The sequence below is a fragment of the Mytilus trossulus genome, unplaced genomic scaffold, assembly GCF_036588685.1.
Source record: "Mytilus trossulus isolate FHL-02 unplaced genomic scaffold, PNRI_Mtr1.1.1.hap1 h1tg000398l__unscaffolded, whole genome shotgun sequence".
NCBI lineage: Eukaryota > Metazoa > Mollusca > Bivalvia > Mytilida > Mytilidae > Mytilus > Mytilus trossulus.
The window spans coordinates 1,103,355-1,175,443 of NW_026963347.1; the positions used below are offsets into that span (position 1 = coordinate 1,103,355).

General features: G+C 32.1%; 3 protein-coding genes across 3 annotated transcripts in view; 1 reads left to right on the top strand and 2 right to left on the bottom strand.

The window, feature by feature from the left end:
• The first annotated feature begins 32,152 nt into the window (after positions 1–32,152).
• LOC134702109 (uncharacterized) lies at positions 32,153–38,171 on the top strand. Its single transcript, XM_063563206.1, has 4 exons — positions 32,153–32,310; positions 33,625–33,759; positions 37,264–37,501; positions 37,995–38,171. The coding sequence occupies exons 2-4, from the start codon at positions 33,670–33,672 to the stop codon at positions 38,036–38,038; spliced, it is 372 nt and encodes a 123-aa protein (XP_063419276.1). The 5' UTR covers positions 32,153–32,310; positions 33,625–33,669; the 3' UTR covers positions 38,039–38,171.
• A 2,128-nt stretch (positions 38,172–40,299) lies between these two features.
• Positions 40,300–47,776, bottom strand: LOC134702136 (metalloproteinase inhibitor 2-like). Its single transcript, XM_063563228.1, has 5 exons — positions 47,644–47,776; positions 45,013–45,122; positions 43,482–43,584; positions 41,687–41,826; positions 40,300–40,437 (listed from the first exon to the last, which is right to left on the bottom strand). The coding sequence occupies exons 1-5, from the start codon at positions 47,759–47,761 to the stop codon at positions 40,300–40,302; spliced, it is 609 nt and encodes a 202-aa protein (XP_063419298.1). The 5' UTR covers positions 47,762–47,776.
• Positions 47,777–66,319: 18,543 nt separating this feature from the next.
• LOC134702117 (metalloproteinase inhibitor 3-like) overlaps positions 66,320–72,089 on the bottom strand; it is a 9,048-nt gene continuing 3,278 nt past the window's right edge. Inside the window, exons 2-5 of the mRNA XM_063563212.1 lie at positions 71,841–71,950; positions 69,533–69,635; positions 67,330–67,478; positions 66,320–66,517 (exon numbers count right to left, since the gene is read on the bottom strand). Coding sequence (XP_063419282.1) covers positions 66,383–66,517; positions 67,330–67,478; positions 69,533–69,635; positions 71,841–71,950 — 497 coding nt within the window. The 3' untranslated portion in view covers positions 66,320–66,382. The remainder of the gene's footprint in view (positions 66,518–67,329; positions 67,479–69,532; positions 69,636–71,840; positions 71,951–72,089) is intronic.

Below are 72,089 nucleotides of genomic sequence, written 5' to 3' on the forward strand. Positions count from 1 at the left end.
CTATTCTTACTGACTCCACGTCTGTTAGAGAATTGGAGAATTATTTAAAAGAAGTATGTATTGGTATGCTTAAACTGCAATCACATTTTTATTTTTCTAGATAACAATGTATTATTTTAGTGTGTTTAATATCTGTCTTGACTATTTCCAGACACATTTTCAATATATTATCAATATGAGCAAATATGTAAATTGACTGAACTGTTGGTTCATCACAAAAAACAATGTATAACCAAATATTAGCTATGCTTGTGTTGTTTTAAAATATAATAAAAGTAGACATAATGTTCCCTGGATGGAAGGATGTCTACAAAAGTCAGATAGACCTTGACTAAAATTCACTAGTCTGATTGTAATTTATTTTATTTGCAACAATCCTCTACGTGCAATGCTCCATAAATATCAATGTGCAATCAATAAATAGTTATGATTAAATTTTATGCAAGATATCAAATCTGTATTTTAGTAGAAAGAATGCAACTTACAGATCCCAAATCATGCATGTTGTTCTAGTTCCTATGTTTCCTGTATGAAACACGTCAACATTAATCAAATAGACTTGGGCAAAATCCTCATTCTATTTTAGTTCTATTGTGATCCATTGAGCATGTTTTATTTTCAATAAATATGGTTTATGTTCCCTGAATGGAAGGTTAACCAAATAAACATCATCAGTTGTGGGCAAAATCCCTATTCTGATTGTGATGTATTTATCAACTGTTAAAACAGTATCACTGTTGGTCTACGCTCCCTGTATGGAACGTTATCCAAATAAAACAATCAGAAATGGGCAGATTCCCTTTTTTGATTGAAATTTATTGAACCAGAGGTTCTAGTCACAATAGTGGTATACGCTCCCATACGGACGTTATCCACATTAAAATAATCAGATCTGGTTAAAATACCTATTCTGATTTAATAGTGATGTGTTTACAGTCTCGTGCACAGACTGCACATTGTAAACAATCGACTGAACCAACTGAGGTTCTAGTGACAATAGTGGTATACGATCCCATACGGACGTTTTCCACATTAAAATAATCAGAACTGGTCAAAATACCTATTCTGATTTTAATATAGTGATGTGTTTACACAGTCTCGTGTACAGACTGCAAATTGTAAACAATCGACTTTATCCAAACTTTCCACTCGACCCGTTTCGTAGCATTGCTCAAATGCAGTGAAAAATCCGGCCAGCGTGAAAAAAATAAATAAATAAATAAACATCCGTTTTTATATATATCTTTTTTAAAAACGTAGCACTCACGTAACATGTCCGATTTTGACAGCTAAATTCTGCCTTTCCTCGGACCCGATTTAATGTTTGAAAATGGCGGCTAAACAAAGGTCATTTTCTAGGTCGTCGTATTTCGTGACTCGTAAGCTGTAAAATTGACGAAAACGTACATATCAGAAACTTGACAGAATCGCTGTATTCTGGTTCACATTAAATTAATCGTATACCGATATTCCGAAAACATATAATGTCTTTTATAAAACATAAGGATTTTCAACAGTAAACTGTTAAAAATCCTTGTCGACGAGAAACATGCGTTCTCTTGAACGCAAAAATTAAAACTAAAGCTAGTGTATGTTACACAGGTGAACTATGACGTAGGTGAGTACATTTCATGGATGTAATTTTTAATCACCTAGTTAATTGCGATGAGAACATGTTGTGAAAGCAAACATATTCTATATAATATAAATGTAATTTCATGGTAAGTATATTTAACCAAATTCATATAAAAATACATATTGAGGCTATAAGAAATAAAAAAATGTGTCTTTTTTATCATTTCTATACTCATGTGACATGATGCAACAAATCTGAGCACAAAAAGGCTCTTGCAATTTACTTTTCTTGCAGACAGTATGGTCTGATACACAATTTTTTGCCCTTTTAGTGAAAAACTTGATTGCAATTTTAGTCTCAACAGGCTTATATTTAAACCACTTGCTATCCTACAGAAGAAAAGAAAGATATTATGTGAAATGGAGCAGGTACAATAGACATTGTAAAGTGCTTTTGATACAAATTTAGTGAGGTCTTTATGGTGAACTTCAAATGGTATGTACCAAGAACCCTACTTTTGACTTCATCCAAACAGAGCGTTAGACAAGGGTCATTTATACAACACATTTTGCACATATTGTCTTAGATAATCTTCTTTTCTGTAGATTCTCAGTTCATAAACAAGTAAAAAAACTAGATAAAGGCATAGAAACACAAGTATTGACACATGAAAACCTGTCAGATAGAAGGTCAAGATGCCATGTATGCATCAATATTGAAAAAGCCTTAAAATGCCTATTTTGACCATAAAATGCCAAAATTGATAATTTTTGCAGAAATTCTATAAAATAAAAGTTTAAATCCTCTAGTTTCATGTCATTCGACAAATTGACACCACCAAATCATTTAGGGAAGTTGCCAAAGTACAGATTCTATATTTACAGACTTCACCTCTTAGGTCCGATAGCACAATTAATTCGTAGTGCATTTCCTTTAGAACATAAATGAAAATTAAAAAAATCCCACCTGCGCTTTCTCAATGAAATTTTTACAGTGTGTTAAACTACTTTTGGGACAAATTATATCAAAATTATAGAAAACGTCATCGTCTCTAACTCAAAATATGGACAATTTTGTGTTTAGGGTGTCTTGAAATCTTTTGACAGCTTCAGAAGTGCTTATTTTTAACCTTTTTCAGCTGGACCAAATCACTACTTTCCTGTAAAATTCTGGACCCAAATTTTTTTACAGTGTAATTTCACCCCCCCCCCCCCCCCTACTTACAATTTGAGGCATTAAACATGGAGAAATAAATTTGGAAGGGGTATAAAAATTAATGACAAGTAACCCACTGTTAACACTAGGGACTATATTCGTGAACAACGAAAATCAAGGGACGACAATTGTGGTCTCGGACCAGTATTTAAAATCTTCTTTGCAATGACTCATGCTAGATTCACTTTGTTTGTGGACTGTTGCAAGATGTATTGTGTTGTCCTACACACAAGACTCTCAATTGTGGTGCAGTCGTTTCGTCCCTTAACCCGAGATCATTCGCTTACCTATCCTACCATTGTTTGTTTTTAATACGCATGTTCTATTTGTCATCATAAATTAAACAAGCACTAATCTATTGATAACATATAATCTTATTAAAATATGTGAATGGTTTTACTCGACTTTGTGACGAAGCATTGAGTATTGTAATCATCTAAGTCTTTTCTCAAGTCGAATGTCGAAGGTTTTCTATTAGTTTAGGGTTTATCTTATTTCATTTTATAAGATTTATTAACGAAAATGTAAGACTTTTAATATTGTTTTTTGGGACTTTGTTGTTAACACTAAATGTGTAATATTTAAAAGTTCAATGCTTCTTTTTGTAAATTTATTGTGATGGAAAAACATTGACCGAAGTACATTTTGTTCTAAATATGTGCGCACGGTCAACGCCTTTTCAACCCTATGAAATTACAAAAAGAAGCACTCAATACTTATGATTACATATTTAGCTAGGATCATGAAAACCCGTTTTCTCGCAAGCTTTTCTTTAATTTACCTTTGCACTTTATTGAGAGATCTCATGTCATCAGAATGTTACATTTCATCTAATCAAAATAACGTATCACAATTATGAAAGATACATACAATGTAATTATAAACAAAGTAAAATCGTAATAAGAATTTTTTTTCTAAAGGGTTTATGTCTCTAAATTCGTTGGTACCTTATTTTTCAAATATGAAGTCATGGCTGAAAATATTACATAAAAAGCTGAACTATGCTTCAAAAATATATACGATAATGAACAAAGAAAAAAATAGACAAATACATGTTTGCTATAAACATATAAACAACAAACAAAATATACGAAAAACTCACCCTTTACAGGAAAAGATAAATAAACAATAGCAATGTCTGAATTGTTTTGGTGCAAGAAAATAACACTTATACTATTAATTGGAGAATGTTACAATGCCAACCAAGATTGTACGACAATATCTGCAGTATCTAGCTGTGAAATGCAGTGTAATACCAATGGACCGTGGTACAGCTGCACAAATAGAGGACTAATAGACGTACCACGCTTTCCAAATTCAACAATACACATGTAAGTAGTTATTTATGTTATCATATATAGAACAATTTTTATTATCATACCTTCTCCGCCAATTTATATATCATGTTATAGTTCATTGTCATCATTTAACTGCATTGTATGTACATGTAATGCACTGTTGAATGTGGCTCGGGTCTCTTCCTTCTTCTTGGATTTTAAAGTAGCAGATAACGTTTAACTAGGTTTTTGATGAAATGTGCAAATTTTGAGAGTAGTATGTAATATATGTAATATACTTTTGATATAAATACAGAAAATTGTGTGTTTTATTATAATTTCGGCAGCAATTTCTCAAAAACGCCTTCCTAGTGTTTAGTAAGATTTTTTTCAACGTAGCATAATAAGGGGAAATAATTCAGATAAAGTAATTCTTATAATAGAAAGTGTTGTGCATTTACCTATAGCTATGTAGCAAGAAAATAAGTTCGGTGCCCCTTTTTTTCTTTTTCTTATCTTAAAGCATGTTATAATAGTTATCTTCTCACATTTTATTTAAAAGTTCTTTTAAGTAATTTTTAAATTTATGTTTATAACACAAAATTCGATTTCCATGCATAATCTATACAAAAATTGACAATTTTCCACAACCTGTAGCGTGAAGTCCAATGACCCATTCTTTTTCATTATCTTTTTGGTATTTAAGTTGTCAGAACTATAGAATGATAATTGCTTGCACGTTATCGGCTTGATATGATTCCCTGTTTGTAAGAGCAACATATCTAGTTTAAGAAAGACTTTAAGTAAATTTCTCAGATTTTAACTGACGTTTATTTTTTGAGATCTGAACGCTCTTTATGAACAAGTTCACTAAGGTGGCTGGGGTGTCTGAATTAGAATTGATAGAATTTGTAAATAAAATGACAAAATGTAGTTTTTATCATGCTTTTTTCCAAGCATACATTTTTGTAAGTCATGTTAGGTCATTGAAATAAGAAGAATGTCAACTGTGAAAGTGAAATCATTTCGGTAACTGATTCAATCCACAAAATCATTGTTACACGAAAACAATAAAATTGTTAACTGATTTTTTACAAATTAATAGCAAGAAATCATACAGATTTATAATAGTCCAATAGCAAGAGGTCTCAATGTATTTATGTTTATGTTTATATCCGGTTATATGACCGTCTGTAGTTTTCGGAGGTTATCTCAGTAGTAATTTATATGGCGTCTAGACTAAAATACACAACGAATTCTGATCAAAGATATAGAATACATGCTTTGTTAACTGTCTATTATAGACTTATTATAGTTTTAAAATACGTTTTAGTATGTATGTTATAAATCAAATATTAGTATTTGATTCAAATCGGTGAACATTAATTTGACATCTAGTGCCCTATTAAAACATAGGTCCAACCTATTCATTGAATAACTATTTTCAGAACCCCTTTGGAGAATACAATAACAATCTATACAATATATACATAATTTTAAAACGTTTGGTATTGATGTGCAATGATTCATACTATATTCTTTTTACTTGTTATTTAATTTGATGTTTATTTGCTAAGTTGTCGTTTAAAATGCTTCCAAAATCGTCACGTAATACAAATGATGTTTGAAATATTCTGGTTCTGTGGTTCTACTATATCACGTTTAATGGTACCAGTTAAATAATAAGGAAGACAAATGTGACTACAAATAACATGGTCAGCAAACTTGTGTACACTAAATACTTTCAATGTACCAATATTCTCAAAATAACAGATTCGAGTAATTAAATAGAACTGCATGAATTTTTTTATTTAGAATTTTGTCCTACAACGCAATAAGAACATTATACAGTGATACTTTTGCGGATTACACAAACGTATTAAGCATGTAAGTAATAGAATATACTATCAACTTAAAAAATAGAGAAAAAAAACATTATGACAAGACAGTACTATGGTATTCATGTACTAAGTGCTGTCACTGCCAATCAGGCAGGCAAGGGGTAATGCAAATTTGTAATTGTGCATGTAAAGGGTAATGTAAAATTTTTGCATTACATGTAATAGTAATTTAATGTATTACTTGAGAAAAAACTGTGTCATTTCATGCATTACATTACATTACATGGCTTTCTTTTTTTCACGTATCTATACTATTAAACGAGAAGACCTCATTTTGGGTGTCGCTTCTCTTCCTTCCACAATAAAGTAATCATCATGTCTCTGTGTCCTATAGGTAACATGCATAGTCGCATTTGTCATCCATTCTTATGATTATTTAGATTGAGTTATTTAAGGAGAAAAACGACAAAATAGGTGTCCGGATATTGTTTCCGTTATCAGACCGACTTTTAGTCATAGATAAGACTTCCGGTTTTAATAAATCAATCGTATGATAGATAACAAAAACGAAAAACAAATAAGCCAATCAGAGCGTTCTCCATATCATGGCTTTTAGAACCTCATTAGAGACAATTATGTTTTCGCGTTTATCCACCTGAAAACTACGATTATACTACTATAATATACAAAGACTCTCTGTATTCTGTCTACTTTTTTTTCTGATATATTTACTATCTAAGGGGTCATATCAGTTGCATATATATTGAAATAAGTACAACATGTGGAAACAAGAATGTGTCCATAGTATGCGGATGCCACATCGGAACTATCATTTACTATGTTTGGCATTAAAATTAGAAAGTTCATATCATAGAGTACATATTGACCAAGTTTTGAGTTGGTTGGACTTCAACTTCATCAAAACCTACCTCGATAAAAACTTTAACCTGAAGCGGGACAGACGGACAGACGAACGAACAGACTAGAAAACATAATTCCCATAAATGGGGCATATAAAATTTATTGTTGAAAATGAAAACTTTAACCTGAAGCCGGACAGAAGGACGGACGAACTATAAACGAACAGACGAACAGACTAGGAAACATAATTCCAATAAATGGGGCATAACAATTTATTGTTGAAAGTGAAACTACTGATTTGTCCAAAATGAAAGTAGGGTAGAGATAAGAGGGAGGAAAGACTTATTTGGGACGTCGGGATCGGATGTTTTTAAGCTAGGGATTGATCTTTATTGGATGAAAGATTTTTTTTAAATTTCGGGATGTCGGGATATGAATTTCGTTAAATTCGCACCTAAGGATTTCATGTTTTTAAGCCCGGAATTTCGGGATCAGGGCCCCTCAGACCACCCCTCAATGAGCCTGAATCATTTATACGAGATTCAAATCCTACCATTGCCATGTTGATATGGCTCTCAAAGGAAAAGCACTGATGGGTTGTCATAGAACGGCACATTTTATTTGAATAATAATGGTCTATAAGCAGTTTCATTTATTTCATGTTTGAAGCGGTGCAAAATTTTAATTTAATTTGACTTTAACCAAAAAATGTATTGTAGCTGAGACTACTATAACACATGTGTTATAGTAGTCTCAGATTGTAGTAAAGGTGAAGAATAATTGTGGTATAAAGACAGAAACACGAAAAATAATTGAGTTTAACAGAAAGGAAACATTTAACAGACTTTGGAACAAGAGGCTCTCAAGAGCCTGAATCGCTCACCTGAATTTTTTTGGTTTAATCTCTCATCAATGATTATTTTTGCTTTTCAATTTATTTAAATGTTCTTTGAATCGTCCTATTTTCTTCAAAAGCAAAAAAAAATCATTTTCTCCTATGTTCTATTTTAGCCATAGGTGCTATGTTTCTTGACATGCAAGGAAATGAAATATAAAATTTATACTAGATACTCTGAAACTCATTTAGCCTAAGTTTGGCTGAAATTGATACAGCAGTTTCAAAAGAGAAGATTTTTTAAAGTAAGTCAACATGATGAACAAATTGTGAAAAAAGTCTTTAAAGGGCAATAACTCCTAGAGAGGTCAATTGACAATTTTGGTCAAATTGACTTATTTGTAGATCTTACTTTGCTGATCATTTTTGCTGTTTACAGTTTATCTTTATCTATAATAATATTCAAGATAATGACCAAAAACTGCAAAATTTCCTTAAAATTACCAATTAAGTGGCAGCAACCCAACAATTGGATGTTTGATTCATCTGAAAATTTCAGGGCTGATAAATATTGACCTAATGAACATTTTAACTCCATGTCAGATTTGCTCTTAATGCTTTCGTTTTTTAGATATAAGCCAAAAACTGCATTTGACCCCTATGTTCTATTTTAAGTAACGGCGGCCATGTTTTTTGACGGATCAAAAATCAAAGCACACACTTTGAGCAGGATAATCTAAGGAACAATCATGCTAAGTTTTAACCAAATCCATTCAGTAGTTTCAGAGGAGAAGATTTTTTAAAGTTAGCAAATATGATGAACAAATTGTGAAAAATTATCATTAAAGGACAATAACCCCTTAAGGGGTCAATTGACAATTTTGGTCATATTAACTTATTTGTAGATCTTACTTTGCTGATCTTTTTTTCTGTTTACAGTTTATCTTTATCTATAATAATATTCAAGATAATGACCAAAAACTGCAAAATTTCCTTAAAATTAACAATTAAGTGGCAGCAACCCAACAATGGTTTTTTGATTCATCTGAAAATTTCAGGGCTGATGGATCTTGACCTAAAAAACATTTTTACCCCATGTCAGATTTGCTCTAAATGCTTTCGTTTTTGAGATATAAGACAAAAACTGCATTTGACCCCTATGTTCTATTTTAAGTAACGGCAGCCATGTATTTTGACGGATCAAAAATCGAAGCGCACATTTTGTGCAGGATATACTAAGGAACAATCATATTAAGTTTCATTCAAATCCATTCAGTAGTTTCAGAGGAGAAGATGTTTGAAAAATTGTTAACGACGACAGACGACGACGGACGCCAAGTGATGAGAAAAGGTCACATGGCCTTTTAGGCCAGGTGAGCTAAAAAGGGAAAGGGCTTTTAATACCTTATATGAATTTCTTCAGTCATAATGTCTTTTACAAAAATTCATCATACAACAGTTTACAAGCTCTGTATGCCCGCGATTTCGCGGGTGTGTTCTAGTTATATATATTTTTCACAGATTGTTGGAGATTCAGTTCAAGCAGAATTAAAGATTTCTGGGTTAATTGTGAACATATCATTTAGATATTACATTTTGTTATCTGTAAAACGTTACTACTAAAGTGTTTTAGTTTTGTTTTAACACCAATGAACATCTTGTCATGATTAATTAAATAACAGAAAATAGGTCATTTTTATAAACACTAATTAGTTTGTTTGACAATCAATCCATTCACCATTCTGACACTTGGTCATAAATTAAGTTCTTTGTTTATAATATAATTAGGAAAGACATTCTCAGTAAAAAAATTAATTTGAAATAATAAAACATTATTTATTATTCTATATAAATGTGATGTTTACATTAGTTAAAAAAAATATTAAACTCAATCTCTGTAATTTCTGATTAGAGAAATTGCAGAGATATATTCCCTTAAACCCGTATGCTGTTTAAAGGAAGTAGTCGTATTGAATAGACTTTTTACTTGTTACTTAAATTTGATAAGTATACAGAGCAGTTATTGCAAATGCTAGAATCTTTTATGCCTCCATGTTGTTTTTTTAAATTTGTGCCTTTTTTACACTTAAAAATAACATTTCCAAATGTAATGTGTATTCAATGCATTACTTTGCAAAAGAAATTGTAATGTAATGCATTATTTTCATAAATGCATGTAATTGTAATTGTAATTTAATGCACACTTTTGTAAGAGTAATTGTAATATGATACATTCCATTGCCATGTAATTCGCCCCAACCCTGCAATCAGGGAACACATTTTCAACAAATCAGTACTCAGAACGTTAGTCCTGATAACAACATGAGCAATCCTTTATAATTTTGTCCGTTAACAATTTTTTTAACTACTGTGGATTCATTATTTTAATGCAATCATTTTGTATCAATGGTTCTGTTTGGATGACAGTTAGCGTAAAATTCTCTATCACCTTGTCTGTAATTAAGGAAGCCGACATTTTGAATTGCTGAATGTATTGACATGTAATTTCTACAATAATAAGCCAAAAAACTCACATGTTGCACCTAAAAATCTTCTTTGTATCACATTTTATTATATTCTGAAGCGGCACCGAAGCCAGAAAACGCCCGGTGTTTATTTTTGACGCCGGAAGCAGACCTATGACGTCACCTAGTGTAGGGACCAAAGAAGACAACATATTTTCGCGGAATTTTTTTCAATAAAGATTTTATACTGAAATAATGATTGAAATTTAATTATGAACTTGTTTTGCATTAAAATAGAGATAACTGTATTGTATTTGAAGCTTTGCGGACTTCCATCGATAGTTTTACTGTCGCAAATACCCATTTACCTGTTAGGTAAACTAAATTTGTGACAGTAAAACTACCGGTGGACGTCCTTAGAGCTTCAAATAAAAGACAGTTATCTCTTAATTACTCGTTGGATACCAATTTTCGTGGATTTCGTTGGTTTAGGTTAAACAGGAAATTACATGTTCAACGACTGACAAATTTACTAAAGGATTGTGTGAAGACTTTATCAAAACCACGAAATTTAATGTTTACGAACATGCAAGTTTTCTTTCATCCACGAAAATTGGTACCAACGAAAATAAATGAATACACAGTATAAGAAACTTAGGTAACGCTGACCAACTACATGTTATATGAGTTGTCTATTGTGTTGATCTTTTGGCAATTAATCTCTTGAATTGTTTAGGTTCTTATACATCCTTGGTTCAAATTGCAGCTATGGGCGTTTCTGAGGAAGTTAAATCTATAAACACGTTGCTGACGCATGCACTGTATAACTAGCTGTTTATTCAACTTTTGGTTTCCTCATTAAAAAGGCCTTACCGTGTCTTTTAGATGAAGATCAGTAAAAACAAACAAAAGAGACATTTCGTTGAGTTTTTATTTAGACGTAATGTTCATCTCATGCATACATACTTTCTAAGCCTCAATAACTTCATATTTAAAATTTATCAATTGCGAATTGTTTTTAGCGACTTAAGAAGCAATTATTTAACTACTCTTCCAGAAGACCTTTTTAGAACCAATATTGATCTGAAGGAAATGCAAGTATCAATTATAAAATATCAGTCATCGCAAAAACGACGGTGATAAGATTTTTAAGTCATATGAAACGATTTCCACGAAATTTAATGTTATAGGAATTATGGAGTCAATGCATGCATACATACTAAAATAAGTCTGGCATCTTTTTGAAATGCATTATACATCTGTGTCATATTTTCGACTATAAATATTTCAACAATGAAAACAAAGACAAAGGGAAACGCACCCCATAAAAACCTGGGGGTGATCTCAGGTGCTCCAGAAGTGTAAGCAGAACCAGTCCACATGTGGGATGTTGCTATAATATTTTGTATGTGTTTTAATTTGTTAATTATAAAAAAGAAGATGTGGTTTGTTTGCCAATGAGACAACTCTTATACTATTTCAAAACATTTTTTTTCTAATTATCTGCGAAACAGGATTTTCTATGAAAAAAAAGTTGACATCCTCTTTTTTATACAAATAGTTAAAAATTCAAGTATATAATTTTTTATTTTTTTTATTTTCAGTTTTATATGACTTTATAAAAAAGTTAACCCCCACAAAAAAAAAGATACGTCCAATTTGGACATTCAAATCACAAACGTTGAGATAAACTAACATAATAAAAGAATTGTAACACCACCAACGTACAAACCAGTTAACAAAATTTTGAAAAAAGAAAATGTATTTTATGAATCATTTAAATCTTATGATGAATTAAGTCTATTTAAACTGGACTGATGAAAATTTATGAAAATAAAGTAGCTCAATGTATTAAAAAATTGAGAAAATTTGCTATAATATTTGACTTTCGACTGTTTTATGCTATTTTCCCTGCATTTTATTACCGCATTCTGTATAAACATTTGATTAAGGATGTATTGACATATCTCGGAGAAGCAGTGTATATGATGTCAGATATAATTCAAATATCCTACAAAGTTGTGAAGCATGACAACCAATTCCATTTTTTTGTTAGATTGACTATTAATTTGCACAAATATTCTCTCGCTTTGGGTTTATAAAAGTGTATACTTTAATTTATCTTTTGATATGTGTATCCATATTTTATAAATGTTTTTTCTGGTATTATTATTATTTATTATTAAGGTTCTTATATAACGTCTTTCGTTGGCAATGGTCTTCTTACTATTTTCAATTGGCTGCGCAACATTGACGTCATAATTCAAATTTAAACTTTGTTTATCGAATAACTTCGGATGTCGAAATGGACAGTTTTGTTGGTTTTCCTCCCTCGGAAAATAAATAAGTCATAAAAGTGAGTTGAGGTTTCTATACGCTTATTTGTTATCGTTCAACTGTTTATTTTCTATTAATTTTTTAGTTCATTAAATCGAAATGGTCGACTTCGAAATATAAAAAAGTTTTAAATATTCCTTTAAAAAGCAAATGGGTTATGCTTATTTTGATATTGGCATTATATTTATCATTTTTTTTTTTATCTCGCTCACACATTAAAATGAGCACATATAAAAAGCATAACAACAAAGAATTGTATTGAGAAAACAATATCTAAATTTTATTACTTTCCCCAAATATTATTAACATTTACATTTCGAAAAGATTCATAGGTTGGAACTCTTTGACGACCTTGCCAATTGATCTGTTCTTCTCTAACGTTAATATACAACATCTGTAAGTATCATATTTCAAAACAATCAAATGAATAGGTGATTATTACACTGAGGCGGAAGATATAAAAGGGACAATCAAAATACACGAGTCGATCAAAATCCGACGACACCATGGCGGAAATAGAAAAATATACTATGAGAAAGTCAACTATCTAAACACGTATACATAGAGAAAATTTAACTCGCTAGATAATGGCAAAATTATTTTACCGCTGTTCAAAAGCCACTAATCTATTGAGGGAAAACAAATCCGGGTTACAAACTAAATCCGAAAGAAACACACCAACTATTAGAGGTATAAAACGAGTCAACAGAAACAATGAAGTGCAACAAAAGCAAACGACAATGCAACATACATAGCAACGAACTATTAGACAACAACTGCCATTGTCTTGACTTGGTACAGAAAATTTTAAGAAAAAATTATATAGTTGCAAACATTCAATGTTAATGATATCGCGAAAAATTATATAATATTAAAAAGAAAGACGAGCGGAATCACGTGGGAACAAGGAGAACAAGACTTTATTATAAATGAGTATATAGTGTGTGAACAAAGCGAGGACAATAAGTTAGAAATGATTATAAATAATTAGTAATGATCATAGATGTTTTAAAATAGGCTGATGAAAAACAGAATGTATAACATCATGTAACTATGTGAATAGGAATAAAGTCACAAATATTATGCAACAATATCAAGGTTATTATGGGATTAAACAATTTGTTTTTTCTAACGGTTAATAAAGATATTATTCGAATATTTTTCGCTTAAAAGCTATTATTCGTATGACGTCGTGTTTTTTTATGACGTAAATCATTCATTAAATTTCGCGCATATTTACATATTTTTAATTTTATACATTTTCGAAGCTTTAATACATTATTCCTTTTTTGTTTGATATGCATTAAAATAAAAACAATTGTTATATGGTTGTTTTCCAATCTCAATTAGCTGAAAATCTCTGGATCCCTGCATGCATGTGTATCGCGCATGAATAAATCGCAGTGAAGGTTACGAAAGTAGTTTCGGAAACATAGGGTTATCGAAGTCTAAACCAAGGGAAAAATCTAATTGACCAATCCAATTCCAGTATTCATAGATTTGCAAATCATAAAAGAATTGTTTAAGCATATGATTGAGATGATTTTTCAATAAATGCTGCTGAATAATACCAAAAGAAATACCACTAAAGAGGAAACTTGTAAAACTTGGAACGTACAATGTTCGTCCGAAAGAAAAATATATCATATTTACCATATTGAATACAGATATGTTTTTGTAACTCATTTGATTACGATTAAATTTGGAAACGTATATATCTGGTCAAGAGTACGAAAAAGTGAAAGTTGAATAGTTATATCAAAATCCTTCAAACGAAAATATAGTTTCTTGAACATTTTTTTTAGTTTGGCATACACGATGGATAAAAACCATTTTTAGATCATTAAAATCGCGTGAAAGAGAATCAAAGCTTATACATGTATCATTTATAACAACATAACATTCCTATGCGGTGTTATATATAATATAATTTATTGTCTGCATCTTTACGTGCAATATGAATAAACTAAAATAATTAAAACATTGTCAAAACCTGCACCACTTTGGTTATCTATGAGTTTTGTTGTTCCTCTTGTATCTTTCAAATAACAGGTACAGGTGACATAATACGATCAACATATCTTACAAGACAACAAACAAACGATAATGCTGACTATTATGATGTGCGTGTGTTCATGCAAATAATATCATACAACTAACACATCGTTTTACAACTGGGACATACATTAATTCTCCTGCAAGAATATCTGGAATGAAGATCTGAAAATAAATTTTGTTAGTGCTTTAATATGTCAAAAGATTTTAAGATAACCTCATTTTGTATGTTGGTTTCAGTATTTCTAATTTAACTATTGACACGCTTTATATATTTTTATAGACAATCGCCTATGAGAATTCTATTGTTTTTTTCTGTAATTTGGAAAAAAAAACTAGTTTATTTTATTTAATGTAGGCAGTTAACGAACAACCATCTAACTAGCGTACCAGGTGGAGTTTTCAGGAACAATGTGGCATTGGAATCTGTGTAAGTAAAGAAACAAACCTGCTATCAATTGTAAGTAGTGGTCAACTTCTTATACCACTCGGTCACCGAAACTCAATCTAGTTTAAATATTTGAAGCTATTGTTAACCGTTTGTCATTTTATTCATTGACATATTTGTACAACTATTACTTCCGATTTTGACAATAAGAAATTCTAAACAAAAAATAAATCTATCTTCTTTTTTCTGAATAAACAGCTTCATTTCTTATCAATTTTATAGATATATCACAATATGATCAAAGTTGTTTAGTTACACATTTAGCATGTCAATTATAAGTACCAGATTATATATTTGATATAATTATTTGAACATACATTGCGTCGTCTGATGTGTTGTTTTGAGTTGTAATACTAGTACCATTGCTTGATAATTTCTTAGTATGATGAAAACATGGAATACGAATAAAATTAAACATATAACTTCCAGCTAATGTTTTCCTCAAAGTCAAAGTTGATCAATGTTCCATTTTTTAATATCATTTAAAAAATTGTAGAAAACAACGAACGTGTCATATGAATTTAACATATAGACACCAGCAAAGAGGTTGATGAAGTTTATTGCCATATTTGTTATAAAAGCCATTTCATGTAGTTAGCAATATATCTACAATTAAAAACCAATTGTTCAGAGAACAATTGAAGGTCTTTCCATCAAAACAATGTATTTTGATATGAAAAGTTGTGAAACTAAGTTTAAAATGTCATTTCAATCGTCAAATGATAGCTGCTAGTAAACTGATTCCAAAAATATATTGTTTCCATACATTTTTTTTAAATAAGGGAGATAGTTTGTTACTTCCGGTTTGAAAAATGTTACTTCCGATTATATTTGAATATTTACTTGACACTGATTCCAAAAATATCTGGTTCTATATACTTTTATATTAATAAAGTACAAAAAAATAGCTACTTCCGGTTTACAAAAGGTCACTTCCGGTTGTTTTTTTTCAAGGTTCAATGGTTTGATACCTTTTTCTAAAAGTTGTATATCTTTATCATGTATACATATAGAATAAAAGCAAAGGTCAAAATCTAGAACGTCAAATTAAGCTATGACCTTGAGATCAATTTCAAGGTCATAAACCAAGGACCTTAAATCAAAAGACCATAGGTCTTAATTATATTTAGTTAATCAGTTATATCACCATACGCGTATTTTTAAATACAAGAGGGGAGAAAACTCACTTTTAAGTTCAACGTACCCTTGCAATCAAAATTTAAGTGTTACGACATGTCGCAACTCACAATTTAGAAAAAATAATTTGTCGATATCTTATACGGTTTCTGGAAATTAGTGGAAATAAGCCAAATTCAAAAATTAGAATATGACCTTGACCTTTGACCTTGACCTATTTTTATTTTTTTTGGACCAAGGACCTCAAATCAAAAGATCCTAAGTCTCTATCACTTATGATTTATAAGATAGAAATTCATATCACTTAAATCAGATGCATAAGGGGAAATAACTCTCATATGGAGCGGTCATATCGCTTCGGTCAAAATAGGACAAATCATGCGAAGGATATAACGAGCAATTTTGTAAAATAAATTTGTCTTAATCTTTTACGGTTGCGAAGGAGATGCGCTAACAAGGAAAACAGTGTTTGGGGAGATAACTCCTACAAAGAAAAGTATTCGTTTACGCAGGGTAAATTTCAAAAGCGCATAAACTGTTCGATATCCTATACCAAATATCTAAGCGACATATTGCGAAACAAATGTTTATCGCAAGAACAAAATTAGGCGGAAGAAAAAAAAAAAAAAAAAAAAAAATAATCAGAAGAAAAACAATAGGTCTTTCCACAGAAAAGTGGAAAGACCTAATAATCTTTTCTGGGTGTTTAAAACTGTTGAGAAATATAGTATTATACTTCCAGATTCTCTCATATGCCATATATCGAGAATATGAATTCCCAAACGTATAATTGAATTGTCTCAATAAGACATTTATTCATTTCCTATTTTGAAGGTTTTTGAAAGCATATTAGTTCATAGTAAGTGATAAAAATGACATAAAATGGTATCTTGAATACCTCAGTGACCAAACACCACACTTATAAATGAAACTTTTAAAAGGAAATATAGAGTCTTGAAAAAGTCAGATTTTTTTAAAAAGCTTCTAAGAATATTAACGTTATGAAGAAAGGAAACAAAAAGTCAAATAGCTGCCAATATCATAAAGGACAGTTCACTTATGGCACAAACTAGCCTAATATATTAACTTTATTATTAAAAGGTCACAATTTGGCCCGTATATAGGTATATTTCAAAAGCATAATTGCTAGATAAATCAGGGTTTTTTTCATAAAAGAAAATAATGTTCTCCAAAGTATGCACAGTTTAGACATGTTGTCTAAATGTGATAATTGTGTGCAGTTTTTAAACTTAAAAGTTTCAGGAAAACCTTGACCGCCACCTACGATTCAAAATGTTTTTGTGACCAGAAGATTCATATTTTGATATAGCATTCAATAATCTAGAAACTTTTGGATCGTGGATGGCGGCCAAGATTTGTTATGCCATAAACAAATTAAATTATGAATAACATTTACCAAAATTGACCTACATGTAACATACAAATAATGAATATTTCAGTAGTGATAGCTTAAACTATGTGCACTTGAACGTGTTTGTATTGATCTGTTTTCTGTAATTTACAAAATCTAGGATAATTCGTTGAACTAGTTCGTTTTATTTAATGTAGGGAGTTATCATACAACAATTTAACAACTTTACCTGATGGTGTTTTCAGTAACAATGATGCATTGGTAAATATGTAAGTAGAACATAACTGTGATCCTATGAATGTGTTTGTTGATAGGCTAGTATTTACCGATTAGAAATATTGTCTATTGTCTCTTTTTTCTAATAAATAAGCATTGTCCATGTTGTGTTGGTCTCTACTTTTTTTCATTTCGAGCATATTCGCTTTCTGAAACAAATTAAATACTAGTAATAAAAATGGGGCGCAAGCCACCTCTGACACGTACTGTTTACGTTCTGTTTACATTTAATTGTAAATGCATTCCAACGATATTGTTTGTTTGACAAATTTTAAGTAAAAAATACGAAAATACAATTTGAAAATGCATCTATACAAAATACTGATACGTTCGTTATGACAAGATACAGAAATGATTACATTGCACAGTTGTTTGTGAAAACACTTATGTCATTTTGGTATTAAATTCATTGAATGAAGATTCATTTCTTAATCCATGACATACACAAAAACTTTAAGCAGGATTCAGGAGTTTCGTTTTAAAATGACATGACATGAAGTATGTCGATTTCCTATGTGAAATTTCGATAAACAATGCCTTCAAGGAAAATCGAAAACCATATTTCAATCATGACATTAGAACACAAGTTACAAGATTTAGAAATGCCTCGTTAATTCATTGATAAAAAACGTTTATGTTTATCCTGTTCATCTCTTAACGCTTTAACTTCTATTCAGACAATTTTATGTCAGTCAAATGTAATCTGTTTACTCTATATTCAGATTATTTCGTAGTTGACACCATCATTGATACTTATTTTAAAAAGGAAAAAAATATCTATATCGAACTACAGCAATACATACGTCCCTTATATTCTTTAGAGATTGCAAGGAATGTTTTGACTGTGGCTGCATGTCTGCTTCAATCTACCAATGGATAACAAAATCGGTGAAAGACCGTGCGAGATACCATTTCACTTGCCGAGACGGAGTAGCTCTCCAAAGTTCAGTCGTAAATTGCTCAGGCTAGTTGTGTTTGTTGTGTTATCTTATTATTTTCGCTTTTTTGTTGTAATTTATAACTTTTGTTACCGTTTATAGTATTGATGAAAAGGGTATACGGGATCTCTGCTTTTTTAAATATCATTTTGTACAATACTTTGCCATGAATTAGTCCACGAAAACTCTCCATGAATCTTTTTATGAATTCAATTCTTCTTTGTCACTTTTCATTTATTGTTATAAAATTGGAATTGATCCTTATTTTCTTCTGATATCAAAAATCCTTACATGTGTTTATACGTTTTGAATATTCACCTATTCTCCTGAGGAAAACACAAAATGTTTGCTAGTCAACATGATACCTCAAGGAATAAACTCACCAATGAGTAAACAGAAATCCTTTTCAAATTGTAAATGACAGATTTTCAAGATACAGACCGGTATTATTTGTAAACCAATCAGGACATTTCTTAATAAACAGTTTCGAGAGCGTCGGAAGTAGTTAAACTTAAGGAAGTTCGCTACTCAGTTTCAAAATAACAAGCTTTCATAACACCTTAATATATTGATAGGAGATTAATAAAGGATCATAAAAGAGGAACGTGTGTTTGTTTCAGAGATATTAGCCATTGAAATTTTGGCGGGACAAACATTCCAAAACATAATAAGCAAACATCCTCAGTTTAAACATATTTTATTGTCTAAATATACAAAAGGATTGGAAACAAGTTATAACAACTTACGATAATCCTTTCTATATAAGTACAATAAACAAAATTTCAAGATGACAGCAATTATATATTTTAGTACAGTATGAAAATATATACAATAGATATATTATGTTTAAACAGTTAAACTTTGATCTTTAACATCCTTAACTTGAATTGTGGCAGTTAATGTAAACACTGGTCGCAGACAGACTCTGAAAGATATTTCAATGCGATATAACGGTAGTAATGTGTAATCTACAAATTGTAGTTGACAGTCAAACCTCTTAAGTCGGTGTTTGTTTTTTAGTTGCAATACAAAATCATGCTTGAAAAAAATATTAAATTTATGTCTTGCAACAGTCATAGGGAGATAACGTCATGAGTGTGGTTTTTTTTGTGTGTCTTTTTCATACTTTGTGGATCAATGATGTGTTGAGGTGTTGTTCTTACTATGCATGAGATCCTTAAATTCGTGAAAACAATATAAACAATGAGCAATACATTTCTGTGCTCGACGATTGTCTCTAACCTGTTATAGCTCCAACACTTTATAAATCAATCAAGGACTTTACAAAGGAACATTGCACCTTGTTATTTATTTTTGGCGTTCAAATCAGAGGAGACGGTATAAACACACCCTTGGTTTCAACAGAGTCCGTACATTTATATTTTCGAATATACGTGGAAAGTATGCAATGTATAATTTTAAAAAGAGAGCAAATGAAATTTAAATTGCGTCTGATTCAGAACTCGTTGTGTTTTACATTTAGAGCAACATCCCTTTGCATAAAATACAAGGGTCTCTACGGAAGTCTTTAACGTATCCGTATTACTTGATTTATTTCACTTGACTGGGCGGAGTTTAAACGGTTCGCTCATCATAGACCAGTCAATCTATACATAGGTGTTTCAGGATAAACTCATCAATGAAGTGTCCAGTTATGGTCATTGATCCGGTTAAAAAATGTAAACACTATATATGTGTATTCGGAAGGCAAATATGGAGACACAGCTGTTCTTTTAGTTGTAAAACTTGTTATAAGTGTTACATTCAATAAATTGAGGATATAAAAGTTTAACTATGACGACGGCAGTTGCAAAATATGCATATTTCGTAATTCTTTAAACATTTTAATATACATTTTCCTTCCTTTTAACTGTGACTTTCATATGCTATACTATACTATATTATTAGTATATAAGTCCCAGCTTTATGATTTTGTTGTTGGGGTGGGAGGTAAGGCAGTTGGATAACTTGCATAAGAGGGACGACAGATACGAGATGGGCAGTCAAACTCATAGTTCAAAAATAAACTGACAACGCCATGGCTAAAAAAAGACAAACAAAAATTAGAACAAAAGAAACAACTTAAAATTCAAATAAGTCACCACCAGAATTATCAGAATATCTTTCATTCGATACCATCACGACCATGTATTTATTTATTGTCGAACGTGCTGCGTTTTCTCACTCTGTAGTTTTTTTTACGAATGTGGGATAAGTGGGATGGTTACACTGTATCTCTTCCTTTTTGATTTTGTTCAATACTTTTGCCATGTTTTCAACTTCGATTTACGTGTTAAGCATATAAACTGAAACTAATATTTTCATCACAGAATTTTAATGTATCACAGACGTTTGAAAATTATACAATTGAAAGTAAGTTAAACATTGTCATTATTGTCACTGTCACTGTCACTGCTATCTACCAGATCAATGATCAATCTCTCCATTTGTTCGGCGATTACAATGTCTCTTTTTCTGTACTCTTCTTCGATAATTCCAACATGACGGCAAGTTTTCTCCCAATCAGAAACTGTTATATCCGCCACTGCTTCATACGCAAGTTTTAAAACATCGTCAATCCTGTGGATAACGTTTCTTGAGGCGACACTTTGTTTTACTTGGTTCCATATCAGTTCTATTGGATATATGTCTGGATGATACGGAGGGAGACGTAAAATGTCATGTCCTCTCTCTCTCTGGCGATATTGTCCATAACATATTTTGTAGACTATTTCTTTTGAACGAGAGGAAAGTATTCGCTTACGCTCGACCATGATTCGTAATATCGAATGATTTACCAGAATTATAAGATGTGCTTAATTAGTAAATCTAAGAAGCGGCAAAACATTCACTCATAAATCGAGATTTTCTTTTTTTAAAGCTTGTATTATGATTATATTTTAGGAAGGAAAAATAGAGTGTAAATATCTTATTTTTAGCTTACCTGGCCCAAAGGGCCAAGTGAGCTTTTCCAATCACTTTGCGTCCGTCGTCCGTCGTCCGTCGTCGTCGTCGTCGTCCGTCGTCGTCGTCGTCGTCGTCGTCCGTCGTCGTTAACTTTTACAAAAATCTTCTCCTCTGAAACTACTGGGCCAAATTAAACCAAACTTGTCCACAATCATCATTTGGGTATCTAGTTTAAAAAATGTGTGGTGTGACCCGGCCAACCAACCAAGATGGCCGCCATGGCTAAAAATAGAACAAAGGGGTAAAATGCAGTTCTTGGCTTATAACTCAAAAACCAAAGCATTTAGAGCAAATCTGACAAGGGATAAAATTGTTTATCAGGTCAATATCTATCTGCCCTCAAATGTTTAGATGAATCCGACAACCCGTTGTTGGGTTGCTGCCCCTGAATTGGTAATTTTAGGGAATTTTTGCTGTTTTTGGTTATTATCTTGAATATTATTATAGATAGAGATAAACTGTAAACAGCAATAATGTTCAGCAAAGTAAGATTTACAAATAAGTCTACATAACCAAAAGTGTCAGTTGACCCCTTAAGGAGTTATTGACCTTTATAGTCAATTTTTAACCATTTTCCGTAAATCTTAGTAATCTTTTACAAAAATCGTCTTCTCTGAAACTACTGAGTCAAATTAATCCAAACTTGGCCACAATCATCTTTGGGGTATCGAGTTTGAAAAATGTGTGGCGTGACCTGGCCAACAAACCAAGATGGCCGCCATGGCTAAAAATAGAACATAGGTGTAAAATGCAGTTTTTGGCTTATAACTCAAAAACCAAAGCATTTAGAGCAATTCTGATAAGGAATAAAACTGTTTATTAGGTCAAGATCTATCTGCCCACAAATGTTTAGATGAATCCGACAACCCGTTGTTGGGTTGCAACCCCTTGAATTGATAATTTTAAGGAAATTTTGCTGTTTTTTGTTATTATCTTGAATATTATTATAGATAGCGATAAACTGTAAACAGCAATAATGTTCAGCAAAGTAAGATCTACAAATAAGTACAGTGACCAAAATTGTCAGTTGACCTATTATGGAGTTATTGCCCTTTATAGTCAATTTTTAACCGTTTTTCTAAAATTTTAGTATTCTTTTAAAAAATCTTCTCCTCTGAAACTACTGGACCAAATATAACCAAACTTGGCCACAATCATCATTTGGGTATCTTGTTTTTAAATGTGTGGCGTGACCCTGCCAACCAACCAAGATGGACGCCATGGCTAAAAATAGTACATAGGGGCGAAATGTAGATTTTGGCTTATATCTCTGAAACCAAAGCATTTACAGCAAATCTGACGGGGGATGAATTGTTTATCAGGTCAAGATCTATCTGCCCTGAAATTTTCAGACAAAACAGACAACCTGTTGTTGCGTTGCTGCCCAAGAATTAGTAATTTTAAGGAAATTTTGCAGTTTTTGGTTATTATCTTGAATATTATAAAAGATAGAGATAAACTGTATACAGCAATAATGTTCAGCAAAGTAAGATCTACAAAAAGGTCAAAATGACAAAATTTTTTAGTTTACCCCTTAAGGAGTTATTGCCCTTGATAGTCATTATTTAACAATTTTCATAAATTTTTGTAAATTTTTGAATTTTTAGAAAATATTTTCCACTGTAATTACTGGGCCATATTCATTATAGATAGAGATAATTGTAGCAAGAAGAATGTCCAGTAAAGTGAGATCTACAAACACATCATGATCACCAAAACACAATTTTGTCATGAATTTATCTGTGTCCATTGTATAATATGCACATAGACCAAGGTGAGCGACACAGGCTCTTGAGAGCCTCTAGTTTATATATATTTTTTTATAATGTAAATCTCACAATAAGAAATATTTGAATAGTTTAATACCAAAGCTGGTACTTTCAAATACTAAGCTAAAGCACATATAAATATTTTTTTATTTCAAAATTGTTCTACACCTCCCATATCATGCACTCATTCTTTAGTAAATTCGTTAGGTGACACTGATGGGTGATTAGAAATCAATAACAATTATAACGGCAATCATCCTTATCACACACATCTTCAAATAGACTGTCCTTATGCAAATTAAAACTTAAGCTCCGCCCGATCAGTTGAAATAACATTGGTAATAGACATCTCAAAAAGTATGAACTCCATCCAGTAAGTTTTTCTTTTTCTTGTATCGTAGTTTCAATTTGATTTTATTGATTTATCGACGTAGCCATTTTGGGTACTCTTTCAAGGCAAAATATTGTATTTGCTTTCCTTGCTGTCCATACATAGAGCAATATTTGTATTTATTGAAGTGCAAAGGTATTTCACAAAAAAACATATGCAGAAATAACTTGTCTAACCTGTCTAATAATTGTAACTGTAGTAAGTTTGCATTAAATGGCAAGTGATGTGTATAGAACTAATGATTGATGAAGTAATATTTGTACTAATCTCCGTGATGAAGAATGAATTATTGATTAAAGAAATAGCTCATAAATGGAAAGCTGTACATATACAGATAATCACTGAAGGTAGCCTTTTGAAGTCACTGTGGTGATTTCCTAATCGGTATCATATGACGTACAATCTATTAAAGCAATAAAACCTTAAAATATGAAATATAGACACAACGCTCAAACTATTCATATCACTTCACATATACACAAAGAAAAAAGTTAAGCACCCCAACGTTTTTTCGAATTGACAAATATTACAATAAGGGACATGGTATCCTGGGACAATTTGGTGCCATAATTAGTAATGCCAAGTGTAAGGACATAAAATTAGCTTTAAGAAATACACAACAAATTGCATCAAAAATGATAATTTAATTGATAGATTGTCACAAAACCACAAGTCCAGTTTAAACACTTAAACGTGTCCATTTTAAGTATGAACCTTCTGAGTTCGTTAGCATGATACGTAGAAAACGTCCATTATAAGTCTGTTAACGTCTGTAATCTATAGTCCAGTACTCAATATCGGGTGAAACCACCACGTGATTGGATGCAGGCCTCAACCCTGTGTCTTATTTCTGCACTTAGTCGTCGGATATCCTGCTGTTGTATTTTCCCCCATTCCCGGTGCAACTCTGCTTCCAACTGACGTAAATTGTGTGCAGATGGTTCGGTTGTTTGTACCCGACAGCCTAACGTGTCCCAAATATGCTTCGCCTTGCAGAGATGCGGTAACTGCCCTTGAACGATGCGGCCTATCGTTGTCATCCATAAACACAGACCTTGCAGCTTCTGGGTGGTTATCAAAGTGAGGTAAACCTACTGGCCTAAGAACTTCTCTGATGTATTGATTTAGGTTTCCTTGAATAGTGACCAAGTCCAATTTGCAGTCACGAGAGACGCATCCCCATACCATCACAGAGCCTCCAACGTGAGGGACAGTTGCTTTGATGTTCCTTGGGGTATATGCTGTATTTTTATGTCTCCAAACTCTCAATCTTCCATCTGTTATATGCAGAAAAAACCGGCTCTCGTCTGACCAAAGGATCTTGTGCCAGTTCCTTAAGTTCCAACCACGACGAGCTAAGCACCATGTCAAACGCAGTTGGTGATGTCGGTCAGTTAACATGGGACGTCTTATTACCATTCTTGACTTCAGTCCTGCTGATTTCAACCGGTTCTGTAAGGTTCTGGTTGATAGCTGTCAATGAGGTAACCATTCTCTTTCAAAAACAGGACTTTTTGCGAATGACATTCGTCTTACCAGGCGTTGCAGTGCGCTGTATTCACGCTGCGGTGTTACCAATGGTTTACCGGATCTTGGCAAGTCTTTTATGTTATTGGTTTGGATGTGTTTCCGCACAAGCCTGCTGACTAAAGTATAATGGTAGCCCATCTGACGTCCAATAGCTTTATAAGATAACCATGATGACCGCAAGCCGATAATCTGCCATCTTTGAGCCTCCGATATTCGTCTTTGTACCATGTTCACATTGCCGGACTAAAATACTCAAATTTGAAGCGCGGGGAAACTGCATTTTGCAATTTGCATGGGAGGCATGGTTCACGTGCATGATACGTCGATATCTTAATAACCAGTCAAACCTGTATGGTCACATCTTTTGAAAGGATTGTTGGTCTTGTTAAAATCTACTTTTATATTCAAATAAACATTTGGTAAAAAAAATATAATGCAATATATCCGGGGGTGCTTTACTTTTTTTCTTTGTGTATATATATATATCACTAGACAAATTGGAAAGTTTATCTGTAAAGAAAAATTCCAGAAACATTAGGAGATATCATGTGACGGAGAGATGAGCATACTAGCCGACAAAGCATCGAACATGCCGACTGAAACCATACGCCACAACAGACATTCAGTAAGTACTGAATATCAAGAATATGGAGGTTTGAGCATATGTGCATTTTCACCGCTTGAGGATAAAACATTTATATAACTGTTTAGAATAAGTTTAGAGAAATATAAGATAAGAGAAAGAGTTAATCATATCGTATTGATACACATATGTAATTCTCTTATTATAAAAAATCTGACATATTTTTATAGACGACGGATCACGTTTATCAGTTACAAATATACAAAATGAGTTATTCTGTAATTGCGAAGAGTCCATTTCAATGAAATCATCCTCCATCATGTCTACGGATTTAACGACTGAAACAACCACAGTGATGGAATCAACCATTGAGACAACCCCAGTGGTGGAAATAATCATTGAGACAACCCCAGAGGTGGAATTAACCATTGACACAACCCCAGTGGTGAAATTAACCATTGACAAAGTCCAACATGAGACCAAGACCAATGGCAAGTCACACTAACACTATTTTAAATTTATACATATATGTATAAGTGATTAGTGAAGATGGAAAATTATTAATGTATCAGCAAAGCAACAACTGAAAAATGTGCATATAAAAAAGACAACATTGCCACCAGACTAACACTGTAAACAATAAATAACAAATCTGTACACTCAACTACACCTTTATTAATAACATGTACGCTTGATACAGTGAATATTTTTGATCATAATAACATATTTATCTTTACCCCTTTGAAATGCAGCAGTTGCAAAACTGATTAATAAAGACTCCATCAATAATAGTGTACAATATATTTACCGTGCTTGATTTCCATTGATGAAGTTATATACATGATTTAGTCGTACTGATCATGCATGAAGTATTTGGCACTCAATTTTAAATAAATATCAATAAATTAATGATTAAAAATAAGATATTCGGCGAAATATCAAATTATACGCCTTCAACTTTACGTACTCTTATGTTAAGAGGTCGTATCGATAAAAACTTTTTGTAGATAAAACAAACGAACAATAAAATCGTTTTACGTATTTCATTTAGGTACCAAACCTAAAAGCTGAAAAGACACTACATACATATTAATACAGATAAATCGATTAATGGGCCCTCATCGTAAAGATTATAGTTTGTGAACTCATTTTTTGAATGGAACTCAAATGAGTTTATTTTTGTTTTCATTTTTTTATACGATTAGACTCATCTTACACATATATAGCTGTTATAATCGGTGGAATAGTTTCATCAATTACGCTTATAACAGCTTTCGCAGCACTTAGACAGTACTTAAACACAACGAGTAGAATTAAACAGGTGAATATTCTTTTCCTTAACTATGTTAATAAGACACAGTCAAAAACACATGTATATTTAAGGAATGAATGTGATATGAAGAAATAACATAAAAAAATGTGGTGCACACTAAATTACCCGCGTAGCGAGTTATTTTAAAGTGTGCACCACATTTTTTGTGTTATTTCGAATAGACAGAAAAAATATTATAGTCATTTCTTATAATTTAATTCTAAATTCTATTCTAAACCGGAGTAAACAATGAAAAAACTTTGATGACGTCACAGTCACATGACAAAATTAGGTTTATGAGCTGATAAACAAAACAACGTCAGCCAATTAGAAGACGCATTATATTCAAAATTAAATTATTATATGTAAATACATATTATTACTGATTACATATGTGTTAAGGTTTGTGATTGGATAACAACACAGAGGTGTCAGTATATATTCAGTAAACTGCTGGGGTATATAAGACGTTTTTATTCACAAAAGGAATGTCAAACACGTCATCATAATACCGGTTAGTATGTGACGTAGTCAGAAACTATACATAACAGTTAGGAATGTCAGAGTCTCATAGAGTGAAAATAATGCCTTGCATCAGTCAGCACTTTGAATACTTGTATTTAATGCTAAAAGTGTTCTTTGAAATTATTACATATACGACAAAATAATTTTCACAGCAAATTATAGAAATCCTTCAAGTATGCCGAATATATCGGGCTGAATTTTTGATATATCGGTTGCAAAAAATCAAAGCCACACATATATACAAACACAAAATGTGAAATCAAAAACTTTATTGAATTTTTTTTTCTAAACGTAAAACAAATAAAACAAAATTGTCAAAATAAAAAGGTGGGTTTAAATGGATTACTCAAAATGTTAAGAAACAATAAACATGTAATGAATGTAATGCTCCATCAAGAATGTTTTACAATTAGGACTACCTGCACTAGACAAAAATTATGACATACGAGTTATTCTTAATATATGTGTAATTCATGTCTCAGACAGGGTATATACTGTGACATTCTTGGATAAGGTCATAAATCTAAATTTAAACTCTAAGCCGGAAATGTCACAGCATATACCCTGTCTGAGACCTGAAAAAACATATAATATGCATTTAAACCGACAGAGATGCGGAAAGAAACCAAAATCAAATTTACAGCCAAGTAGCTACTACATAGCTCTTTAAAACTGCACGGAAACAGACTAGTGGGTAACAGAAATTTACCCCAATCGGTGTTATTCCGAAAACGTTAGAAGCTATTTTAGATATGAACACATATAAACCGATCCCTTCATAATTTTTAAAGAGGTTCGGAACAAAACCAATCTTTTTGAATTTGTAATTCCAGCATCTCCACTAAGCATGTGACATGAAGAATTTGTTTTCTTCGTGTCAGTATATCTAAGGACATACTACCATAATCAAACACAATGTGTCAGTCTGAAACAAATACGTCGTAAAAAGACTCATAATTATATTGTTGTTTTCATATGCATGAGATTGTTGTCACAGAAGATAAAAACCTTATAAAAATGCCTATATGCATATATGCTAGAGATGACAGGTCCTTGTTAGTTTAATGACATATGTAATTAAAAATCTGTTAAATTAATTCACATGTTGTCAAATCGGACGTTTCCACAATTGACGGCTGTGTTTTGGCCTGAAGATTGTGTCCCACATCTCATATAAAGTTAAATTTACTAATATACGTTATCAGAACTTTGAAAATAATTATACCTCGTCTTAAATGGTTAAATCCTTCGACTTTCTGTGTTAACTTGTATACTACAACATCTAATAACAATATTTTGTTGCAATACCTACGATGATTAAATTTCGTTTGTACATTTTCAACCATGAATTTATCTTCATGTGTTATGCTTATTGTGGTTGCAATTAGATTTCAAACTGTACAAGTGTATTCAGTAATAAACATTATGAATATTTTCTATTATTTAGGCAGACCAAACTGACACTGAAAACACAATTAATGATGGTATCGATTACATCAGAACAATACATTGTAATGGACAGATGGACCAGATATGCATCAACATTCCACCAAGAAGTCACATGCTTCCTTCTCCCTTCGGCAAAATTTCTTCCTTTCGCCATATAATGGTTTTAGAGAGAAATTCAACGAACTTAGACAATTGGTAGTTGTTATTAAAATGAAAAAAAACAAAGTTGTGTTTAATATTGAAAACTGACAAATTTGTAAAGCGTGAGTATGCATGTGTGTGCCTGTTTGTTTGTATAACAGTGTGATGTTACAAACTTGAAAAAGAATGACTGTAAAGTTGTAATCTAAACAAAAGAACTAGAGACTCTCAAGAGCCTGTGTAGCTCACTTGAATCTACAATGTACTTGTTTTTTTTAAATCATATACACAAATCACAACAGATACTCAAATAATGATTGAGGCCAAAATTTGTTTAATATTAAATTTGTTTAATTGATTTTCCTTCTGGCCAGGAAAGTGTTATATATCAGTATGTATGTTCAGATTATGTTGCTGTTTGTAAGAGAGAGTTGCTCCCCTTTTGACAGTATTTTGTATTCATGTTTGTTAGGGGACGACCATTTGATATTCTGGGGGGGGGGGGGGGGCAGGAGGATTTTGAAAATAAATAACTCAGCCTTGATAATCACAAAAATAAATGGTTTGTTCTGTGGTAGTTTGAAAATAAATAACCTGACTAGCAATGTATTGAAAATAAATAACTCAGCAGTTCTATAGCTTTTTGTGTCTTCAGCGGTTCCAAAACCCTTTAAAATTTGTTTTGCCTCGCTCCGCTCGGCTAAATATGGTTGACAATACTTTTCAGGGAGGCTAGGTCAAACTAGTTCAACTTTAATACTATGTATGTATGCAATACATGTATATTGCTTGGGAACATAAATCATTCATTATTTGGTGAAGAAAATTATAAAATACTTAATCTAATTATAAAATTGTCTTTTATAATATTATTATTACTACATGTATGTATTTGTGTTTCGTTCGTTCTGTATCGCTATGTATTATCTTAAAATGTTTGTATATATATTATATTGTCGAATGTCCTCTTGTACACATGCAAGTATGTGTCTGAGGTTATCATGGTTATGAATGAAATCTTGAATCTTAAAATTTCTGCAGGGGATAATGATCTTTTCTGATTAAATGGTACATTATGACTTGACTATACATGTATTATTCATAACTAACAAATATCTAAAAAAATGTATGTTTTCGAATATCATAAATATTGTTGTGAAAATGAATAATCAGTCCCTTGCTGTAATGAAAATGAAAAATCTTGCTTCAATGGTGCAGAAAATGAATAATCTGTCCTCTCAGGTTACAAAAATAAATAACCGATCAAAAACAAATCCTCCTGCCCCCCCTTCCCCCAGAATATCAAATGGTCGTCCCCTTACGTCATCGTTGTCTGATTAAAATGTAGAAATAGAAGCTGATGTGTTTTTATGTGTCCGTATGTAATCGCCTCCATCCATTCTACCAGAGCTATTCCCCTAGTCTGTAATAAAAGCTAAAAAAAAAAAGGAGACATTTAGATTTAGTGTACCAACACAAATGAGTCCACCATTGCGTGTTTTCTGTTGATGTACCCCCTTGTTGATGCTGAGTTGAAATATCATCCAATGATAATAAACTCTCCTTACATGTGCATTTTTAATAGCAATCTTTTCTACAATCTGTTGATCCATCTCTTTCATAGTTTCAATGAGGTCGTATGCTTCTGTTATAGTTCGATTTCCCTAATTCATCTGATAATTGATTAGTTTAAATTTATTTAGCTCTCAGGGAATCAACGGCGGGGTTAAACAGCTTTATGAGATCTCAACCCTTTCCCTTTACCTTTAGCCAATGTAGAAAAGTAAACGCATAACAATACGCACATTAAAAATCAGTTCAAGAGAAGTCCGAGTTCGGAGTATATTTTTACTTATATATTGTTTTTCTTCATATTTATAAAGTCGTCTAAATTGTAAACCGAAAGGAATTTAACTATTTCTTGTACTCTCCATTTTCAGGAAATTATTTACAAGTTTTGCATAGTATTTTAATATAGTACGTAGTTCTTTAAAAGCTAGATTGTGAGACCCAAGGTTTCGATAAGATTTCTTGTTTATTTATTTTTTTATATTTTTAAATTAAATTTAGTTTAATGTTCTACAGCGTTGTCAGCATCTTTAAAATCTTTTGTAAAATTCTTCAAATTTTTTTTTTTTGTGTTGTGAATTTATACATAGATATAGGAAGATGTGGTGTGAGTGCCAATGAGACAACTCTCCATCCAAATAACAATTTAAAAAGTAAACCATTATAGGTTAAAGTACGGCCTTTACATGTCAATTTGATTGTAGTATTTGACTGGGGGTAATACAATCGTAAAAAATAGTTAATAAAGTATAAAATCGAGAATGGAAATGGGGAATGTATCAAGCAGACAACAACCCGACCATAGAAAAAACAACAGCGGAAGGTCACCAACAGGTCTTCAATGTAACGAAAAATTCCCGCACCCAGAGGTGTCCTTCAGCTGGCCCCTAAACAAATGGCCATAAGGCTGATTATAAAATGATTTGAGAGTGAAGTGAACTGATGCACCTCAAAGAAAGAAGCCTATTTGATTATTGAGTGAACAATCTATATTAGAGGTAAGACATAGCTATCTACTTTAAAGATCTTTAAAGGCCAGTTGTATTAAATATTTAAAACAACTAAAAAAATATAAATAAAATTATATTTCATATCAGTTTCTTATTTGTAAGAAAACGCAACAGTAAAAATTCAAAGGCAACGCAGGTCAATGACATGTTCTTGCACAACATCATTCTATTTATAGATTTATTCTGTAACGTGTAAAAATAATGCTACTTCTGTAAACTAATTATTAAAGCCATGACCTCAAAGTACTTCAAAATACTGTTGCAGCAGGAAATAAGATAGGAAATCCCCATTCAAAAGTGATGACAGAAGCAAGTTTAGACTTGTAATCTATATATTTAATGATTATGGAATTTCTACAAGGGAATGGTATAAATTGAAGGTCATTTTGGTAGTTTTTATACTGGTATTACGAGCTACAGAGACGAACAAGGTAGGAATAATTACATATTTAAGTATATATTATTATATAAAAATATACAATAATCTATATGAAAGATATAGCCAATGTAAATATTAATTATTCTGATATTTAGAATGAGAATCCTTGTTTTTTCATTTAATTTATTTTTATTAAAACAAAAAGGAATTATACCAAAACAAAGGGCCGCCTCATTATATAAATAATATACATGAAATCGTATGAGAAAGGATCACGATGCAATTTTTATACCCTCGGCGGGGGGGGGGGGGGGGGGGGAGGGGCGGGGAAGGGGGGGGGGGGCTACCAATACTTGTTTGATAGGGGTGCTATCCTTTTCATATAATTTAGATTTTCGTAATGTATATCTTTTCTTATATTGCGTAGGCACAAATATCACCTTTTTACCATATTTCTTCGATTTCGTGTTGTGTAATGTAAGTGTGAAATACAAAAGTCTTAAAAGAGAGCAAAATAGCTGAAAAAATATGGGAACTTTATTGACCTTATCATATATTTCTAATAGTTTTTCCGAGCTATTCACAAATTTTCAAGATTGAAAAGTGACCAGTATTCCAGAGGCATGTCTTAGCTATCATCTTGTACATGTACATATGATGTCGGAGTATGATGTAGCCTCCCGAGGTTATATTATATGTTTTAGTTCAACAAATTAATTCAAAATAAAAAAAATCCAAATCATGTTAACACAGCGAAACACTTTCTACGGGACGAATTTGCAGTTGCAAAACTTTGCATTTTTTTTTTAAATTAAAGAATATATCTCCCCTATGCAAAGCTTTGATTCCTAGGCTGATTTTCGCTACATTTTTGTCCATTTTAATTTTTTAAGCTCGTCGTTTGTTTTGATAAGCTTGGAAATTTGAAAAATTTTGGACTCGATCGTTACTGAAGAGACATTTACTGTTGACATGCTCATCTTGTGCAGAACATTGGTATCGGTAATGTTATTCAAAAACAGTAAAGCAAAATATAACATTTTTGTAGTTTTGAAAACCACAAGTAAAAAACCTAAATTGAAAAATGCAGCAGCTTTTTTGCAGTAAAATAATTTAGTTCAGTTTAACCAATACGTGGTTTTTTTTCGGGATATACTGTACTTATTTAAAATCATGTGACCAGCATTATTTGAGAAAATGTAGAAAGCAATGCTGCTCTTCGTTGAAGGTCGTTCGGAACGGAGACATATTATATAGTTGTTTATAATTTATGTGTCAATTTGGTCTCTTGTGGAGAGTTTATACATTGGCAATCATACCTCATCTTCTTTTTTTTTTTATATATACATGAATATCTTTATTTCAGTCGAATATATAAGCATTAGTTGAAACTTCGTAAGCGACAATCAAAATGAAACTTACATTGGCAGTCTGTGTTGTGCTGATTGGAATGACTTTGGCTGATGATTTAGTACCAAACCTTATAGTGCAGTCAGTGAAGGTAGGCAAATATATGTCTTGGTTAATGAGTATTCCTAAAGTTATTTTGCTCTTTGTGTTGTAATGATGTGTATACAAATATTATTCTTTTTAAACAGATCTAGTTAGAATAGGTAGGAGTTTCGATTAACACGTACATGTATTTTGCGAAAAATCTCTGACATTTTTAACGCAGATTTTGTAGACAGTAAATTTACGGAAAAGAAAAATAATACGCACAATATCATGATCGTGTAAATATTGAAATGTTCTTTATTTTGATGGGTTGCATTTTAAAAACCGGATATCAATTTTAACCATGCTTGTTATTCCATGAGAAAACGTGTTGCAATTTGAATGCTGTACTTTGTTTTCTTTTCTTTCTTAAATGTAATTGATTATGTATTTGGTATTGTAAATGTGTTCTGTGGCGCCTTACTTATCACTGCATTATTTATTCTCTTTTGATGTTTAAAAAGCTTGCATAAGCTCCTTATATGATAGAAACCTGCTCTCATCTTCAAAGACATTTTTTGGTTTCCATGTAGTGAAAAAGCCTCAATGTTAAAGCGTATTTAGGCATCCCTGGGCTTTCAAATTGATGTTAATGTTTGACCGTTTATAATGAATTCAAAGGTTAATCCAGTAAATAACTTCGGATTTTTATAAAGTGTTTATATTTTTATATACATTTACAGTTATAATTTGAAATCCTTATATCTATAGGGAGCAAAATTTGAATGGTAGTTGGATACAAAATATGTGGTAAAGAAAAAGAGTAATGATAGCTTTTCAAAAAATTTATTTTTCATAAGGTGATACTTTTTTTTTGTCATTTGTTATTACTTTATAGATTTATTATGGTGAATTATTGACTATTGAAATTCGGCAGCTTAGTCAAGTACTTTCCGTCGATATATTTTTTCTTGAAATTGTCTCCTTTAATCCCGCCTTTAATTTAGTTTAAACAAAATCGTTTTTATTTAATCACAGTGTTTACCCTTCACTGATTACAAGTGAACTGAATTTATATATGAGTATCATACATGTATACACAATGAAAAATAAAGGATCAACACAGTTAGCACCCATTATTTCATCGCGTTAAATGTTTTTTTAAGGATAAACAACTGTGAGTAATTTGATTTATCACTTAACAATAAAAGGAATAGAAATTTTAAACAAATGAAACGCAACTTAAAAAATATCAAGTTGGTTCTTCAGAACAAATTTAATTGCAAAACATAAAATATTTAAATACCGCATTTCAATGTAATTTATAATGCAATAAAATGAATACTTGTTTGTTTAACATACCGTACTCATACCTAATGAAGTCTAACTGAAGATATGGGTACCGAACCTTCTTAGACAATGGCAAACGTAGACAGAGACGTGTTTGACCTGATGGACTGTGGCAAGCACAGCCCTGAAAGAGTTGAACCAATTTACTGCTACAGCCATTTGAATTGTAATGAAACACGGTCCTTGAAACCGTGAAAGTAATAGATATAATTCACTGGGAAGGATAGTGAGCGAGCGAGACAGTGAGCGAGCGAGAGACAGTGAGCGAGAGAGAGACAGTGAGCGAGAGAGAGACAGTGAGCGAGAGAGACAGTGAGCGAGAGAGATAATGAGCGAGTGCGACAATGAGCGAGTGAGCGAGAGAGACAGTGAGGGATACATTGAGTGAGCGAGTGAGCGAGTGAGTGAGTGAGCGAGTGAGAAAGTGAGTGAGAGAGTAAGCGAGTGAGAGAGTGAGCAAGCGAAAGAGTGAGCAAGTGAGAGTGTGAATGAGGCAGTGAGTGGGAGAGTGAGGGAGTGAAGGTGTGAGAGTGAGGGTGAGAGTAACACAATGACGTGTAAGACATTGGGAGAGCGAGTGAGAATAAGTAAACGTGGAATAGCGATTGAGAGAGTAATTAAGAGTGTGAGCAAGCAAAAGTAAGTCCCCGAAGGTATCATTAGCTGAGTAGCCAGCACTTGACATCAATATCAATAATGTGGTCACTTTTTTTTATAAAGGAGTAGGTCCGGTAAGACCTCTTTTTGGCCCCAAAATATAGCGGTTTTACAAAATTGTTAAAATGTAAACTATACTTAGTTATTGGATAGCAGAATGGTTCTGCTACATAAATATGGGCTGTTTTTGACACTACAATGTACATATATTGGGTACTAGAACCATGAAGTCGTTCTAAATTACTGAAATCTTCACAATTCCATCATTTAATTAAATTTTAGACGGTTTCCGGGTAAAACGAAAGTGGCCGCATTCGTGTTCATCCAAAATATTGAAATGGAAATTGTATTTGATGATAATACATAACATATGTAAAGATTGAGGATGAACACAGATTCGGCCACTTCCGTTTTTGACAAAAACCATCTGAAAAGTGACATTTTTTCGGATATTCGGTAGATTTTCCATATTTGAGCTTGAATCGGATCGTTTTTAATGACTTAATAAGTAAAAATCTTGCACATAAATTAATTGAATCATATGAAATAGACACTTAAGTGTTTAAAAGGTGGTCAAAATCTTTCGTCAGATGAAACTGAAATTTGAGGCCAAAAACGGTCCTTACCGGACCTACTCCTTTCCTGATAACACGAAAAACTAAGTTTTTTTTTTTATATCCCAGGAATAAATTACATTAGCCGTTTTTGGCACCAGTTTTTGAAAATTTTAATCCTCTATGCTCTTCATCTTTGTTCTTGTTTGACTTTATAAATATTTTGATGTAAGCATCACTGATGAGTCTTGTGTAGACGAAACGCGCGTCTGGCGTAATCAATTATAATCTTGGAATCTTTGATAACTATTAGCAAAAGAGGAAGTGGATCGGGGTTCAGTGTATTCATAATAATTGGTACAACTCTCCTTACTCTTTGGAAACGTTTTGTTATTTGATTTTGCCATGTGATCATGGACTTTCCGAATTGATTTTCTTCTGAGTTCAGTATTTTTGTGATTTTACTTTTTACTCTATGAAAACGTGCTCTTTACATCGAGGCTTGCTTTGTTTTACATCGAAGCCACAGTAGTTCTAGGAATCTGGGATTCAATCTTGGGGCATGTGACCTATTTTAACTGCAGGGTTTAGAATATTTTAATCGAAATCATAGAACAATGGAATGAAAAAAACAGAAAATTATGAATACTTTTAGCAAAAGTTAAATTGGATCAGGGTTCTGATTAGTCACATTATTTGTACAACTCTTCTTACAATGTACAGATGCCATATTTTGGAATTTCTGTGACCTTTATGGTTTGCGGAAATTACTATTTTACTATATAGTATAGTAACAAATACAAACGAGAAAGGTACCAAAGGGACATTCATGTAGAAAATAAAGTGACACCCCATGGCCAAAAAAGAAAAAGACCAACAGAAAACAACAATTACTGTACACAAAACACAACATAGAAAACTAAAGACTGAACAACTTGAACCCCAACAAAAACTGACAGTGATCTCAGATGTTCTAGAAGGACTAAAATACATATAATGATCTATTTCAGATGATGCATCAGAATCGCAGTAAAAGGTCACTTAAACCAAGCATGGAGGATTCGGTGAAGATGGCATTCAGCATGACAGACAAAAACCACGATGGTCATATAACAGTAGATGAATTGATACAATTTGTAAAGAAAACAACCGGGTTAACCATTGATCAGACAACCAGACAAGGTTTTAATATGGTGTTTGGGAATCCCACATATGACCTCAATGAAAATGGAACTATTGAATTAAATGGTATGTATGCATTTCTACTGACGAGTACAGATGTGTTTTGTCAAGGGAATAATTATACGTCTACTACTATTACTGTAATGATACTACTCTTTCTCAAACCAACAGTAAACAAAAACAATGAAAATGGAAATGGGGAATGTTTCAAAGCGACAACAACCCGACCATAGAGTCAACAGCCGAAGGCCAACAATGTGTGCATTTTGTTTATCAGAAATTGCATTTTTTTACGTGGTTAAACAATATAGATTCTGTTTGTTGTTTGATGGATTTTTTTTAGAATAAATGATTGTATTAAACTAAAAGGCATATTTCATACTACGCATGAATTCACATTTTGAACAGTCATGGTACAATTTTTGTATTGCTGATTTTTGTTAAACTTAGTGTGATAATCCAATGTCTTTAACACAAAGCTATCATTTTACAGTTATGTATAGGTATGCCTGCATATTATTATTTTATATGTTATATGAAATTCCTTTTTTTTCTTCAGAGTATGCTGGACTTATGAGAATGGGTATGACAAGAGGAAAGTAAAACGATAAAATGATTCAATCTGAGAGGACTGGAACTGTCCAATAATAACCAAACTGATAATAATATTGTCTTGAGATCTTTAAGAAAATTCTCCTTATGTAATTTCATATTAATAAAAGAAATGTATGCACTATATACGCCTTAGTTTCATTAACATATAAGGGTATGCTTGCAAATGAGACATTTACTTCACGTGACCAAATGACAACTGTATATATTGCTTCAAATTTATAATTCATTGCCTTTTTTATACGACCGTAAAAAACGTACGGCCGTATAATAGTATGGCGATGTCAATACCGTCGTCGTCGTTCTAATACATTAGGTTTCCAGACAACAACTTGAGTATATGGATGAATCTCTTTTTAGTCTCCTCCCGATGAAGTCGAATGAGACTTTAGGTTTTCAATCCGTCCGTATGCCTGTCTGTGTCTGTCTGTCTATCCGTCAGTCAGTCAAATCAGTTCTCCACACTTTTTTCTTCGTGTTTATAAATATTGATTTCATTGATATTTGGTAAATAGTTTTATCATGACAAGTTGCAGATCAAGTTTAAATTTGGTTTCGGTCTAGTGATTTTGTCTAGTGTTATGATCCTTGAAATTGGAAAATTCCCTCAAATAATCATTTTTCCACACTTTTCATTTATCAAGCTTTTAAAAGATATTGATTTGATGATTTGTATGTAGTTTTATCATGACAAGTAGCAGATCAAGTTCAAATTGTGTTTCGTTCTAAATATTGTGTCAAAAGTAATGGTCCTTGGACTAAGAATAATCAGTTTTTCTTCACTTTTTTCGACATTGTTTTCAATTTAGACTTTGTTTATATTTTTTTTCGTTTCGACTTGTATTGTATTTGCTTTCAAGTTTATATGGTCCATTCATCCTATTTCAACTTTTTTCAACATTCAAAAGTGCATCCTTAGTTGAGGTAAATTATATGGCCTTTCAAATCACGTTTAGATTACTAATATCATTGAAGGACATTGATTGTCGAAATCAGGATATGGTATACAAATTTTCGCACCCCCTGTTCAAGTTGTGGGTAAACCATCTTTTCCGCAAGTATATTGTTTTCTGCTAGGTAATACATTAGGATAATATGATACATTTTGTTACATCTGGTGATCCGTTTATTTGGCAATCGCCAATGGCAGTGAGCAGGGTTTTGGAACTACAGTTGCTCGACCTGCTAGTCAAATGCGTTATGTTAAAATTCACTTTTTTATTATTATTTTTTGTCGTTTGGAAAATGTAGTGTGTGCTGCATTTAGATCTCTCTACCGATAATTTATTTTTCAAGCACGCGTATAAAAATCGCAATCATAGGTTTGAACTTGTTTTTCAATTTAAACTTGTTGATTTGATAATTAGTTACTGTATACAATCTATAGTTTTTTCATGACAAGTAACATACCAAATTGGAATTTGGTTCCAGTGAAATGATTTTGTGATATTGTTTTGTAAAGTCTGCACCCTGGCAAGTAAAGATGAAGTTAACATTTTGTTCCAGTACAATGAATGAATTTTAACCTATAGGGGACTATGCGTTGTCCTGCAATACTCTTAGAAATCTGATGTGCAGTGGCTGTCAATTATTTTTAACAAATTAGACGGGGTCACCCCAGAGGAATACAGGACCACTCGGCCTGGAGTCAAATTGGACCGACTCATGAGTCAACTAGGGCCTTCTACAATGAAAGTATTAAAAGAGGACTTGAGCTAAATGAATTAAATGTTATAATTTACACGACAATATCATTTCCATGTTGCTGAATTTGCATACAATAAAAATGATATGTTTTTGTAAAATGTGAATTTCAATTTTCACTTATCTTATCAATTTATTATTAAAGTTAATAAAAAAAACCTATTATGTTGTATTTGATTTACTCATTTGTTGAATATTTATTTATTTATTATTTCAAAATCAACTCGGACCGTCAATAATGCCAACTCAAAATACAGTATCCTTTTATATCATAATGGTGAGCGTGTATTTGGAATACAATCATTTCCTGACATCACCGACAACCACACGTTGATTATTTGTTACGATTGGTTGCCATCTAATTATAGAAATGCATGTTCAATGAGTGTCTTAACCTTACATTCTAAAACAGATCACAACTACATAATTTGAAACAGACATCCACTTTTAATGAAAAAAATATTCAAGTCAATCAGAAAGTCTGCTAAATAATTTCCATGCGTAGTCAATACCTCATTTAGGTTCAGCGTGTTTATGAAAATAGATAGCTAACATGTCTCATTATTAACCCAGCGACATCGTCTTCTTTCTCTTTTGCAAAGTGCGTTCTTAGCAAGACATCTAGTAGTCTTATCATTTTGATTTTCCGATTGATATTTACAGCCTATTGATTTTGCACCAATGTTCTTAAAATTAAAAGTATATGGTTTACTATTGTTCTGTCTGATATCACTACAAACCAGTGATTATTTGTTACGACTCGAAGGTGGTTTGGTTTTAAGCAGTGTTCTTGAAACTCAAACACATACTTGCATTGTGTATATCAATAAGTCGATTACCAGCAAAAGATCATACACAAAAATGAAGCAAATATGAGTACATTAAAACATGAGAGGGGATATATGGCCACTTGAAGATATACATTCCATATGCAAGGCCCAGTAAGGATGTTAAAAACCTGTTTATTTGTGCATTTCTAAAGTCTAGGGCCTATTTTGGTGATTGTCGTTTCTTGTTGTGTTATGTATTTATGTTTTCGTTTATTTATTTTTTTGTCGATAGTTTTTTTCGATTGAACTGTTTTACATTAAAATTTTGTCATTTCGGGGACTTTGATAGCTATAATCCGGTATGGACTTTGACCATTGTTGAAGGCTGCATGGTGACATAAATGTATGGTTGTTATAATTTCTGTGCCAATTGGTCTTATGTGAAGAATTGTATCATTGGCAATCATATTAGATCTTCATTTTATTAAGCATCAGAATGATAGTCAACTAAAAGATCTAAAACAAGGACAAGCATGTGCAAAGTCATTTAAGGTAGATTCATGGTATACCGCCATCTCGTATTGTTCTATTGCAGTACACTATCAGTCTAATTGTTTGCCCAAATTTGCAAATTTGTAGACAGATGTGCAATTTTATAGATAATACTGTTTATTTATATTAAGAATTTGCTGATTTGTTTGCATTTTTCAAAATATTTAAACAAATACCAAACATTTGTGTTTTATAATCATCTTTTTCTTTAACTAAGTCATTTAAGGGGAGATAACTCTTTTTGGATCATATTTATGCTGTTCTGAAAGGGGATTTTTTAAAACTTTTACTTGTAGCATGAAAAAAAGTTCGGTGACACCATTTTTTCTTTTTGTTTTCTTAAAACATGTTATAAAACCTAAATCTTCACAATTTATTTCAAAATTATATCTCATATTTTTTTTATGCACAAAAATGTGTTTTTTTCATGATTATTTTAAGCAAATGGAGTCAATTTTCAACGACTCATAGCTCGAAAAATAGCACGGTTACCCATCCTTTTTATTTTATTTTTGAAAAGTGCATAATAAAATCTTCATTTTGGCAAGGTATTAGAACATTATATCTCGGGGAAACATATACCTATGATCTACATTACCAACATTTTACTTACGCATCTTCTTCTACAGTTGAAATTATACGAATTAGAACGTTTTGTAAACAAATAAAACGCTTGAAATGGAGAAAGAGAGTCAAGTGTACTCCTAAAATCACACAAATATATTGTTTTCGTTCCATCAGGTTTTTTGCCTCCTTAAAGAAAAAATGAAAATATTTTGCTGATTTTCTATATCTTAAGATACTATTTTTGTTTATATAATGAACGACCAACCCTTCAGGGAATTCCTTTTCAAGCTCTTCTTGGTTAACTTATCTTTTCAACATTGTTTTCAAATATTGTAAAGTTGTTGTTCTGATTTTACACTAAATGAGTAAAAAGAATATATAAGATTGATTAACACTTCCAATTGTATACAATATCAGTAATTGTCAACACCGGCTGATCCATATCAGACAAGTGTCATCAATACATTTACAAATCGTTCATTTAAAAGTATTTCTGAAGGCAAAAGCTACTTAAGAGGTATTAAAACACGTATATGTGTCGCAAAATGTTTAGTTTTTGAAAATACATAATATTGAGAAGCTCCAAATTTAATGTTTGGTAAATGATAATAAGTCAACAGCTGTTTTAATTCAATGCAATGGTACAATATATACAGTCCGCCAAAAGTTAAGCACCACCGAAATATAACTTGCAATATTTTTATAACTATTGCGAAAAAAATATTAATGTTTGGTGTTATGAATTACCTTCAACATACCCTAAGAAAATCCATATGACCAAAAAGATTGGACTCAGATAAAGCAGTCAGGCAACCTCTTATCAAAGGTCACCTGCGCGTTTACAAATACACTGTTTCTCTAGGTGGTCGTGTTAGTGTTCGTACATTGGTCAGTCGACTTCTCAGAGGCAACTGAAGAGCAAGTTTTGGTGTCTAGAGACCTGTACTTACAGGTAGGTTCTCTACCCTCAGGTTTTAATGGGATATTGACTATCTATGCTTGAACATAAGAAGCTGAGAAAATACTCATTGTTCAGATGGTAGTCAGTTTCTTTTATTGCCAGTAGACGCCATACTACGAAACAAAACGGCCTATGACCAAAAACAATGTTTGCACAAGGAGTACTGCATTCAGTGCTGGTGGTGTTCCAGTACGGGGTTGTAATCCCTCATTTTAATAATCCCCCACTTGCGTCTACATTGCCAAGACCCATGTACATGGACGACAACGCTAGAAAACATAGGACAAGGATTTAAACCGAGTCCAAAGAACAACAAGCCATTTACACTATTTTTGAGCCTCCCAAGTCCCCATACATAAACCCTATCAAACATGTCGGAGATGCAATTGGCGGAAATCTCTATCACAGAGACCCACCTTCACAATATTTTGTCGATTTAAAAGTGATATTTGTTGTTTAATGCAACAGATTTTCCTAAACTAAAGCTAGAAGGCTTGTACCGAGAATTATACGTCGTGTTATGAAACTGTTCCGGAAATGAGGTTGTTACACATGCTATTGACTCAAATATTGACATTAAATTTGCCAAACATACCAAAGCTTATGTGTAGAAAATTTTAATAATATTGGGTGATCAATTGTTGTAAAAAAATAAAATCACAGTGAAACTTAAATTCTGTTTCTGAATTGTAAAATTAACACAATTTCTATTAACGGAAAACCTACATGCATAGAATCTTCATAAGTGACTAAAATTACATTTCTGTTTTCTTTTTTTCGTGGAATAATTGATTTTTTAAATTTGAAAAAAAAATTATGCAATAAAAATAAGTGGTGCTTAACTTTTGGAGGACTGTATAGTTTGATACAGTAGGTTTACCCATTAAAATATAAGATTGGCCAACAGTAAATCGTACTCCACAGAGAGCACCATTTCCTCTTGTCTCTATGACAACATCTTGTCCAACTCCTTCTGTCACACCCTGTATTTAAACGTATATCTATATATATAATTCAATCAGTTCAGATATTCTGAATTTAAAAGGACAGATTATTTTTGAAAAAGTCTGACATTTTAAGCCCGTAAATTTACATCACAGTGTAACGGATGTTTAGTGCATGCTATTCACAGTGTTCCAATTTAACCTTACAACATGTACACATGGAGATAAATCTTTGAACATGTTTTTGGTATGCTCTTCTACTTTGTTCTTCGTTATGTTCTCAACTTTACGTCACAGTTGAGTTTTATTTTTTGCGAAAAGAACACTTGGCATGGTTGACGTAAAATATTCAAAACTTTGTATCTTTGATGTCTTTTGTTTTATTCCTAGTGAATTTAAAAGATTGTACACCGATATTTTGACCAATTTGAAAATAACTCAAAACTCTTTTTCTTTTCAATACATTTTATATCGTTTATCTTTTAATTATACGTGAAAACAATATATGCTTTAATACTCCATGTTTTTAGAACTTTTCATAAACATACATTCATTACTTTACTTTAAATCTCCAAGAATCATACCCATACGATTCATCTAATCTGGACAACCTGCAGAACCTCACGAATAGTTATCAAAGGTACCTGGAGTTATTTTCACAAAATTGCTTACGACTAAGAATTGTTAGCAAAGATACGAGAACTATAATTTCATTCGCCAGACGCGCGTTTCGTCTACATAAGACTCATATGTGACGCTCAGATCAAAATAGATTAAAAGCCAAACAAGTACAAAGTTGAAGAAAACATTCTGAGTAGTCGCCCCTTAAGACACGTAAGGATAAATTTTAAAAAATTCATTAATCCAGACAAAACTTTATTCGGGAAATTGAAGCCCGAGAGTTAGCCGATTAGTAACTCAAAGTGTAAGTCTTGAAAAAAAAACTTACACATTTTTTTTTATCCGGTAGGGTTTCTGTCTTTGCTTAAACTGTGATAGGCTATTCTTGTCTTAATGTAAAGAAAGGTGATATAGCAATTTGTCTCAAATTATAATGTTGAATTTTTGGGGGATTGTGTTCGTATATTGCTCAGTCTTTAGTTCTCTGTGTTGTGTTTTGTATCATTTTGTTTATCTATTGGTATCTGATTTTGTCATGTTGTTGTCAGTTTGTTTTCGGCATATAAGTTTAAACAATATTTTGGTATTTGTTTGTTTATCTTTTTATTATTAATAATGATGTCTCGCTAAGCAATTGAAAAGCCAGAATACAGTTGAGTTGTAATTGTTTATGACGAATGCATCTTATCTAATCTATCCAATTTCTTATCATACAAATTCCAAAAATCGATATATAGTAGTTCTTTTATGCATATGTCTTATATGACAACGTTTTCGAGAATACACAACGTATTAATAAATTCAATGAGTTTGCATGTTTTGATCGATTTTAATACTGCTTCTTACCTTCATTTTGAAAATAATTTTAAATGTATATTCCCAAGTAGCTAAATTGTTGTTTACGTCATCGGGTGCACCTGGAATAAGTTTTTCCTTGGTAACTTCGCCATACATTACTGAAAAGGCACACAATATTTTGACCATATGATGCTTTTTTAAAACAAAAAAATACGTTTGTAAAGCAATTCATCATATCAACAAAATAATATCAATACAAAAGCAACCAGAGACCAAATGACATAGACATTTACAAATAAAGTTAACATTTCAGCATTCAACAATGCATGTTTAAATCCCGTATCAACTATTACAGGATTTCCTTAACATGCTTACTACAGTACTATACCTAATCAGTAATCATACCATGGTGAAGCACATTACGGGTGCCAAATGTTAAGCAGGATCTTTTTAACCTTCAGAAGCACATGTGATCACCGTCAGCTTTGTATGGGGTTCGTGTTTCTTAGTCTTTAGTTTCCTATGTTTTTTCTTGTGTACTTTTATTTGTCTGTTTGTCTTTTTCTTTTTTTAGCAATGACATTGCCAATTTATTATTTATCTACAAGTCTGACTGTTCCTGTGATATCTTTCGCCCCTCTTTTATATTGACCCTTGTTTTCAGTGAGGCTCGTGTTGATTATTCAGTCTTTATTCAATAATGTTTTGTTTGGAGTAATACATGTAGGGATTGTCATTTCATCATATCTTTGCCATAACTATTTGGAACCATCCGTTTTTTCTTTACAACCACTAAGTCAATGTTTCTGCTTTGTTACCTCTTTACAACCAGTCAGTCGAGGATTTTGCTGGTGGACCTTTTGCTCTCAAAGACAGTAAGTTTATCACAATACATAAAGATCATTTGGATACTAATCAAGATACGGTAGCTGATGACTACTTTTTAAAAGAGGTCAGAAAAAAACGTTACTATTGTCACGGTGTTGTCTGGAATGACTGTTTTCCTTAGTCACCACAAACAACAAATAACTTGAACAAAACGCTTTCAAGTCACTTTATTTCTTATAAAATCAACCATATTTCTCCTAGTCTATACACTTCTGATCGTGCTTCTTTCCGGTTTTCGATTCATACGTTTTGTTTATCGCAGAACATTCAGTCTTTATAATTTGTGTATCAGTTTAATAGTTGAAAAACGACACGATGGTGACAGTCGAAGTTTGTTTTCCTGGGAGATATGAAAAACACTAGCGTATTATTAAACCTCATAGAGAATTCTCGACAATTCATGGTATTGATTTCATAATTCGCGCCTATACTGATGAGGGCTTGGCTCAACATCCGATGGTATCATCAGCTCTGAAGCCAAAACGTCTGGACTGATATGATCTTTAACATACACTGTACCTTTCAAAAGTATCTGCATATGAATTTTGAAATTGAGGTTTCAACTTCCTCAAGAAAAGTTTACCTTCTACGGATTTGGCAATTTTGGTCATTTTCATAAAGATCATCAATTATTTTTGTTTTATGCATCTTCGGCTTTGACTGATCCTGGAAAAGGTAACTCAAGAAAAAGTGTCTCGGACGCGTGAAATTTATTACCTTTTGTTTTCATTTTTTCAAATCATCCCAAAATGTAATTTGGCGTTAAGATATGTTAATGTAGTCAGCCTGGGGAACACTGTTCGTTTATGGTTGGCAAGAAAGTCGAACAGTAGCACAAGCTGTGTGAGAGAGGTCGTTTGAAAAGTCACTATGGAGGTTAATTACAGGCCAAAATGCTCATATTTAAATCAAGCGGCGTTAAAATTGTCAGGTGATGCATCATATTACTTCCTAAGCTAAAACTGTACACCAAAATGACTATATTGACCCAGATCATTGTAACATCTGTAAAGAGATTTCGTCTCTTATAAATGAATTGTGATTCACCGCTAAACCAAACTTATTTACTAGGTCTTTTCAACTTATTTTGATAAAATATAGCCGGATTAAGTAATAGCAGTCCGAATTAAATCAAAACTTTAACGGTCAAAAGTTATAATTTATCGCTGGTAGTGTCGCAATAGTCATGATAGTCTGGAAGACGTGAATTGTTTGACATCATACAGTCTAGAGACAGCAATTCTTATTCACTGGCCCGACAACAAACAATGACAATATTAATGTTCCGAGCATCTGATTCTAGTCTCAGCTCAGCGTTGCAAGTAAGAAAAAAACCCAGCATATTAATTGAATTTAATTAAAATATAAGTTATCTTGTACATAAATTCCACCATCTTTTAGATTACACGGATTGTTGGCCGTATAAGGGCTGTATAGCCAGTCAAGGTCGTTCAAAACTTACATCGTGGGTTTCACGGATACAACAAGATTCACACGTTCAACTGTCCTCATCATTCTTTTACGCCTTTCTTTGAGGCTATCACGCATTGCAAAGGTTTTTAGAAATTGATTTTTTTACAATAACTTTGGTTTTGTGTTTTTTGTTGGGAAAGTATAGTTTTTTTATGTGACGAAGTAATCATGTTCAAACTAACCTTTCATTAAAAAATCCATTCGCGAAAAAAATCCCTCATTTTGCGTTAACTTAGATACCAAAAAATATCAAAATTCTTTTTGTTACGGAAACAATTAAATCATGATACTTGATGAACAGTTTATTCAAAAACTTACCATAATCAGCAGAGCAGAATTGATTTTGAGGGTGAGGATAACCACGACACCTACAACTGTGTACACTATATGTCATCCATACTAGAACAATTATTAGTGGTAATATCTTCGTAACCATTCTTACTGATTGTGTTTTCCCAACTGATTCAATATCTAGCATATATAATCAAAACCGAATCCTTATATCATTCAATATATAGATTGCAAATTCTTTTGTCAATAGGTATGACAGGATAGTAGATGGGGTTACTTGTAAAAAATAATATGTCATATACTTGTGATTTAAATACAAATAGAGGCTTCACATATACAATTATGCTACACTTGCACATTGCAATAGTCGTTCGACCTTTGTCTGTACAAAACGAGCATGTGTGAATTAACAAGAGACAAGTTTTACGAAAAAAATAACCTTCACGAACCCCATGTCGCTTAATCATATTGCAATAATAGAACATGTAGAATATTAGTATATCAAATTCAATGGTGTAAGCTGTGTTCATGCAGGAGAAAAACTAAGAGGATTGTTTATACCATAAAGGTTTATCGTTTTGGCTTTCACATAATTGCTTTTTTCCATACAGATCTAAAGTTATGCAATTAGTATTTTCTGTATGTTTTTTGACAATGCAACTTTCCTTTAGAATTTGATACTGATAATGTGATTCTTGATTTGTCATTCAATACACACTTGGTTTTTTTTGCGTTTTTTTTTCCCTTAAATTTATATATTGATATGTTAATTATATATTTCGAACCATTCTTACACATTTGAACCGATTCATGTAAGTTTAGTTTATATGTCACGTACCTATTTAGAATACAGGTAAATATTGACATCATTATTGAAAGCTCCTTTTCTCTACTTTTTCTACATCATACATTTTGTACTTATTGATTAAATTATATGATGTTTACACTGTTGTTTGCCTTCATTTACTTAGATATTTAGATCACAATTTTACATTCGGCATCCAACGTCTCCGTTCAAATAAGCTATGTTATATATTTATTTTTGTACATCAGTTATTCCAATAATTTTCTAATTTGAAATGTTTTTGATTTGTCTAAATTAACTAAGATTGTCAGTATTCCTACCGAAAATGCATAGCAAATGAAAAATTGTAGAGTTGAAATTATGGCTTGCAAAATTGTATGGATACAATCGACAGTAAGTTGATCGTTATGTTTGTTAATTTTTACATTATGCCAATTGACGATGAGAATGTCCCTCTGCCGTTGGCACATCCGGGCATTATTTACCCAGAAACATGCGGGATTTGTATGCCCATGATCAAATACACGGATTACACACGTGTGTTATGACTGGTTATGAATAATGACAACGGTAGTATACCACTTTTCAAAATTCATAAATCGTCGGTGATAATTAAAGGCTATATAAAGTACCTGAGATTACTCAAAGCGAACGTATGGATTGGCTGTATATTACTTCTGACTCATCTTCTGTGAAACACTTTTTGATTGACAGCTTATATTTCGAACAATTTAGTTGATTGATATTCTAATTAACATTTTAGTAAACCATGGTATGCTAGTTGTACACAACCTTAATGTCAATAAACGGTGTGAAATATCCCTTAAAGCGAATATTATTTATGCTGAAATCGTGTTATAGGGTATTGTTTTTGAGCGGAATAATATTAATTTAAGTTTGTTTGATGAAAACAAAAATTGATATTTTCTTAATATCTGCTATATAGTAGCATGCTTATCAATTGTCATAAAAAATCACAATATTTAAAAGTAACAATTATTTACAAAGTACTTATTTTTGAATAAAGTAACAGTCATCTTATGTGGAATATTGTTATAATACTAATTAAGTTATAAATACATTTTTTTGCTAGCCCTTCGCTGTAATTAATGTAAGATCACTCTGGTTTATGTTATCATTATTGGGAGCTAATCTGTTTTCATTTATCATGTTTATAGTGTTATTCAAACGATTCAAAATGGTTTATGTAAGATTGGGTGTTTGTGCGTATGTGTTTGCTTCCCTGTACAACGCTGTATACATGTATTTTTTAAGGAATCAACTAATTCAGATGAAGATGATATCTGTTCCATTGAATTCTGACATAATTTGTTTTACCATATTCACGACATTTGAGCAATGAATGATTTTACAAGGAGTAGGATCGATATTTGATGTATACAACAACTTAATAAGTGCATTCGTGACACCAAATTGACGAAACATTTGCTATTTAACTGAAAAAAAATACCTCAAATTAAAAAAAGACTGAAAACATTGTTTTTATAAATGTATTAGTATCATACGGCTTTTTCAGTAAACTATTTTCATAATTAGTTCTCACAGAAGTTAGTTAAATCAGATAAGATAACATCATCAACTTTGTACATCCATGAGGATCATGCACGGTTGACAAAAATTAAAATGTTTAGGATTTCAATCTTCTTGACTGGCTATAAAGGATTGGACCGTAAATTTTACTTTTCAAATTATCATTAAAAATCATTTATGAAATATTGAAAGGTTCTTTACATTGGTATATAATAATCTCAAACGTTTTAAAACAAATCATTGAAATTATAGATATACATGAGAATTTTTGATAAACCAACTATACATTCAAGATATAGTAAATTAAATATACCGGTGCCACCTGTGGAGCAGGTTTTGCTTACCCTTCCAGAGCACCGTAGAGCACCCCCTTAGTTCTTGATGGTGCTCATGTTGTTTAGTCTTGAGTTTTCTATGTTGTTTCTTGCGTCCTATCAGTTGTATTTTTGTCTTAGATATAGGAAGATGTTGTCTTGTTCTTTTTGTCATTTTATTTCAATTTATGAGTTTGACTGTCCCTAGGGTATCGTTCGCCACTCTTTTATAGCTTTTTATGATCTAAAAGGAAATAAAATAAATATACGTACATGTAAAATTATAAACCTGTTCATTTTAAGGGAGACACTACACGCATTGATATATTTTTTGGAATAAAACATAATAATAATTGATTTCACGCTTGCATACAAATGACACATCGTGCTTCTGCTTCAGTGACGATTCTGAATTATCAATATAATCAACAGTTGACAATCTATAGGATATTTTAGTGCAACAACGTTTGTAACGTTCATTTTGATTGAATAACGTCACTTTCTTACATGGCATCAATTGACAATTGATGCTATGGGACGTATGGAGCGCAGCCAGGCATAAAACATGTTTTAACGTTGTTTTCTGTCATTTTCATTAGAATGGAGAACAATATTGTATTTAAAGCTCCGACGCCATCAATTTGGGATTTGATTGTTGCAAATTAAGTTTACTGGCGACGTGTTAGCGGAAACAGTAAACGGGTATTTACGACCATCAAATCCCAAATTGATGCCGTCGGAGCTTAAAATACAATACAGTTATCTCCTGAGCGACAGCTAAAGAATAACAACTTAGTATATTTGCTTGAATGTTTTTAAAACCTAATAGGACAAATGCATAAAATACTTGAATTTCAGAGCTCTTAATTAAAATTTTAATGTTTAATGGTTGCTAAAAATTATATGACTCGAACGGTATATGAAAAATGAAAAACATAGATTGTATGCTTGCATCAACATGCAGTAATACAGATTTGATTAAAGCTTGCACATTTTATTATTTGTTTTATCCGTTTCGTTTACGTCATTTCAATGTACTGGCATGCTATTGGGTTTTCTTTAAGCTTTATTGACGGAGTTGTTTGTCAAAACTGTTAAAATAATGTAAGTTCAAATTTTATTGTTTCGCACAACAAAAATTTTAGATTCTGGATATGCAAAACTTGATAAAACGATCTAAAAACAAAGATAAATCACAAAAGGTCTTTGCATTTTAATAAATATATGTACGTCTTTTTAGTATGTTAAGTGTTTCAAATCTTTCATTATGATAATGTATTCCTGTGCATAAGAACGATGTTAAAAAAAATGACGTCATAAATAACGTTTCACATGGAAACGTGGAATGTGTTAAAATGACAACAACCCGACCAAAGAGTAGAAAACAAGGCCACCAACGGATCATCAGCACAACGTAAATATGCAACAGCCGTAGTTCCATACACAAGAATGAATACTAGTTCAGCTGAAATGGAGGTCTCCCTTAACGAAGTAGCAGGATTTTGTGAGATATCAACAAAACTTAAACTTATTTATAAAGAAATCCGTGGCTGATGTTGGGATAGGCAACTAACAATTCATAATGTCAATAAGTAACATACATTTACATGAAAGGACTACTAGCATTTACTAACATGCCAGCTCCAGCCCTTATTTAAAGAGATTGGAAGATTATTTCTCCCGTCAGTGATTTGGTATCATTTAATATAAAGAAAATATATGTATAAGGCAAAAAACTGGAGGGAATTAATATTATTTCCCAGAATTGACATCATCATTATGACTTGACAACAGTGTGTAACTTATACTTTCTGAAAAAAATTGTTTAAAATTTTGATTGTTTTTACGACGACATTGGTGTGTTTTGTATAGAGTATTACCATAAAAGGTTGGATATTAAATGCATGAACATAAACGATATAAATCTATGTTGGTTCATATTTACGAACGATGTACATGTGCCGAAAATAAAGATTAGTAAATGATATGACAAATTTGTATTTTTTTCGGTAATACAGAGATTTCGTTCTTTGAAATCAAATACATTAACACATACACGAGCGAATTGATGTATAACAATTAAGTTAACATTTATTGTCATTAAACCAAATGCATTGTTTTCCTTGTCTTTTGCACAAAGCGTTTCTTGCAAGACAGTATGACAGTGTATTTGAACTTGCATTATATTTACAACCTCTTATGCCTAGTGAGTCTACGTCCATGTTCTGAAAGAAAGAAAAAAAGAAAGTGTTAATGCAGTGACTGTTGTTTCTAAAAATATATTTGAGAGTTTGTAGGCCTAGATTTATAAAGTATATTAAAGTTTAAAAAGTAAAATATACAAAGCTCAACCTCAAACACATCAAACCAATGGATAACACCTCTCCTGACCTAATACAGACTTGACTTATGTAAACAAAAGTAGATTTAATCTGGTGTTATAGCTTGCTAAAACTCTCACTTGTATGACAGTCGCATGCAATTCCTTTATATTGACAACGATGTGTAAACTAAACAAACAAACATATTACATGTAATAGGTAAACAACAGTACCTCACAGTAAGTATAAAACTAAAGACTGAACAACGGAAACCCCAAATTGCGGTGATCTTATGTGCGCCGGAAGAGTAATGCTATTTTGTTGCACATGTGTCATTCGGCTTGTTGCTCAGGTACGCCCAAATCCGTTTATATGTCTTAATTTGTATGTCCCCTTTAGGGGTTAGTCTCATTCATATGGACGGATTTTGTTCATCCATACAATTGAGAATGAAAATGGGGAATGCATACTAGGAAACACATAAATGCAATACTTCAAAGAACGGAGCTATATAAACAAAACATTAAAATTACTACCGGTGACAAGCTTATTTATGTATAGTTTGTGTGGGTTTGTTTTGGCACATACTTCCGTGTATCTGATATAATAGCAAAACACAAAAGCGACGGACCATCAATTAATTAGACATAAACGTTCATCAAATTTGATTAGATTACACTGCTAACATGCCTTAAACCAATACATTTAATAGCGTATATGAAAGTAATAATATATGATTAAGGCCGATTTACATGTTATATACTGTTCAGTTATAAAATAATATTGCATCACTCTATATTTTAGAAATAACAGATTATATATATATCTTTGATTTACGCAAAAACAATGTTTGTTATTGTAAGTTTATTACTTACATTGCATCCTCTTCTACAGTTTAAGGCGTATGAATAGACGCCGCTGGTAAACATATAAAATGCTTTGATAGGTGTAAGATCGCTGAGCCGTCTTATAAAATTACAGCTTGTTGTTCTTTTCGTTCCATCAATAGCGTTTGCACCTTTTAATAAACAAAGCATGACAATTTGTAACTAGATTATTTTTGTCATAGGCACAAATTTCATTGCCACTGCGCTAGAAAGGGTTTGCTTATAATTGGGGAATTCCATCGTCAACTTCTTTGTTTGACAAAATTCTTGATGTAGGTTGTTATTCTTTCATTTAATTATCTTCATAATACCCTTTAATTCCTTCCAAAATGTTCTATAACTTATTATGACGTTTCTTCTGTTAATATCTCCGACATATATTAAATGTCCGATTCAGATTAAAAAAATATAGGTTTCATAACGAGTGAGAAAGGGATATTGATTGATATCAACACGATTTCAATATACTGTAAATAAACTTATTTTCGCATTTAGTCCTCTCTAGCCTATTTCACGATGATTTAATTTCGACATTCTCAAATTCCAAGTTTTACATTTTCCCAATAGTTTTCCAGTTGGGAAAGTCGAAATTATAAATCAATTGCGAAAATAAGTTGGTTAACAATAATAATGAACGAGCTTGTGGCGAGTTTTCTCTATCTATTCAAAGTAAATAACGAAAGTTGAAATCAATCCATATCCCATTCTCATAAGTTTCTCAAGCTTTTTATGGTCAACACTCTCAATGTGTTAGAATTTAAAAAAAAAAATCATTGAATTGATGAGCTTGTGTTTTGAACATTCCAGTTCGACGTCATATGACCTTTTTTTAAACATCAGAGATGTTACTTTTTTTCGTTTTTAGAATGTAGCAAAAATTGACAAAAGGAAGATTGTGAGTTTAAAAATGTGTGAGTGTTTTTTTATTTATTGAAATGCAGCAATATACTTAAAAATACTGAATGAAAATGCCATAATATCGTCTTATGATCGTCGTATGATGCTGCATAAGCCAACCAGATTAACGCACATTTTTGGTACCACACACAAGAAATATATAGATGGCCACAACCATCTATTGTTTGGATTACACATAGTTTGTGATATCACACAAGTAACCATCAAATAAATACGTTGATCGCTAATTTGAGCATTTTTCCTTTGATTGTTTTTTGTGATAATTTTCATATCATGCTATTCGCTTAAAATGGAAAATTATCGCTAGAAACTAAGCATGCACGTGGCGTTGCTAAATGAAATTAACATGAAATGGACATGAACTTGACGTGGTCATGGTTAAAATAGCGATAAAAAGATTGATCTCGTTGAGATGATCACCGATAATCTATAAACACGTCATTTTCTATCTAGTGACATGTTGAATTCATTTTCTTTATTTCATTTTACCCATATTGCTACCTTTCCCTTTTTGCATGTGTTTGTATTTAGTTTCTTTGTTATTGTGCCGCATGCTACATCGTATATTTTTGAACAAAGGATATTCTTATAAGTTCAACTTAACACTTCTAATTACAGCCATTTCATTCTTGCGAAGGCATTTACTATAATTAAAATAAACTCCATATTTACCTAATATGATATATGACTCATTAACCGTTAAACGAACTCCACATGCCGAGCTATCCTCTGGTGTCTTCAAAACTACCTCTGAACCTACACGTTCCTTCACCCCCTGTTATGTAAGAAAGTACATTGTAAATAAAAATATAGATTTTTTTTATATTTGCCACCGAAACCTACTCAGGTGTAATTTCACAAATTCAGATTGAATTCAGATTAATGCTAAAATAAGATAAACGAAATACGACGTTATATTTTGGCGTTTTTTGACAAGCTAGAAACCGTTTATGACAACGACAAAGAACAACACGAAATAGTATGTGCCTGTCCCAAGTCAAGAGCCTGTAATTCAGCGGTTGTCGTCGGTTATGTGTTACATGAATAAGATAGGCCGTTTATTTTCTTGTTTGAATTGTACATATTGTCATTTCCGGGCTTTTTACAGCGAACTATGAAGTATGGGCTTTGCTCTTTGTTAAAGGCCGTATGGTGACCAATAGTTGTAAATGACTGTGCCATTTTGTCTCTTTCAAACATTTGTTTTATTGGCCATCATACCACATCTTATCTGTATATACACGTCATATATTTCGTGCGTCCGAAGCGCATTTCTGGATTTATATTCATCCGGAAGGCTCGCAGACGAATATTTGAAAGCCATGTGTACTGACCGCGCTATTAACCAAAAGTACCTAAACAAAAATAGCTTAATCAACCGAAAGCGAACTTTTCATAGGGGTTGGAATTCTTAGTGTCTGTATAATTTAACAATTTGTAAATCATAGGGCGTCATAACAAAGTTGATGTGTATCACAAATGCATATACGGATCTGTATACAATAAAATAATATAAATCAGGATTTGTTTTATTTAGGCACTGGAGATTAAACGTTCATCGTATGCATAAACGTGCACGTCATTTGTTCTATTTACAGTGATAGTTAAGAATGCGGGTGAATTTATTGGACAAAAAGGTTAAAAGAGACTAATATTAAACGTATTTTTTTTTATCTAAATCGGACATACGATTTTGTACAAAACTCATAACATTCATAGAATAAGCATTTTGCGATTCAGTGAAATACTTGTCCTACCTTCATTTTATATACTATACGAACTTTGTACCTCCAGCCATCTGGGATATTAAAATTCGTTGTATTGTCACGATAACTAGGTATAAACTTTTCGGTGATGACTTTACCATATAATGCTGAAAACATCATGCAATATTGTGTAGGTATTATATTACTAATATGAATACAAGCTTTTAATTAATTGTTAATAAATAAATTTGATGTATTTACTGTCTTCTGATTGGTTAAAAAAATTAGCTTTATTTTCAATGTTATTAATTTTATGGCGACACGCCCACTCTAACGTTGTATATTCATACGCAAACATCTGTGTCCGTTGTTATTCGTACTAATATATATCTTTGAGACTTATTTTTGATAGAAATTTATTTATAATGTATGGCAATAATTTATTTTGAATTTATTGAACCATAAAATTAATTTTGACTATTCACATTTAACATAATCCGCTTCGCGGATTATTCAATGTGAAGAGTCCAAAATTATTTTTATGGTTCAATAAATTCAAAATAAATAACAGCCATTCATTAAATAAAAAAAATACATGTATGAAAAAGGTGATGTGGTATGATTGCCAATGAGACAACTGTCCACAAGAGACCAGAATGACACAGACATTAACAACTATAGGTCAATGTACGGCCTTCAACAATGAGCAAAGCCCATACCGCATAGTCAACTATAAAAGGCCCCAATAAGACAATGCAAAAAACGAGAAAACTAACGGCCTTATTTCTATGAAAAAAAAATGAACGAAAAACAAATGTGTAACACATGAACAAACGATAACCACTAAATTACAAGCTTCTGACTTGGTACAGCCACAAACATAAATAATGTGGCGGGGTTAAACATGTTAGCGGGATTCCAACCCTCCCCTAACATTGATTGGACAATGGTACAACAGTAAAACATCAGTTTGACAAAAAAACCAGTGGACTTGGCCGGGTACTTATACATCCCGACACAAAAAGACACAATGAACAGCTCCGAGAGTACTCGCAGTTATCTAACAGCTAGTTCAAGGTCAATAAAAACTAATAAAAAAATCATGCATCTAAGACTTAATTATCAATCCGTACTCATCAAATGAATTAAGTGTTAAGAAGTCATAAACAGTTTTTTTCCGGGCACGGTTAAAACATTTCCGTAAATATGAGGATGTGCTATCCCGTTTGAAACAAGTTTTCTGCTGGTACAACCAATCTTCAAAACCAAATCTTTTTATCTATGGAAAAATTAAGTAAAGGTACATGCATAACCTTTCATTAGGTCAACTCTTCAACCAGTAATGCATATATTGAAATGAAAAAAAAAGTCTCCAAAGCTATATAGGTATTCGTCTTTCTTCAATTGAAATATAATTTCATGGTAAGTGATGTTGCCTTAATTTTAGTTCAATTATATTTTTCGTTTCGCCAGAACAAACATTTAATCTTCTTGATTTTCATTTTGAGTAATTGAGAGTCGAATAAACTGGCTATGCATTTGAAAGAAACGAAAATGTACAAAAAACAACAGAAAATTTACGACTGATCAACACGAAGCCGACTTAAATGATGTTGTTTTATGGGAAATCTTATAATCTAACGTATAGACTACAACAAAAATCAGGAAAACGTAATTTTCTAAGGTAGAATTTGCCAATAAAGCATGTAAAGATTAAGATGCTATCAGTATTAGCAATATTTTCCACCAGAAATAACTACCAAAAAACTATGCTTGAGTACTTATTTTTGGTGTACTTCAAAAATAAAACTACACTGTAATTTATTAATCTTACACCAAGTCCATTGCATCAAAAATGTTCAACCACAAGAGGGTTTGAGAGGCCTTTTATCTCCATGGTGTTAAATTCAATCCTGTGGATTGCACATGTGCATCGTCACAATTGCAATACGTTTATAGTCCACCTGATCAGATAATAACTGACAACCGTGGTATCGTAACCAATGAACACCTGAAAAAGTTGTAAGCCAGGGGAGTAAAATATAGAAACCCCTAGCCAATCAACTGAAAAAATAATTCAGGTTACTAATGGATGCAGTTGATGACTATGCAAGAAAATGAGTAAAGTTCGAGCCATACTAACCAGACCTGGACACTTTCCTAAATTGATCAAAGCTATTCGATCATGCATTAAGAAACAACGATGTACTATGATCACAAGTGTTGCTGACCCTTTTAAGAAACTGGAAGTTTTGGAATATTTATCCTCTTTGCATGACAAATATGTTGTTGTTCCAGCAGATTAAGCCCCAAAATGTTGTTTTCATATATAAAAGCCGTTATCCCCCGTGTCTCAAAACAGAACTTGGAATAAATAGAACAATTGGTAATGCTTCATATTCCTAAACATCATTTACCAACGATAAGTTTTTTGCAAAATCACCAATCTGTCCTTTCTTTTGTATCAATATTAAAAAATCGAAGAAAATCTACCGTTATTATACTGGTTATCTAAACTTCACAAAACTCCATATAAAGAACGATACATTGCTGGATCATGCACATGTAAGACTAATCATCTTTCTAAAGTTCTGACTACTATTCTTTCTACAGTAATAGAGGGGGTCTTAAACATAATGTGATGAGATATATTCTACCAGATGTGGATTCTCAAAAAATGAAAAGATCTTCCAGTTAATATAAGGTCAAAATCTCTGCCATTTTGCAGCAACATAAAGACTTTTAATTGTTCTACGCTTTACAATAATAGTCCCCATTCACATTTGGAAATATCGACCTAATTATCTCATTAAACAGAGCTTTTTTTATAAGAATGAAAATCACACTGAAACAACCAGGGCATATACTGAGGACTATATTATGAAAATGCTGGGCTTTTTTTTTATCGACAAATATTTGTTGAATTTGGAAGATTGATATTTCAACAAACAGCCGGTATTACAATGAGTACTCCTACTGAACGATTTGTTTTTGTACTCGTATAAAGCAGAATTCTTTCAAAACATTTTAAAACACTAAAAAAAGGCACCTTGTGAAATTCTTTAATTTTACTTTCAGATATATTGATGATGTCCTATCATTGAATAACCCATATTTCAACCAATATCATAAATTCCCTGCCAGTGAAACTGACATTAAGGATACTAATTGTAAGTAGAAGGACTGATACCAGAAGGACTGTTTTTTTCCTTAATCTTTCCCTCAATATTGGCACATATGGACGACCTTTCCCTCAATATTGGCACATATGGACGACTTCATACTATGACAAACGGTACGGGCCCGTGAAACACTTATCAATTCAAAATACTAAAAAGTTTTCAAATTTTAGATTTTTTAAATGTTGATCAAAGTTTAAAACTTAACGTGCAGTTTTGATTATTTCGTTTTTTAAAAGTTTTTTTTTTTTTTTTTTTTTAACTTAAATATCGCAGAGAGCGTGGTACTTTCTTAACACATCACATTTTGACTGGACGCACTTGTGCTTTGTCAAAGTTGATAATCGAACAATAACTTTAAAATGCGCAAATGATATATAAACGCATATCCTTTCTAAATGTTCTTTTGTATTGTTTATTTGTGTATTTCTCTGTCCTGAATATTTTTGCATTTTTTGTACTGTAGTCATGTTATGTTGCCATTTTAATGTTATATTAAACATTGTCATACTAGTTTTAGGTTTTGTTAGCCATAAACCAGGTCCAACTCCCAATTCTTTGTTCAATTTCCTGTGCTAAATCAGGAAAATGACAGTTCTTATTTTATATTTAATTTCAGTGTGTGTTGCAATGTTCCTTAGTCTTTTTGTTGCACGTCAGTGTTTCTGTTGCTTCCTTATTTTACTCCTATAATTGACGTGTTTCCCTCAGTTTTGATTTGTAACCTGAATTTGTTTTCTCTCAATCGATTTATAACTTTTAAACAGCAGTAAACTACTGTTGCATTCATTTACAACATCTTCTTATTTTGATATAACACTTTTTTTAAAGACCTCGGTGCAAGTTGCATGATTTCGAGAACTTACCATAATCTACTGAGCAGAATTGTTCTTGTGGATGTTGATAAAAGGCACAGTAGCAGCCATGTACCTCACTGGTACACCATGTTAATACAATAATTGTTGGCAATAATTTCATAAACATCTTTCTTGATATGTGGTATACTGGAATGTTGCCCAGCATAAAATACTACCACACAATATTTGTTTTAATATATTTTAATTTTTTTTTTAATTTCTGGGGATCTGTAAGGAAATAATTTTTCAAATAGACATTGAATTATCAAGGTTTTATTTTATAGAACATAATATATGCTTGAACTCTACGTATTAAACTTATCATGAAGAAGTTCGCATTTCGGCGATTACGCACGACAGTCCTTTTTAAAAAAGCCAAAATGGTTTAACAAAAAGAAACCTTAAAAAACCTCGCTTCATCTAATCGCTTTAACATACTTTTGTTAACCAATGTAAGTATGAATATTTTCAAGTAAATGTTATGCATTGAATACAGAATTACAGCATTACATAACAGATGGTTTCACGGAAATCGCTTATTCTTTAGTTAGGGATTAATAAACTGTTTAGAAATACAAATTATGTTTAGGTTTGCAGTTCTCTCCTCTTTTATTATGTTACTGATTATTGAACTATAGGTTAATGGCCATAACTTGAATTTCTCCGTCTGCCAGTATCTGAATTAATATAATTCTTGATACATTTAATGAATTGGAAGTACGTTTCTCAATTAAAAATATCAGTCAGATACGCTCATGGTCATATTATTAGACATGTTACGAAAAGGTATATTCTCGACGCTGAGGTTGACAAATTAGACTTTGAATTAAGGGACGGTGTCAAAACATTGATTATAATTTAAACAGTTAAACTTTAAATATTGTGCGTCTTGGTAAATTCAAATCACATTTATCTAGAAAATCATAAAGTAATATCCTAGGATGGTAATTGCTTTTATGATATCATTTCTGGCTATCATAAGACATGAAAAGTGTATCCGTGCAGGAGTGGTGGGCTAGAAAAAAAAGGGGGGCTGAGAGTTATGCAAGTTCATTCGATTATAGATTGATAATATATACATATTAAGCATGTTAAGCTAAATAGATATTAATTTTATTGTTGTATTACAGTTCCTGAAAAAGTTCATTCTGTCGCTCCACTAATCATACACAGAGCTCTATAGTCTGATTGATTTTTCTCTCTCGGGTGTCTTCATAAGCTTCCAATGACTTCAAAGTTTTTTAAGTTCTTTATAGCGCGTTCGACATATATCCGACACTCTGATATAGAATGTTTTTTTTTTTTAATTTTCTTCTTTCTACTTGTGGTTAAGCTTTCAAGTTGGTGGCGTCTGTAGGGGTAAACATTTTCGAAGAACACATATGACAGACAGTAGCTAACGACCACCACTGAACTACAGGCCCCTGACTTAGGACAGGTTAATGAAAAGTATTGCGGGCTTTAAAATTTTTGTTATATGTCCTGCCTTTTTATCGCCTTATTCTATTCGGACTTTTTATTACTTTTTTTCAGCCTTGTTTAACATGAATTGTCATCCTACCTATTTTGTGTGAAGTTGATTATTCTGCCATTTTTAAAATTTCGAAACGCCTGTCCTGCCTCTTACAAAATTGAATCCTTGCCCCCTCCCCCTCACTGAAAAAAGGTACCGCCGTAGAGTAGTAATAGGTATACATCCACCAGATTTGATATAAAAACGCCATAAATATTTTTAAAGAACCCCCAGCGTTGTTATCTTAAATAGAAAAAAAGATCCATCGATCATCGGTGTTAATTTTACTATAGTCATTTCTTTATGAAACGGTTGGCGAATTTCCACCAAATGTTTCCGGAATTTATAAAATACAAAATATCTGCATAAGTGGTGTTAAGATGTAAATGCAAAGTCATTATGCTATCATGCATTTGAAACGCTGCAGGGATGTTCAACTGGTGAGTAGTGGGGCATGTGTTACACAAATCTCTTACCGTTCTGAACATGCATGAAATATTTGCCACTGGATGTACAGCAACCAACAATCAATAAATCACAAACCCCTTATAAAGAAAATACAAATTGAGCTGTAACTGTTCAAATTAAGACAAAGTTGTAAGGAAATAAAGGGAAAAAATACATGTATTCGAAGCTATATGATCGTGAGTAAATGTCCTAAAACTATAATGCAACATGTTTCAAGTTGAAATTGTAAAACAAAATCCTGTTCAAGGTGTTTTAAAATAGACCCCGTTAAATAAAAAAAATAGATGGTAAACAAGTGGATCGGAACATGAAATTACCGTAAGAAACTTATTCAGGACTAGGTATAAACAAGATTACAATACCAGATTGTTTGAAAGACCTGTTCAGGGCTCGCCGAAGAATTTACAATCGTATGTACCCCGTGACTCCGTTGCCCCGCATATCTAGGCCTACTGCATTCACATGAACGACCCCCACCCCCCCTTTTCTCTAATTGTTTGCATTGCTATCTTTTTCTCACATTTTTTTTGGTAAAAATGTTATTGAATATTCGTTTCATATGGAATTTCCTCCAAAAGGATCAATGCATGTTTTTGAATTATATTTAATGTATACACAGGTAATCTCTTTTGTGTTTTGACACAACCCCACATTTAAAATGTAATTTGTCAACATCAGCGTCGTGAATATACCTTTTCGAAACATGTCTATTTGTAAACAAATGACGAAGTATAATCTAAAACCCGAGGGCTACATGTATGTCTTATGTTTTCAATAAAAATTTCACTTTTGTTTGAAGATCCTGCATGGTTAAAGAAGTTGCAGGAGTAATACGGATACCGTTTATTTAGAATTTGCTGTAGTAAAATTTTGACAGTATTCTAAATTCCAATCAATAACCTTTGAAATGCTGTAACTTTCTAATGAATGCATAGAAAATAATAAAAGAGGTATAAATAGATAGATAAAAGATTAATCTTTTAAATGAATGCAATATTTTTATCATGCAATCATTATGTAATCAATTTTTATGTAATTATTGGCAAAATCTTAACCAACACATCATTGGCTTCAAAAGGGTGTCTCAGATTGTCTCTGTGGTATTCCATTCTCTTATAAATCTGTAATTAGTGTAAACATCCTAACCATATAAAAGAAGATAATGTTTAATTAGGTGTAAAATTTGTTCTATACATTCTATCTGAAATCTAAGACAACCTTTTGTAGATAATGGCCATATGAACAACATATAATAAAATCAGCCCTCTTGGGATACCTATGCAAAATTTTATTTCATTTGAAAGCGGAAATTTGGTAAAAAATAGTTTAGACACAGTTAACACTATAATAAGTTACATAATACTAACATTGCATTAATTTGGGAGAGTAATCTGTTAGCTATCCAAAACTACCACTTTTATACATTTTCAACCATTATTAAGAAAGTTACAGCATTTTAAAACTTGGGAGTTGTACTTATAAAATCAACCTTAATGATTAAATCCTATTGCTCGTCAGGTTTTGATTTGCAGCCACTTTTTTGTTTTATTAACTCTACAATATTGTAAAGTCCTTGACATCCTTGGTTTTCAAATATTCAGCTTTGGGCGTTCTTGGTGAAGGCAAACCAACAGCTTCGGTAAAATATGAAGTGCTGGTTTTTTCCCTTTAACGTGTGAATAAGAATTTGAATTTTCGGATATAGTTGTGATCTCAAGCAGCACTGAAGAGACATAAATTGTCAAAACCTTTTTTTTTCCTTTAAAGTCATAAAAAAACTCAAATTAAAAAAAAAATATGCATATGTTTTTTATAACTAAATGGATAGTTTTCTTATACAACTTATGTACAAATACTATTTGCTGAGGAAAATTCTTTAATTTGTCCACATTTAGAAGAAGTTTACTAATTTTTAATTGCTATTTCTAGGAAGCAATTTGGCGACATATTTTCCGTATGTATAGTCCCATGAGCGCAACCCTCCTCGTAAAAATCCGGTGATCGCAATACGCATAGATCTGTCATTAAAATAAACAATTATCTGATTGTAGATAGATATAGGAAGATGTGGTGTGAGTGCATATGAGAATACTCTCCATCCAAGTAACAATTTAAAAAGTAAACCATTATAGGTTAAAGTACGGCCTTCAACACGGAGCCTTGGCTCACACCGAACAACAAGCTATAAAGGGCCCCACAATTACTAGTGTAAAACCATTCAAACGGGAAAACCAACGGTCTAATCTATATGAACAAAACGAGAAAACATGTTAAACACGTGCTCAATACCGATGCTTTTCGGTATTTAAGGTGACAATTGGTAAACTTCGGCTTCAAAACACGGCATTTAATAAGCAGCCATATTTCTATAAATCACTGTACGTCCTTCAATAATTAGATGTACAGAACAAATACCGTATATTAAGTTATAAGGCCTCGAATTAACAACATGTAAGACCATTCAAATGGAAAAGACTTCGGCCTGGTTATGTTTAAAGGCAATTAACAGAAAGATATATTATAAACAAAAGCTAGCGAAAACTACTGAATTATAACTAACTGATTTTAAACACACACATGATGAATGTCGCGTTGTTAAACATGTTATCAAGCTTTCAACCGTCCCGGTTCACAAACCGGTAGTAGTGTAACAGTACAACAAATACAAAGCAGCTAAGGAGGCTAGCTTATATACTTTCAAGACCGATGCAAAGCCGAACAACACTTATAAACTAATTTTAATTTTAACAGCACTTACATACATACCCATCTGGCATGTCTGGTGATACCATGTGTATTATGAATAAGGCAAAAAGGAGTATACCGCTGTTCTAAGTCATGAATCGATTAAGAGAAAACAATACCGGCTTAAAAACAGGGCAAAGTACATCAATTAGTCACAAGTAAAGAGACACACATTTTATTTTGTTCTTATACATATGACTGTTGAGAGTAACAGGGTTTGTGAAGGACCCGTTATGCTGGTCGCGTTTAATACACAAATACAATTTAGCTAAACTCTTAGCAAACACAGGGTTGCGTAAACCTATTATGTTTAACCTCATTATTATCATAGAATATACTTTGCGAGTACTGATATAAGGTAATAGCAAAACAGATGTCCCCATCATTTGCACCAAGTGATATATCAAGACAACAAAACCAGCAGATGTGTGGCATAAAAAAGATCTCATAAAAAGAGCAAAACATAGAAATCAAGTGTCAACAATTAAATCATTCAACGATAAACTTAACAAATACTTTATAGAAAGTTATTAAATACACGACATGTCACATGTTATACAACTCAAAACTAGAAAACAGAGACCGTAAACATTTAAAAAAAATCGGTTTATAATGCTCTTTAGATTTGAAGTTGTTTAGCCGTTCAATTGATTCGAGTGTCACTGCGTTACCAGCGTACTTAAGAGATAACTGTATTGTATTTGAAGCTTTAAGGACGTCCATCGGTAGTTTTACTGTCGCAAATTTAGTTTACTTTGCGACGCTTCATAACGTAAAAAAAAAATCATAAAAAGAAGATTTTTATGTGCAACATGTGAGTTTTTTTTGGCTTATTATTGTAGAAATTACATGTTAATACATTCAGCAATTCAAAATGTCGGCTTCCTTAGTTACAGACAAGGAGATAGAGAATTCTACGCTAACTGTCATCCAATCAGAACCATCGAAACAAAATAATTGCATTATAATTTATTATCATCCCGGTATATTTGGCAGGTTCAGCATATTCTTACAACCACTATAAATATGTGAATGGTGGATGTTTAGTCCCCGAGTTTATCATCAGCTCAGTAGGCACAACTTTTGTTTTCACATGAAAAATTACTGAAATGTTCATTGAAAGTAAATTAACAACATTGTTTTATATGTTGGATTATTTGAAACATCCAGATTTATCTTCTTACTCCGCATATATTACCTTTTGTGAACATTTTTTTATAATTCTTGTTTTATTTGACCTTTTTTATTGTCTTCATACCAAAATAGGACACACAACTACTACTAAATTACAGGCACCTGACTGAGGACCAACACAAACAGAAAGTGGCGGGAGTAAACCAGTTTGTTGGCACGAATCCTTTCTTAAGTCGGGAACGAGGTGTAATTATACAACATAAGAACAAACTATATAAATTGGGTACTAAAAGGCTTAAAACTCAATTTAATAATTTCAAGTGCTTTCAGTCAGCCATTGGGGTTCGCATGTTGATGACATGAGGTCGTTAACATGTTTCATTATTAATCCAGCGGCACTGCCGTCCTTCTCGTAGGCAAAGTGCATTTTTAGCAAGGCAGATAGTACCATTATTTGGATTGAAAGGATCATATTTGCAATCTCTTGACTCTGGACCAATTTTCTGAAAACAGAAAGTTTATAGTTAACTGTGGTTTTTGTACGATATGCTTCAGTTTAATATGATATTATCTAGTGTAGATACAATGGATATAGTTGTGATGCAAACAATAAATTCTGCGAGTTAATTACGTATATCATGCGTGTTTACAAAAAATGTTGAAATAAAGTTTGTTCCTAAATTATTATAACTTATGAAGAAACAACATGTACAGTATCATGTTTCAATGAAATGTGTTTCAAGATATGCAATAATGACCTGCGTATTTTCATTTTTGTACCTCATCATCATAATAACTACAGATTACTAAACACATATAATCCGTGTGTTGTTGGAAACCTTGTTTTATTCATGCATTTCTATATTGACCATTTATATTGTAACTGGACAAAGGTTTAATATGTTCAAATATGTAGCTATATTAATCAATGAGTTTTATTACATATGAAAAATGTAGGGCGTTGTTATCTATAATCTATTGATACTTACCTCCTATGTTAAAAGATATAATGAAATAAAATTTATTATTTATTAAATACTTCGGGTGCATATTTTGCTGTCAGCAAAATTGAACGATGCATTTTTTAGGGTAATTTAATACGATGAAAATGTTTTTGTATGCACTAGTAACGAAGGGTTATTGAGATTTAAAAACAGAATTGGTTGACACATACTTCAATTTTGTTCAAACCGTCACATATTCATTACGTGTGTGCTATGATATTTAATTTAGCTAAATCCGGTCGCTATGATGTCCCTTGTAACCACTGATATTTTATAAGTTAAAGAAGGTAAGCTGGTTCTATGATACTTACGCATCTCCTTCTACATGTTCTACAGTTTCCATTATAAGAAAAAGAACCATTGCTAAACAGGTAAGCCATTTGAAACGGGGTCAAATTGCCAATTTGACTTATGAATTCACACAATCCTATCGTTTTCGTTCCATCGGCCTTTGTTCTTCCTAAAAGACAAAAATATAATTGTTTAAAATTGTTGATTTTCTAAATATTGAAAATATTCAATTTTTATTTTTTATAGAAACGGATTACCCTTCATGTAATCCTCCTTTTTTAATAGCGTACAGTATGATAGATTTCTTCGTTTTCCTTACTTTTTTTTTTATTTGTTTTAAATGTTGAATAGGTACTTGGATTGTAATTTATTAAGACAGACGCGCGTTTCGTCTACATAAGACTCACTAGTGACACTCATATCAAAATAAGCCAAACAAGTAAAACGTTGAACTTATTATTCAAATTTGTACAGTGAAAACCTGAGTAAACCGATTCCTGATAAAAAAAAAAAAAAACGAATTTAAGTTTTAACCGAACAATTTCAAAGTCCCAAAAAATTTCACTATCAATCAATGTTAATCTAACCGGAAAAAACAGAACCCTGTCAACACCGAATTCCGAACGTGTTTTTAAGGCTAGTTAGTAAATATGTATTGAAATATAACCTGTCAAAATCGATCAATAGCCATCAAAACAAAAAAGTATTTTTAATTATTTGCATGCTTTAACTAAACATGCTAAACAAACGCAATGATAACAGAGTATCCCCGATGGTATGTGAGGTTAAGGTGGTATGGGTGTCTTCCTTCATCTTGGATTGTAAAAAATAGAGAACCAAAGGTCCAGATTTTCCATCAAGTTAGCAAAATTTGATGCAGGAATGCAGATATTTAATGTGAATTTTCATTTATAAGAACCTATTTATAAGAATTTAACTTATAAATATTAATATTTTTGCAAATATTAACTATTTTTGGTTGTTTTTAGTTTTTTTTAAATTGGCATTTTAAGGGGAGGTAATTTTAAAACAGTGCATTTTCTGAAGGATTCTACATGGAATTTTCCTATTTTGTATTTTAGCCGGAAAAAACGTACGGTGACCCTATCTTTTCTTTTGATATTCTCAAAGCAGTATCCCAAAGCTATCTTTTCCTGAAGTATTTAACAATTCTATCATTTTGTTTAGTTTCTAAAAAAATCACAAAATGGTGTTTTTTCCTGTATAATCCATACAAAATGTGTCATTTTGTCCCGTCCTGTAGCTTGAGAAAATGCACGGTGACCTATCATTTTCATTATATTTTTTGACATGTATCAATAGATACTACGTTTTGGCAAAGTATGAACAAATTCTATCATTTTTATTTTAGACTCCCATACCACATTAAATGAATTGATGAGTTGTTATAACAAACCTATTAACATGTTTGAGTCTATTCGCCGAAAATGACAAGAATGAACTTTCCCTAAGATCGATTAAATGCACGGTTCTCAAATTTTCACGGTCATAAATTCGTTAATGCCATTCAGCAGCTAAACTGTTTAATTAAATGATAGTTTTAAAGAGTCGCACTGCATTTAGAAATTGTGCAACATAAGATCAATGACTTTTGAATTATGTTTACGGGATTCCGGATTCCTTTTAGAGGCCCTATATATAATTCTTCAGTTTGCTTTTTATCAACGATAAAGTCTGAGAATAAACTGGAATCTTGCTGTTGTTTTGCCCTTGTCGTTTGACAGAGTATCAATCAGTTGGTGACCAGTTTAGTCCAAGAACTCGTATTTGGACAAATATTTGAAAATAACGATCTCGAATCAAAAAGCAACCTCGCTCAACGTCGGACATCATTGAACGATTAATATATTTACACAACGAGGTTCGTGATTGGTGCAGTGGCGTTTGATTTATATGGAAAAGGTACACTACGTCTATCTTCATCTACCTTTATTTTTACTTCGCATCAAATCATCATGAACACAAATTGTCCTCTGTTGTGTCACCTAAGGTCCCTTGTCATTAAGTGACAAAATTATTTTAATGTCGACCTCCGTTTACCTCTTCAATCTAAACAACTGTGAAAACCGAACAAAACGCAAGTCCCGTTCGGTTTGAACAGGTTTCACTGTATATTGTAGTTTTACCAATTTTAAAAGTAGTTCATTTGCTGATTTATACATGTTATATATAAGTTAGTTCCGCATCTTACGGTGAATTTACCCATTAAGATATAACCATTTCCGACCACTAATCGAACTCCACAGAGAGCACCATTCCCTGCTGTTTCTATGACAACATCTTGTCCAACTTCTTCTGTCACTCCCTGTGTTTTAAATGAGTCGCATTATATAATTATTATTAAATCAGATATAATAAGATATTTTGACTTTAAAAGGCCAGACTATTAAACAAAAACAACAATTCCCTCCCATCTTAAGCACATTGGTTCATACTGCACTATATGACATGCGCAATGTTCAGCATTTAGTTAATATCAATTATAAACTGTACTTTTGTGGTAAGAATTGCATTTCATTGTGTTGTTTGTGATACCCCAATAGCTGTATGCATCAATTGATATATGTTTTAATCGTTCAATTGAAATTGGAAAATCATTCCTGTTTCGTTTGACTCTATCCTTAGTTATGGCACCCTCAACGGAGTTGGGGTGACGTATTGTTATTCTACGTTTCTTTTTTTCCTTATTATTCTTATTAATCTCCTCCACACCTTTTGTCCACGCTAGTTCTCGGAATCTAAATGGGTCAATGATGATGGAGCTCTACTATAATAAGGACCCCCATGTGATGTTGTGCATCTTGCTATGTCATTGTTCAAGATAGCCGCCGTTTCAATGGAAACGGTAAAAATGTTAAAAAAAAATTAAAATTCCAAGTCCTTCATTGTAAGACCCAACTGGATGACACTTTATGGAAATGTTTCTTGGTATGCCCTGATATACCGACAATATTTAGAAATTCCAAAATGGCTGTCATTGTCATGGAAACAAGGCAAAAGTTTAACATTGCCCTATGGGAAAATACATTAAAGCTGTATTTTCTAAAGGAATATAAGATAAAATATATTAAACCTTAGTGGATAATGTGGCATGCCCCAAAGGGGCACCCGTCTTTGGAATTTTTGAAATATTAACTGTTACCATGGAAACAGCAAACATTTAAAAAAAGATCAAAATGCTCAAAACTAGATGAAATTTTACAACAATGTTGATAAACATGTCTAAAACCGTTGATTGACTTTTCAAAAAATGGCTGCCGCTCGCCTGGCAAAAGGGGACGAGTGTGCTATCCGTTATTGCTAGCAATTACAAATCTAGTTATTATTGCAACGCTATTAACGGTATAAATCATATTGAGGTTTATATGTAGAAGTTACCCGTCTCTAAAGATATCCATAAACAAATTAGAACCAGATACCCTGTAGAATAAGTTTTCCGTCGTCGTATATTCTTTCAAATTCACACTTTACGTTACACCTGACTTAAAACACACGCTCGATGGTCATAGCATGAAGATCTCTATTGCTTGTCTGTTCCCGGCTATATTTGGGCCCAACAGGTCGATTTTATGCACATTGTTTCTTTGCGTGATGTATAAAAATTTTAAAAACTTGCTTTATAATATTCCAGGATAGAATGCTCTGTTTTTTCAAATTATTTAGTGTAATAAATTTAAAACACTTTAATCATGTTTATAGTGTTAGTGTTTGCTGATTCCACTGATTTTGGTCTATTTACTTCCGAATCGTTTTTGTGCAATCTGATCAACATAAAACATTTCTGGTGTACGAGTATATGATAGAGACTTCTCTTTTGAATGTCTGCAAAGCAATCATTCGTTGTCTTTACCGTCGTGAATTCTTAATTTGACCAGCTTGCGTCCGATACAACCAATGGTATATGCATGTACATGTAACACCAACAATTGTAAGGCAACATAAAGAAAAAGAAAAACTCTAACCTATATTGGGATAACTATATATTTTCGTCAAAATTTGTATAGAGTGATTCCTGTATTTGAGACCAATAAATATAAAATGACTTATCGAAGAATTCAAGTAGAGAAACTTATTCCACGAGTGACCGAACAACACATTAATTCATGAATGCGCATATTGCAAGAATTAATTATCAGTGTTGGTCGCGCACGAGTTGCATATTTTTTCGATATTTGACTTCTTTAATTAATTATTCTTTTTACAACATTGGCTAATGTATTTTTACAGAAATTAAATGTAAAACATGTAAGGAACTATATCTTTTTTCTACGCATTCACACTTTGTTGTGATCCACCGTAGACGACGTCTTGGCAACGCCTATTTTTGTATGATGCCAGAGAGTGAAATAACCATGTATATTTCACATGTGAAATTATCGGTTTTTATTTTACTTGGAAATCAATGTAATCATTGAACCAATGATATATATATTTTTTTTAACTATGTTGTTTAAAATGTAATATTCAATCAGTTTGAATTTTTTAAAATGTATTTTATACTGATAGTTACCTTCATTTTGAAAATATCTTCAAACGTATATTTCCAAGTCGCTAAATTGTTTGCAGTATCATCTACTGGGCCTGATATAAACTCTTCGTTTTTTACCACGCCGTAAAATACTGAAAACGCATAAATTATTGTAAATAAAAAAAAATAACAAAAATACTGAACTCGAATAACACGTCAGTTGTCAAATCTCAAGTTCTCTAATCAAATGACAAAAGATCAAAAGGTAAAACACATCAAACGAACTGTCAT

Coding starts and splice junctions, on each gene's coding strand:
- LOC134702136 (XM_063563228.1), bottom strand. CDS start 47,761: ATGGTTACGAAGATATTACCACTAATAATTGTTCTAGTATGGATGACA. Junction 45,123..47,643: donor ATTCTGCTCTGCTGATTATG/GTAAGTTTTTGA, acceptor GTGCCTTTTCAG/TAATGTATGGCGAAGTTACC. Junction 40,438..41,686: donor TCAACTGTAGAAGAAGATGC/GTAAGTAAAATG, acceptor TTTAATTTTAAG/AACATTGGTGCAAAATCAAT.
- LOC134702109 (XM_063563206.1), top strand. CDS start 33,670: ATGAAACTTACATTGGCAGTCTGTGTTGTGCTGATTGGAATGACTTTG. Junction 33,760..37,263: donor TTATAGTGCAGTCAGTGAAG/GTAGGCAAATAT, acceptor GATCTATTTCAG/ATGATGCATCAGAATCGCAG. Junction 37,502..37,994: donor TGGAACTATTGAATTAAATG/GTATGTATGCAT, acceptor TTTTTTCTTCAG/AGTATGCTGGACTTATGAGA.